Genomic DNA, 72,089 nt, shown 5'->3' with positions numbered 1-72,089 from the left:
GCAGATGACGGCGGAGAGCTCACTTGGTTTGGGACTTTAGCAAACACAATCATCTTCTGGGAGCATCACATTATCAACCAGTATCTTGCTTCCTTTCTGTTAGACCTTTCCTCTCATAGCAGTTTGCCAGAATTAAAAAGATATGCACTCTTAGTGTCCATAATTGTAGTTTAAATGTTCTTCTTTTGATGTTAGGAAGTATTTTCTCAACTAGGAAATTCCTTTATTGTGATAATTCCACCAAACTGTATTTTGGGGAGAAATGATAATTATATATAGATATATATAGATAGATATATATAGATAGATATATAGATAGATATAGATATATAGATATAGATAGATATGTAGATATATATTCAATTATATATATGCAATTGTATATAATTAGCCCACCTGCATATATTATTATTATTACTATTGGATAGTGAAGAGTAGAAACAAGAATTGAGGGAAGAGTATATTCTGTATGCTTCAGAACGCTGTATACTGTATACTTCATGTATTTTATCATATGCCTTATACAGCATTGCTTCATTTTATATTCACAACAATCTTAGAAAATAGGTATTTCTATCCACATTTTAAAGATGAAAAATGAAGCTCAGATAAGTTAATTTGCTTTCTGACTGTGTAGCACAGGTAAGAACAGAATCTATTATTATCTCTAATTCTGAATAACTTTATTAGCCAAAAGAGACCATAAAGTTAATTTTAAAACTATCTTAATAAACTGTCCATTCCTTAAACATAAGAGTGTCTGTTTATTTGATAACATCTCCATACACAATCCCTGGGGGAATGCCTAGTGTATAGGAGGCAGTCAATGTGTTTGTCAAGCAAATGATTCCTGAGTGGAGGATCCATGTGGCCTGTTGGCATTGTTCTGGAAATGCCCTTAATGTTTTGAATTCTATTTATAAAGGTGATGCCTTAGATGGAATATATATAACTAGTTTCTAAACTCAGATTGTGTCTATATGACCTAAAATGTGGACACACTGCCTCTAAAAGCTAAAACCGGAACATATTTTTACTGATAATATGGTGTCTTTGCATGCATGAACTCTTGGCACTTAAAAGTACATTACTGTTTGTGGCTAGTGTCAATATATAGTCTAAAAGGTCTATGCATGCAACAAAGGGAAGAAATTCCTCAATTAAAAACAGGTAGATCCAGAATGACTCATCTGCAAATCTGAGTGCAGACTCTTTTCTTTTCTGCAAGGATGTAAAGTTTTTTGACACTTTCCTTAATATGACCTTTGCTATTTAATCTCATTTCTCCAATTTAGACACACACGCACACACACACACACACACACACACACACACACACACACAGTCAATGTTCCAGGACTTAAGAGAAATATAGAAAAAGTAGCAGCTATATCTAGATTTATTTCAGATCTTAGAATCTTGTTAGAGAAGTAACAGAAGCAAGCATAAATGATTAACAACACATTTAAGACAATAGGTACCAATTGCAAGATTGGGTCCAGGTCAGGTCAGACTTAAGATGAGCAAATAAAAGTGAATGTCAGAGGATCCCAGAAATGTAATGAAGACAAAAGGATGTACTATACATGCAAGGTAAGTCTCTTTGCCTTGCAAATAACAGAGAGTAACTTGAGTTAATTTACACAGAAATGAGAAATGTCTTATAAGGATAGAAGGATACATGTCTGAAGGCAGATGCTGAGATGGATGGAAAATGCTGTCTATCTATCATCTATCTACCTATCTATATATAAGAGAAAGAAATTTACTTGGAGGAATTGTCATACGTGATTATAATTGGCTTATACCATTTTGGGGTCTGGCTGGGTAAGTTTGGAATCTGAAGGGCAAGCAGCAGATGGGAAACTTAGGCAGGAGTTGATAATGTCAGCCTTAAGGTAGAATTTCTTCTTTCTCAGAGAATCCTCAGTTTTTGCTCTTAAGCCCTGCAGCTTATTGGATGAGGTCCACCCACATTATCAATGGTAGTCTTCTTTATTTAAAGTCAAATTATTATAGACTTTAACCACATTTACAAAGCACCTTCATGACAACAACTAGGTTAGTGTTTGTTTAAATAACTGAGTATAGAAGCCTCACCTAGTTATCACAAGAAATTAACCATCACAGTGGCTTACCTGGAAATGTGACACAGACCTTAGTTCCTGGGTGGCCTGAACCTGAGAAACCATTCTCTTCTCTGACCAGACTTGCTGGATTGCAGACATAACCAAGCAAGGGACTCCTGAGAGAGCCAAATGGACACCTGAAGTTTTCTCATAGCCCTTCCAGCTCCATTGTGCGATAGCAGCCTTACCAGCACGGCTGATAAGGGACAATTTCCCTCACCTAGAGGGTGACTCCTCTCTCCTGCTGGATCCTGGCACAGCATGTTCAACTGGACCCTAGATATGTCTTCTGGAAAGAATGTACCCCCTCTGGGGACAGAACCTCTCAACCTACCAAGTCCAGAGTTGCAGAGATGAAAAATGACAGATCCTCCTTCAATGAAGGTCATATTGCTCCATTTGTTAAGAGTGTTGCCATCATACAACCTTCAGCTCTCAGCCCTTCTAAAGATTGCTTTAACTGTAGACAGCCACCTTGCACTAGGACATGCATCCTCCATATCCAATGACTGATCAATGTGGGAATATAAAGGTCTGGTCATCTTGGTCCAATTTGGGACAAGTCTGAAGGACCATTCTAGCTCTGAAGCTCCCATGGGACCAGCTGCATTTTCACTGCATGACCTGCTTTGCAGCTTGACTTCTCTCTTTGCCCGGTGCAGCTTCCCCTGTCTCCTTTCCAAGGACTTTGATTTCAAGGTCACTCCTTAATAAACATTCTGCATTTTCAACTCTGTCTCAGGGTCTGTTTCTTGGGAACCCAATCTGCAGCCAAGTGTTTCTACAAATGAGCAATCCATCTTGGGTGGGACTGAAGCTTAAGTAGAAAGTGAATTTTTACTGCCAAAATACGTTTTAAATATCCTTTCTTTTTATAACAGAGAATGAGGCCTGTAGAAAAAAAAGGGTCTGTAAGCCCAGGATAAAGAGAAATGGGGAGAGCTACAGCACCCAGGAAACAGAGAAGAAGAAGCCACACTTGGCTTCATCAGAAGGTGGGAGCCTGCTCTCTACTGAGCATATTGGATGGAGTGAACACTGCTGATAAGACGACACTAACAGGACCTGCAAGCAGGTGCAAGCACAAGGACAAAGGGGCGTTCAGCAAAGGTCACAAGAGCTGGGAACCAAACTCACAATAGCTTGAGGAAGACCAGTGTGGGACAGGAATAAGAACTTCAGCAGGATTTTAAAATATCAAAAAGTCTTGGCTGATTCCCATGTTAAATACTCTTTTATGAGCCCAGAGTCCTACAGCAGTATCATATTTTAGTAATCATGGCACAGTTTTGTAATTGTCTATTTACTCTTTTTGTTTGTTTGTTAGTCCATGGTGGAAAGTCTCTTTATGGGCAAAATGGAAACTCACAGGACGAAGAGCACAGGTGGAGATGCAGGGAAGTTATACAGTGAAGTTCAGTTGAACATAGAAATATGTCCCCCATCCTCATGGACACTCCTCTGTGTGAGGGTGCTTTTCTACAAATGTTCCATGAGCAGGAAGCATCCTCAGGATATAAGGAAAAATTCTTCTGTCAGCCTCCATCCCAGTCAATCTGCCTGGACTCCTAAGACACAGCTCTCCTGATCGTGGCAGCTCTTTTATGGATACATATGAAAAAACCTCCCCCATATGACCACCACTCCCCAGGAAGACACACAAACATGAAGCCACAGTTGTTGCCCTGAAGAGTTCTAACATCAACTACAACCTATTTGGAAAGCCTACTGTCACTTCCAACTCCCAGCACTTGTTGCGAAGGCCAGCCTCGGGTCCCCAGGCTTCTGCCTTCCCCCATCCCAGCCATGGAAACAGATGATGAAGAGAAGATCTGGAACTCACAATGTGTACAAGAATGATCTGCAAGAGGAGACTTGGGTAAAATGAGACATCTGGGAGGAGAGGGGAGGTGGAAATTGTGGTAAAGGAGATGATTCAAAGGACCCAAGTACCACTTGGCACGAGAGCATGTAGTGTAGAAGGAAGGTGTGTAAGAGAGTAAGCTCTAGGCTAGTGGCCACATAGAAAGAGATGCCCCTAAGGAGAGGGCTTGGAGATGACACCTGGGAATTGACTTATCACACCCAGGGGCCACAGCTAATGTTCTACTTCTCCCAACCTCTCAGCCCCTGTCTGTATGGTTAAGGGTCTCTCTCTGCAGCAGGATGACAGGGTGGTTAGGAATCAGGGTTCTGGAGTCAGACTGTTTGAGTTCCATTCCACTCTGCCACACTAGCTGGGTGACCTTATGCCAGGTAGTTAACTTCTTGGTGCCTCAATTTCCTCATTTGTAAAATGGAGATAATAATAACAAGGAAAATTACATAGGTCTGTTGTGAAGATTAAATAAAATATTATACATAAAGCACTTAGAACAGTTCCTGGCATATAAGAAGTTCAAGTTCTAAATGATGTTAATTATCTATCTGTCTATCTATCTATTTATCTATCTATTCATCTGTCTATCTCTTATCAAACCTTCTTCCAAATTAGATATGAGCATGTTTTCTCCTCTCTTTTACCCACACTAAAGATGTAAGAGTCATCCATAGATACCGCCTCACCACCTTAATAATGAGTGAGTTTTTCTAACCAATGTCCACAATGCATCCTCAAGATGGTCCAAGTAACTTGATTACATTTGACAGTTTGGGGAAGTCCATTCATTCTCTGGGTCTTAACATCTCTATCTGTAAAAAGAGGGATTTGGAATGAAATGGTCTTGAAAGTCTTTTCCAATTTTATTTTATTCTTATAACGTTTTATTGGAGTATAATTGCTTTACAATGATGTGTTAGTTTCTGCTTTATAACAAAGTGAATCAGCTATACATATACACATATCCCCATATCTCCTCCCTCTGTTTCTATCTGTCCCTCCTTCTCTATCAAATGCATCAGTCATTAATAAATTGGCATTCAGTAAAACATCAATCAAATAGAACTTGACAGACAGAAAGAGACTAATTCTATGAAACCATGTCTCTACCACCAAAATCCTAATTCTCTGGGATGTTCTCAGTTTAGTGACTACCCAGACACAAATTTTCCATACTTCCTTTACTATCATCTACTGCCTGAACAGTGATTTCTGGTGCAAAATTTAGTCACCCTGGAGCCCTAGAAAAGTCTTGGCCTTGCCAAAAGCCCCCCTGGTTAGAATCACTGGGATCTTCCCAAATCCAGGAAGAATATGACGTATTATAGAAATATCTGGAACCACAAAAGAAGAGACAGAGGAAAAAAATTACCAGCCCACTCATTCTTTGTGGTATGATAATTCTTTCATTGGTTCAGGATTTATTTACACTAGAGAAAAGTTTTTCTAATTGTGGGGTAACTGGAAAAGGGGTAGAGTATGGTGGAGGGGTGGGATGTAGGTGGGATCAGCACAATGGACTCTCATCCACACCTGATTCGAGTCCACAAATTCAGCTCTGTTGCAATTTGTTCTCTTTGCTTACCTTTGAGCTTCTTTGTGAAGAAAAGTCTTTTGAAGAAAAGATTTTTGAGCTAAAAATTTGAAAACTCCTACCCTGGAGAATGTTTCCACAGATACAGTCCTCATGACGAACTCATGCAGTCATTATTGATATTATCCATTGTTACTAAAAGGTCCACAAACCTCAGAGGGATAGGAAACTTGCCCACTAATAAGTCACAGAGCACAGACTACAAGCCAGGAAGTATGATCATAAGTATATATATTCTTTCCACTACATCTCTGCATCTTCTTTGAAATTTTATAGGAACAGAGAATTCTGGACTTTATACGGTTGTATATTCTCCAACTTTATTCGAGATTAATTCAGCAAATTTTAAATCAATGCCTTCTCTAATAATAACAACCACCATTTTTATGCATTTGCTTTATGTTAGGCACTGTGCTGTGCTTTTAAATTAACTCATTTAATTTTACTTAATCTGCCACCAAAATATATATGTTAAGGTCCACCATCAGCCTTTTTTTACAGAGGAGGAAACCAAGACTCCAGGAGGTAAGACACTTGTCTAAGATCAAATAGCTACTTAGAAACTGGTCCAGAGGTTGATCCTAAGCAATCTAACCTATTAAAGCCTGTGCATTACTAAGTGGGGTATAGCTGCGTTTAGGTGCTGAGGAATCTGAGATGTATAAGACATTGTCCTGAACTCATGTAGCTCACCTGTGGGCATATGGCCTCTAAAATATGGTTTAGTATGAAAGTAACTACACTGTCACAATAAATGCCAGCATGCAAATCAGTGAGTTTAAAAATAAAAATTGGGGGGGGGGTTAGTTTTAAATAGGGTCAGAGTTCTAAGGAACCGACTAAGATTGTAGTATTTCTTAAATATTTTAAGAAGATAATTCATGCTAGCTTCAGGAAGGATTATTGAGAAAATCTCAGAGAATGCACCCCATGGCAGAGGCAATGCTTAAGTTACAGTGGACATAAAGGCAGAAGAATATTACATTGGAGAACTAGCTCTCATACTTGCTGAGGACTGCATGCTAAGGGCTCTCTGGGAACTCAAGGGAAGATATCTGAATATTAAAGAAAGGGATGAATTATTCTGCTAGGTCTATGGCTTATGGATGCATGCACATTGTCTACCAAATGTTCACAGCTACTGAGAGCATAAAAGTCAACTCTTAGCTCTGTTCCTCCACTGATAATCATGCACAAGACCAGAGCCTGTTTAGAAAAACTTTGGAGGGTGACATATTTTCCGCATTTCAACTTCCATACTTATTTTAATCAGTTCCCTGGTAGGACAGCAGTACGTGGGTTTTGCTTTAAAGCATGCTCAGTGTAAAATTAAAATCACGATTTGAAAGAGAAAAGACAAATTGGACAGATGTTGCAGACAGAGACTATTGGAGGTGAGTCATAGTCAAGCGGTTAGTGGTGGAACATTCCTTACAATTGGAACTGTCAAAACAGGCTTGCAGTGCACCCGAGGTGAAATACAACCCTCCAGAGAGAAGTTTTCATCGTCATAAAATCTAATCTCCCTAATTCCACAGAAACCTGATGGTATAACACAGAGTGGAGGCAAGAAAGAAACAGTAGGTTAAATGTTCACTCTATTTGGTTTGGTTGGTATCTTTTCTTTTGCCGAATCAGCTTCTGAAAGTGGGTGAGAATACTGAGTCAGGATGAATTGTCAGTTATTTAGGGAGGATGGGCAGAAAGAGACAGCAACAAGGAGAGAGGAAAACATATTGACTAGTACTGAGGGTATAGAAACCTTTGTTCTGATACTTTCCTGAGCCTTTGTTTTTGTTTGTTTGTTTTAATCTGTCAATCTTGAGTATAATGATAATTATCTCCCTGAGTTATTATAAGGAAAAAGAAAATACAAAACATTTCTACCAAGATTGATTTTTAAGCTATGAAGTACCATGCAATGATTGGTCATACTGTGTGCTTTATATTTTGGTTTTGATTATAGGACAAAATAACCCACAAAATAAGCAAAACAGGGGAAGTGATATGCCAGTACCACCCAAAGAAAGGTGGCAATGTGTGAAGGAAAATGATGGAATTTGGTTTGAAGAGCCTGGATTCTACTCTGGCTCTACCCCTCATGAAAGTACGAGTTGATATATATAAAATATTTGGAAGTGTGTCCAACCATAATAATGGCAGCAAAGGCTAATTAGAGTTGGCAAAACTTTTAACTTTTCTGAGCTTCTATTCCTTGTCTATAAAATATGGATCAGTATACCTATTTCATATACTAGGGAAGGAGGATTAATAAGAAAGGAAATTATGAGATATTTCCAAATCATCTATTATTATTACTTTTTGTTGGAATCTGTGTTTTTATACCAAAGTTGAAGGGAACATATAACACTACCTATATCAGCAGAGAACTTGATACAAAAATAGTGTCTTATTTTCAGGAACATGAAATAAACGCTAGGTATCTTTTGCCCCAATTTGGGGTTGACGTGATCAACTCTGATAAAGATGAAGACCGTTTTGGAAAAATTTGAGATTTGTTTAAAAGAAATGGGCAGAGGCTTTAATGGCCTGTCCTAATTAGAACCACAAAGGCCCGCATTCAGATACTGGTAGTGACGATTTTTAAAATATATTATGTTTAAGAGCATTGATAAGATTTATCATGTGACACAACAGACTTTAGTAGCAGGCAGCTTGTGATTCAGAAGATCTGAAAACCGAATTCTCACTCTAAAAATGCTTTCCTCTTATGCTGTACTTTTAACTTTTCTCTACACTTTCAGATCAATCACCTTGAACGGAAAGCAAAGGAATGAATTACAGCCTTCAGTTAGTGTCCAGTGTGTCCAGTGTGTCCACGATGTGTCCAGAACGACATCGAGTAGCAAACCTAGATGTAGTGAGAACAGCACACTATTTGTCATGAATCTGACCTGGGCTCAAATTCCCGCTGGGACTCTTGTTTTGTGCTTGATCTTAGAAAACTTGGTTAATCCCTCTGAACCCCCATTTAAATTATTATAATAATTATTGCACCCTCCTCCCAGGACTGCTCTGAGGTTTCAATGAACAATGCATGAAATATACCCAGACCTGTGCCTATACATAGTAAGCATTTTATAAAAGTTAGCTCTCTTCCTTTTCCCCATTCTATCTTAGACCTCATGCTTCTATGATAAATATACCAAAAGGAGTGTTACGGTTATACCCACAGAGTCTTAGATGTGAGTAGGCTTTGTAATACAACCTTGAATATCAGCAAATCAAATTCTCTTGAAATACAGTTAGTAAATAGGCTTAGAAAGATGAGTGACTTGCTCAAGGTAATACTTAATTTGCAGCTGAAACTACAGACTTGTTCCCGTGGTTTCTAGTTCAAAACATTCCCCAAGCCCAGATATGACCTATTTCTTGGTTGCTTCAATGGAGGTATGAATCTGTGCCATCATGGGGCTTAGATTCTAATAAGACAACACCAAAAACAATCTATACCTCTGGTCACACTCAGTACCAGGAAACAGCTGATGGTTAAATGCTCCCTAGTTATCTTCTTTCCTTTGCTTGTGTGAAGGCAGCCTTGCATTTATTTAGTAACTGAACAGGCTGACATCATACCATGCAAAACATTCTGTTAAGCACTGTACAAGGAGGAAATGAAAATTCAGCCCAGGAGAAAAGAGACACACAGTCAGCTGTAAAGTAGATCAACAACACAGATTTCAACGTCAGATAAAACTGTTCAAATCTCACGTCTGCTACTTAGCCTGTGCTGTACTGGTCAGATCCCTTAACCTCTCTAACTTTTGTTTGCTTCTCTATATTATGTGAAGAATTATACTCAGATATGTCATGAACGTCGAGTGCTACAATGTTTAAAAAGGACCTAACTGTTATCTAAGCTCTAATCAATCACTTTATCAGTGGCAACTATTGCTAAGAACCGTTATTTATTATTAAGAGTGGTAAAAGCGAAGTCCTATGTGGTTAACCTTCTCAATTAGGGGTCGACACACTTTCTGTAAATGACTAGACAGTAAATATTTTCAGCTTTGTGGGCTGCAGGGTGTGCCTCACAACTACTCAGGTCTGCTGTTGTAGCCTGAGAGCAGTCCTAGACCACATGTAAGTGAATGGGTTAGGCTGTGCTATAATAACCCTACAAACACAGTAGGCCAGCCTGCCGGCCATAGTTTGCCAACCCCTTTTCTGAATGGAAAATTATGGGAGGTTTAAATACAAGGAATGATTGGAGGCTTAATGAAACTATAGGATTTAGTAGACAGATGGCAAAAGCAGTGGAAGATATAGCCTAAAAGTAGACAAGAATTGGGAGTGGTTTAGAGCAAGTCAGGTGTTTACTTGAACCTAAGCTCCCCCATCTGGCATCCCCCAAATACCTCGTCCAAGCTTGAGCATATAAGACATGTTCAGTGAAAGGAAGCATGGGACACTGCTGCAAATGACATTCTGGAACTCCTATATTTCAATGCCTTGGCATCCCTGTTGAATGACAATTTTTGAACAGGGAACTGACATAATTGATAATGTACTTTACTGCAAAAGAAATTCAATGGCAACTCCCCGAAGGCAGAATAAACAAGTAACAAGGTAACTGATTTAATTGGAGGAAAGAGGAAGTGGATGGAATGGAGGACAACACCTCTAACTCCAGTTTAGAGGACACAGATATGGAATATTGAAAGCAGGCAACATAGCTAGTTTATGGAGCTGAAAAAGACTCAAAAGTGAACTATGGGACTTTGGGCAAGTCATTGAACCAGGGTAGGAAATGGATTGGATCATCTCTGAGTCCTTTTAGATCCAGAGATCAACGATTTCAGATTGAATTTGGTATTGGGACCACACCATTATTTTGGGCCTCTGTTACTTAGAAACCAGACTAAGCCAATATAGTAATTAGTATAAATGGACAGTGAAATCACCTATATTGTTTGAAAACTCTTTTTATCTCTCTGGTTTTCTTTCACCCTTTTCTCTTTTCCTTGATTGCTTTGTTCCTTGACTTCTTTGGGTCCTGTGGAGCACATGCACTTGAATCTATAAGGTGGTACTTATGATTTGGCTCCATTGCATTGTGTTTGATGCTCTGACTGAACATTCTCAGCAATGGTGGATTTTCAAAAAACACTGGTGGATTTTCAAAAACACTGATATTTTCATGTCTGCCCACTGCCTTAAACAACATCAGCAACTTAGGCCCTCAGTATAAAGCCTGCACTGTTCAGTATGGCACACAAGTCTTTCATTGTCTGATTCTCACATGTCTTTCTAGCTTTATATTCCATCCCACACCTCTAGTCCAGGTATATGAACCATAGAGTTTCCAAAATGCTCCAACTTGTTTTATGCTGCCCCCAAACTAGAATCCCCCTTTACCAGCTGGATTTTGAACAAGTAGGGAAATAGAGCAAAAAAGTTTGGGTGTGGAGGGATAAGATGCCACCTAAAACATAGTCACATTACAGAGAAGCATGATTGTGGGCATTTTTGGAAACAATCTACACAGATAGGAACTACAGCCTCCAAAGGATCTAGGTAACAGAAGAAGGAAAGGACAAATGATTTATGGTATCACCCCACCTTGAATCCAGGCTGGCCTTCATACTCACTTTGGCCAGTAGATGGGGTAGAGGTTGTGTCAGGCTAGGTCTGAGCCTAGGTTTCTGCTTGTTTTCTTGGACCCTCACCATTCTCATGTGAACAAGCCCCAGTCAACCACTGGGGATGAAAGACTAGGTGAGGCAGAGCCTGCTCGTTTCTCCCCACAAGGTCCCAGAAGTGTGTGAGGAACCAGCCAAGATCCAGAAGGCCAGCCCTTCGCCACCCAGCAGCTGACCTCAGATGTATGGACAGCACCTCTGCTCCCCCCTGCAACAGCTGAGCCTGGCTCCAATGAGCCGATGCTCCCAACCAAACTGCAGATGGGGGCTAACAAATGCCTACTGTTTTAAGGTACTGAGATTTGGAGTGGTTACTTACACAACACTGGCTAACTTTTTTTCCCCAGCTTTACTGCTATTTAATTGATATACAGCATTGTATAAGTCTTTAAGGTTTAAAATGTAATGACTTAATATTGGTACTTAGAAATGGCTTTGAGGTTCGATGCCAGGCAGAGATTGGAAAAATAAACAGGCTGTTGATGGAAGATGAAAAGTCTTGGAGTTCAGCTTTTCCTTTCTTTTTCCATTCAGACCACTACCCTAAATCCAACCAACAGAAATTTTCTTTTTCTTTTTTTATATGTAAATTAATCTGAGTCACTGTATGTTGCTTGAGACGGAAGAAATCTAACTGAAACAGACTAGAAGGAGGGAAGGAAGGACAAAATAGAAGGAAAAAAGGAAGGAAGGATACCCAGTTCTTAAATAAACTCTCATCTGGAAAAAAAATCAGATGTCCATATTTAAAAGAAAATGAAATTTCCAAACACCAGAGTGTTCTTGAATCAGCTAAAATGCTAGTGATCATCAGACTTAAAAACAGAATATGTTCTGATGTTGTGATTATTCAGTATATGTATATAAAATCTCTCTCGCTCTCTCGCTCTACAAATGGCTAACCCATCTGGTCAGAGGGCAGCAGAAAAGTCACAAGCAAATGTGTACTGGAAGTTTTTGATTTATGTAGGAGGTTTTCTGCAAACAATTCACTGTTACTGATTAAATCATTGCGAACAGATTGGGTTCTGTTGGTGAGCAGGGTAACAAAGTGAAATCTATTTCTGCTTCCCGAAGCATTTATTCTGTATTTACCTAAGACCAAGGCATTCTTCAGATAAACAGATTCCAAATGCAGGGATCAAGAACAAACTTTGAGTCTCTGCAAAATTACAGAATATTTCTGTTTTTTCCCTTTCATACCAAAAGTAAAACATTAGATAAATTCTTTGTGTCCATCAAATAATTTTCAAATCCTTTATACAGAAAACCAGATGCTAGATATTCAACAATTCACTCTTAATTATTAGCAACTCAAATATACTCTGATAATATTGCTATACTTAGGAAGCACTGTACCTCAATTGGCTTCCTACTGCCTAAAGAATTGTGTAAAAATAATGATAATGATTACATTACTGTTTATTGTGGCTGAGAATACCCATGGTTCTCCCTAGGAGGTTCTAGATATTTCTATAGCAGTACTGGCTACACCTGGGCTTCATTCACAGGTTGTTTGTGCTCATCCTCAAGCTTGCTACTCACTAATTGTGTCAACATTAGGCAAATTATTCAACAATGCTGGGTTTATTCTTCTGTAAATGGAGCCAGGAATTGTGCTGTCTCATCATAGGTTGTGAAGTTTAAGCAAGTAAAATTATGTAAAGTACTTATACCATTGCCTGGCATGTAACAACTGCTTAATAAATGTTATGTCAATATCTATAATCATCATAGCTCTGGATCATCTAATATTTCACAAGTCTGATTTCTCAGATCAGTCCTGTGATTTATATTATTACCCTAACTTTACGGAATTGAAACCGAGACTCACGTTTGTGAATAATTTGCCAAGGCCACTCTCCTAGCAAAGAAAAAGGTCAGGGTCAAGCCCGGGCCTGGTGGACTTCAAAATCTATTCCCATTCTCTGCACCCTCACCTTTCATTGTTTTCTAAGGCTGTCTACTCATTTCCTTTTTACCTTCTTTCCACACGACTCCTCTATGTTCTACCTAAATCAATTGTGCTCAGCACTGGTGGGATATAAGCATGGTTTCCTTCCAAGAAGGTGACCTTGGCGTAATTCCCAACCCTGCTACTATTGTAGCAGGGGAAGGAGGAGTTCAGTGCAGTGTTTAACTATTTGGGAATCAACAGACTGCTTGGATTAATGTCCAGCTCCAATGCTTATAACTATGTTAACTTGAATTATTGTGTCAAAATTTCCTCATCAGAAAAGGAATGCCTGCTCAATAGGCTTTTCTGGGGATTAAATGAATAACTAGAGATTAGCACAGCAGTTGGCATGTAGTAAGCCCTTAATAAATGTTAGCATAAAAGGCCTATAAAATGGGTCCTCTCTTGTCTGCCCAAAGCCCACAACAATGGGTGCCAATCAGTCAGATCCTAAATAAGGGCTGGGCCATATTTGATACAAAACTGTACAGCTGAGATTATCCATCACTCACCTCAAATGAATAGAGGGTTTGAGAGAAAGAGCAGGTGAGGAAGTTTTCCTTTTAAGGGAGTGTCTGTTGGGGCTATGTACCACCTCCCAAAAGTGTTTGCCCCTTACCTCAAACAAAGTTAAATGGGTTTTAAGGAGCACTGAGGTTCCTTTGTGATCTGGGATGTGGGGAACACGTGACCTTTGCCTGGGGAAGACCACAATGGGTAGAGTTGCGGCCAGAACTATGCCTCCTGGCATAGGAAAGAGATGGAGTCCCATCCATGAGGCAAACAGCATTTTCTAGGGGACCAGATGTGACCTCAAAGTTGGAAGCCAGCCTGGAGTCTTTGTTTGGATTGTTGGGAGACAAGGGGACAGGAGGAGAAGCTGGAAGTGGCCAACTAGAGGTGTGGTATCACCTGTATTAAAGCTCTAGCAGGAAAACCTCTGAAATATGTCCTTAAATGCAACCCCTCGAGAGATTGACAGGGAATGCCTATGCCATGGGCTGCAGGAACCACACTTGGCTACATGTCTGTCCATCACATTGGCCACCATGTTACATCAGGGCCTTTTTCCCTATTGCCCTATCCTCCTACACTTGATCATGGAGAGATCAGAAATCTACACTAGAGAGAGCAGCGGGGAGCAGAAGGGCAGGGTGGGAAAATAGAAAAGATGCTCACTGCCCACGCGCCACCCAAGGCATCCAAGCCTGAAGATGGCCTGATTCAGGCAGTGGAAGAGCTAGAATTTTGAATAAGGCTTGAGGTTTGTTTTTTTTTTTGTCTTGTTTTGGGTTTTTTTGTTTGTTTTTTTACGGTACGCGGGCCTCTCACTGTTGTGGCCTCTCCCGTTGCGGAGCACCAGCTCCGGACGTGCAGGCTCAGAGGCCATGGCTCACGGGCCCAGCCGCTCTGCAGCATGTGGGATCTTCCCAGACCGGGGCACGAACCCGTGTCCCCTGCATCGGCAGGCAGACTCTCAACCACTGCGCCACCAGGGAAGCCCAAGGCTTGAGTTTTGATGATTGCACTGGTCTGGATATTTCAATTATTTAAAAGGCTCTGCACTTTGACTTAACCTCAGAATGTTTGGAAATCGCTGAGACTTGGTCCGGGACAGGTAGTCAAAGGACCATGTAAGGACCCTTCTCACATGAAGGAGTCAATACATTTCAAACTTTTAGCGCATTTTGGCACCTTTCTCAGTGGAGGTATTATGACTTCTCTCAATGATATATTTCCAAGAATAATCTGGCATGCTCGGCTTATCCCCTCCCATTGGGAGCAAGCTCTGCAGAGGACAGGCCCTTTGCCCTCCAGGTGGTGAGTCTTACCTGAGCAGCAGGTTAAGACTCCCTGCCTGCCCTTCGGATGGATACCCATGCTCGGTCGACATACCTGTGACAGTTGGGGAATCTGTTTAAATAGGGAATTCACTTATCTGCTGCATTTGGCTCTCACTTTCATCTAAGTCCTACAATCAGCCTTTCTGTGACATGAAGACCCTATATTGGTCTCCTTGTGTTTACCCTCTATCTTATTTCTCAAATTGTTCAAAGCTGACACAAGGAAGAGAGGCGAGATGCATTGGTTCTCCCGGCTACATCAACAGTCCACAGTGTAAGGTTAATGGGGAAAAGTGATAAAGAAATTCTCTGACTGTAACCATTCCAGTCCAGCATTGCTGAGTAAATGGTTGCATTTGGCCACTGTGACTATTACTACCTGTATTAGTACTTGTAAAATCCTAAATATGCCCCTTTCCTTTCCTGTATTTTTGTGTTTGCTAGGGGCATTTTCCATCTCTGTCCTATTTCCTTTTCTGGATTCATTTCAAGGACTTCCTGATCTACAAAGCCTCTTCTAACTCACTCCATGCTGTGCCCTCCACCCAAATTATGTGATATTTCTTCACTCGTTCTTACCCAGAAACCTTTATCGTGATGGCTCTTACAGTATGAGTCATACTTTACTTTGAAACATATAATCCTATTGAACACAAGTTCTTTATGACCAGCTCAGCCTGGCCCTTCCTCATCTGTGTGTCCCCACAGTACTGCTCTCACATATAATGGGGGTTCAGTGTTTGCTGAAATTGATTGAAATGACACTGACTCTGTATCATGCACAGCTTTGGGATTCAGGCAGATCCAGCCTCAACCCTGGACTTTTCTCTGCTTCCTCCTTGTTTTCCTCATGCCGGCACTACTACTCTCTGGGTCTCAGTTTATATCACAGTTATAGAGCAAGTTAAATGCTTTGTGTTAAACATCTAGGGTTGTACCCGGTTTTAGCACTCAATAAAAACTATTTCCACTTCCATTTTGATTGGAAAAAAATAACAGAAGAGATATTATCATTATTTTACCAGTTCTTTGACAAGAATATTATCCCAGAGAGCATTCAAATCTATTGCCCTTTGAGTTTTGAACTACCTAAGAAATCGTTTAAAGAAATGAGAATATGAGCAGCTCTTTCTTCCCAAAGTGAGCTAACCCACCACCAAAGAGGGAAAGTATGCAAGAAGCATTGTAGTACACGGGCTATACTTAGCTGGTCCAGAATCTAAAGTCAAACAGACCCTATGGAATCTTGGCTTGGCTGTTCTCTCTGTAAAATTAGAGCAATGATCATCATAATATCAACCTACTTCATAGGATTTTGTAAGCATGTGTGGATATAATATATACATCGTGCTTATTGACCACAAATATGTGTATTAACACCTGTATTATAAGAAGGAAATCTCAGATGATCCCTATGAGTTAGGCTAAGGTTCTAATTATCCCACGTCTTCATCTTTATTTTTTGTACTTTTATAATTTTTATTGTGTTTTTACCTTTTATCTGTTAGAGATAAATGGTCATTTAAATATGGACATTAAATAAAGTGTCTTGTTAGAGATAACTAGGATCCCTTTTGCTCTCCTAATTAAATAAAAAGTCAGACTCAGCAGTAACTCAGTATGATCTGGAGCAAGTCAGTTTGACTCTCTGTGTCCCTATCTTCCTCATGCATGCGTTGATGTTAATAGCTGATGAAACTGAAGAAATGCCTAGAATGATAGACATCTACATAAAATATAAAGCTGACAACTAACGTTAGGTATACTTAGCTGGGGACAGCAGAATCCTGAAGTTTTCAAGTCCTGGCTCCATAGTCATATACCTGGAACATATCTGTGGTCTCTAAATCTACTTTCTTACCTGCCAATGGGCGAGAAGAATAATAGTACCTCACAGGGTGGTGATGAGATTTAAAGGAAATAATGTACATGAAAGTACTTGCTCAATTCTGAAATGCTATGAAATGTTAACATGTGTTACATTTGTAAAGCCCTGTCCTGTCTTCTTCATAAAGAACCAGATAAAGCATACAGGGTGGGAAAAAGGAAAAATGGGCATGAAGGAAGGACTGATGGTACTCCCAACTCTACCACTAGGTAAGTCAGTTATTTCACCTTGCAGAGGAAATAAACATTCGTATAACGAGCAAAAAGAATACTATGCTACAGCAAAAAGAATACACTATTTCTACAGTCCTTTCAAACTCTGAAACTGTGTGATTTGCATGCAGCTGCTATCTGCATACAAATAAAATAATATCTAATCCTTTTACAACAAATAATTCCACCATCATTAATGAGATAGAGCAGTGTAGTGTAGTGGGAAGAATAAAAGTAACCAAAGCCAGAGAACTCTGGTTTGAATCTTGGTTCTTCGGCATATCAGTTGACTTTGGAGGAAGTTATTAAATTTTCATGGCCTCGGTTGTCTTATTTGTAAAATGGGATAATACAACACCTCATGGGACTTCCGTGAGGGGTGAAAAATTCATGAGATAGTGCATTCTAGTTCATTTGTTCTGCCCTTTTAAAAATATCCAGCAGGCATATGGCAAATGAAATACTGAACCCCCTTAGTTCTGCCTGATTGGAGACATTGGGAGTCAGGGAGCTAATAAAGATCCCTTGGCATCAAGGTTAAAGTCAAGCCCTTTGTGTTGAATACGGGTGATAGACACAGAGCTAGTGGCTAAGTTAGAAAAGACCCTTGTTTTGGCAGTGTAGAATTCCAGACACATTCTGCACTCTGTATTGCCAGGAACCGTGCAAGCAGAATGCTGAGGAAACAACAGGATTAATCCTCACTGGAGGACTTGCCTTTAGTCCCCACAGGAAGCCTGCTTTCTGTGGGCTGGGAGGGGAAACATGATGTTTTTCTGGGGGTGGGGTGGGGGGGAAACTCAAGCCTTTCCTTTCTCTGAAGCCTGAGAGCATGAAAGTTGAGAAGTAAACACATCTGAATAGCTCTTCTCACCATCCCAGAAGCCTCGGGCTCAGAGTACTGGGGGTACATCTTCCATTTCCTCCCTTCAGTACTGGACAAGCCTCACAGGTTGGACCTTCCAACTTTTCTGTCTCCCACTGATTTCTGAGCTAGTGGGCCAGTGGTCTTCATCATAGGGTGGGGATCCATGGTGTACACAAGGCAATCCATTAGAATGAAGCAGTAAATTAGTAAGCCTTTGATTTATGCTTCGTTTTAGCTCCTCTAATGTTTACTTTAAATTTTGTAATAGGAGTAATATATTAGCACAGTAGTACCTTTATATAATTTATAAATAAAAATAAAGTTATATATTGCAGTTGTGTTTTCTTATTGTATGCAGAAACAAATAATATATAAACTACTAGAAATGTACAACACCCCCGAAAGTTGTATATCTTTAGACTGTAGTCTCTTTAAAAGCCAAGATGAGAACATTGATCTTTGAATTGCAAGCTTCTGGTACAATGTCTGACAGTCTAGAAAGGATGGAGGAATGAATGAAACTGGGCAAGTACTATGGACAAGGTTCTGTTCCAGGCACTCAGGATTCAGAGACTTATAATATTGTGAGAAGATAATCATGTAAGTGACCAACCAAAAGACAATGTGGTGAGTACTACATGTGAATTATAATGATGTGAATGCAAAGAAGAAATGATTCATTTTATTAAGGTCAGAGCAAGATTGGGCTAATTCACATAGGAGAGGGGGTTGAACTGAGCCATAAAGGGTAAATAGGAATTTTTCAACTTTTTGGAGGAAAGAGGGGAGAAAGGACTTGGAGAATTTGTAATTCCCTGTAACTTTCAGTAATTAGCACAGGGTCAGGTACATTGGGACGTCTGCACAGAAAGAGTCACCATTTCTAAACGTATATTGGTTAGAATTGCTTTAGTTATTACTAATAAAGACACATCAAAATTAACTAAGAGCTAGGGCTTCCCTGGTGGCGCAGTGGTTGAGAGTCCGCCTGCCAATACAGGGGACACGGGTTCGTGACCCGATTGGGAAGATCCCACATGCCGCAGAGCGGCTGGGCCCGTGAGCCATGGCCACTGAGCCTGCGCGTCCGCATTCTGTGCTCCGCAATGGGAGAGGCCCGCGTACCACAAAAATAAATAAACAAATAAATAAATAAGAAATAAAAATAATTTTTAACTTATGCTACTTAGAACCATAAAGATTAGAAGGGTTTCAGGTATAGTTTGTTTCAGAGGTTTACAACGTTATCAAGATTTCAGCTTCCTTTCTCTTAGAAACACTGAACTCTGCCTTCTACTGTGGTTTCATCCCCAGGCTGGCTTCTACTATTACTGGCTATGGCAATTCCAAGCCTCATTTCTACAACCTACAACCTTCAGAGGCAGAGAGGGCCCCTGTGTCCCAGAAGCTCATGCAAGAGTTCCAACTCTAACCCTAATTGCACTAGCTTAGATCACATCTCCATTCCTAAATCAAATGTCAGCCAAATACAATGCCTGACTCTTAGAGACAGATGTGGAGTCAGCTTCTGTAAAGCTACATGGGTCCCCAAGTGGAAATCAAGGTGTTACCAAGAGAGAAAATAAGGAAATTGAAACTGCTGGGGCAACCAACAGAGGACTACTACATGTAGTGTAACCCCATTCAGAGTTTGGTGAAGAGTACAGGTGTAAATTTTGCACATTGTGAAGGCAAATTAATCTGAGGGCTTTTTAAAAAATTAAGTCTCCTGAAATTTATCACACATTTTTTTTCTGTATTTCATTCTGTTTTGCCTAAACCTCTGAAATAAGACATCTTCAGTGAAGATATACCAGCTCTCCTTTACCAGCATGGTGAGTGAGAACTGAGCTTCCTTTGTTTATGCTTCTCTCCTCTTTTCTTTTTTTTCTTTCTTTCTCTCTTTTTTTAGAAACTTAAAACATAAGTAACTAAATCACACTCAAAGCCACTATTTTATTCTCTGCCTTCTGTGTCTGCTCATGATATCATTACCTTCCTCTCTGAGAAACAGATATTTGCTTTATCTTGTATAAAACTAGCCTGAGATCCTGGACAAAGTGCAAGTATATAATAACCATTTTGTTAGACAGAGATTGGCTTAAAACACACTGGCTCTTTATGGAGAAATGCAATTATCCCCAAAAAGGTATCCAACTAGAGCAATATCATCCACAATAGAATCTAAACCCATTTGTTCATTCTACTCTTGTCCTGAATCCAATTCTCACCCTTGAGCATACATCTACTCATCACACATGAATCTCACAGTTTCCATTCTGGAGACTCATTTTGTATGTCAATCCACTAGCTTTCTCCTTTATTCTACTCTATTCTTAGCCCAAGATTGCTTGACATTCAATAAATATTAAATGTGGCAATAATAATGATGATGATGACTATGTAAATAAATAAAAAGAAATAATCCTTTTTAAGCCTTTCCAGATTGTCTGCATTTATGATTTAAGAATAAAAGTTATCTCTTGGGGTCAAGTGAAATGTCTTTTGGCCTCTTCATGTTATTAAGTCTACTCAATTTTCCAAAATCAAGGGATAAACCTCTAGTGGAGTAAAATCATTCCCAAATGGACACAGGGTCCATTCAGAGACCACATTAATAGTATTCTTAGCGGTGAAAACAACATATTTGGCATCTGCAGTTTCAGATATAATTGAGTCTTCTCTCTTGTACAAACCTCTACTAAAGTAGCGTTAAATTCATGGACATTATTGGTTTGAGTATCTTGCACTGGGCTGTGACTATTTTCACTATAACCACAGCATATGCATTTGTAAACCTCTCAGCCCAGGCACAGAGGCTGATACATAGTAGGTGTTCATTAAAGGTTTGCTTATAATTACTTTTAAATGAATGGGCTAAGTCTTTCTGTAAATGTTTAATACATACATGCAAACACATGGCTCAGGGTTATTTGAGGATTTTCACAATCTGTCCACAGATGCAATCCTAACCAATCAATACTTGGAGTTCTACCATTTTGGGTGCATTCATTTTTATAAATTAAAGAACAAACTTCAGTTAAAATGAAATAGACCAGGTTTTTCTTCACCCCTGACAGCATTTCACATTTGGCAAAGCAAGCTCTGGGCTCATGCTCGGCACATAAGACAAGCTATAAATATTAGCCCCAAATCACCCAACCCCCTTCTTACTTACTTAAATACCTCCTGTACCAGGTGCATTCTCTGACCTGGTCACTGCTGGTATCTTCCATTTGCCCATCCAGACCCACTTGGCTCTTGATATGGGAGGCTGACCTCTTGGCCAACATCGACTGTCTCTCGTGAGGCTCCAATAGGGAGCCTCAGAGGGCGACTGAAGGGAATGAAGAGAGACAAGTCAGAGTATTTCTTCCGCTGGATTCCTCCCAGTGAGGTCACTTCAAAATATCCATGTCCCCTTCCAGGTCACTGCCCCTCCTGAGTCAGCCTGCTCTATACACAAACTCTCTCTGGCCTTCCAGATTCCAGTAAGCTCCCTTCTCCTCGTCCCTTCAGGGCCACTGCTGTGAGCTTGGGTCTTTGCACTATCCTTTGTAGTTCCCTACACCACACACCCACCTGAAATTAATCTCCTTTTAGGTAACATTGCTTGAGTTAGCCTAATTTCAACATACCATTTATTTCCTTTGTACCCTGAGAGATATGATGCTTCTCCTGGCAAGCCCCTGCCTCACCCTACCCCAGGGTAATTTTGAACATCAGCTCTCCATCCAGGCCTTAGCATCCTCTGGCCTTTGTGTCTCCTCTTTGTGACTTTAGTGGGAAGTATCTGCTTCTGTCCAGCCCAGAAACCTACGGCATGCACCAGCTACTTATTTTATGCATTGCCACAGTTACCCATATGTCCTCATAAAGCAAGGCCTGCTCTAATGGGTAATAAATTAAGCAAAACCTCCCAGATGCAAAACTTGTGAAAACCTGGGTTTTTTAAATTGGTATAATATTAGCATTTTCCTGTGTCAATTTTTTTTTAATTTTTATCTTATATTGGAGCATAGTTGATTAACAATGCTGTGTTAGTTTCAGGTGTATAGAAAAGTGATTCAGTTACACATATACATGTATCTATTCTTTTTAAAATTCTTTTCCCATTTAGGTTATTACAGAATATTGAGCAGCATTCCCTGTGCTATACAGTAGATGTTTGTTATCTATTTTAAATATAGTAGTGTGTACATGTCAATCCCAAACTCTCAGTCTATCCCTCCCACCCACCCTTCCCCCTGGTAACCATAAGTTCCTTCTCTAAGTCTGTGAGCCTGTTTTTGTTTTGTAAATAAGTTTATTTATAACGTTTTTTTAGATTATGCATATGTGTTATCATATGATATTTGTCTTTGTCTGACTTACTTCACTTAGTATGATAAGCTCCAGGTCCATACATGTTGCTGCAAACGGCATTATTTCATACTCTTTAATGGTTGAGTAATATTCCATTTTATACATGTACCATATCTTCTTTATCCATTCATCTGTCAATGGACACTTAGGTTGTTTCCATGTCTTGGCTATTGTAAACAGTGCTGCAATGAACATTGGGGTGCATGTATCCTTTCAAACCATGTTTTTCTCTGGATATATGCCCAGGGGTGGAATTGCTGGATCATATCGTAGCTCTATCTTTAGTTTCTTAAGAAACCTCTTTACTGTTCTCCATAGCGGCTGCACCAATTTAAATTCCCACCAACAGTGTAGGAGGGTTCCATTAGGACTCTATTCTTGCCGCCAAACTTCTTCCTTCTTAATGCCATCAAGTCCCCACCACATTTCATCTCAGAGCTGTTTCATTCCCCAGCTTGCTGGTTTACAGCAGGATGTGATTCTGCCCCCTCCCCAGGGGACATTTAGTAATGTCTGGAGACATTTTTGGTTGTCACCACAGGGGGAAGAGTGCTACTGACTAATCCAGGGATGCTGCTAAACGCCCTAAAATGTCAGAGGCTCCAATGTCACTAGTGCTGAGGCTGAGTTATTCTCTCTAGATCCATCACTTTGCCCTAGGAGTCCATCCTCCTCCAGCCTCTCTGCAAACATGATTCCAAACTGTACTTCTCATTCTTGCTGCCAGTTTTGTAGTTTTAAGGGTTTCAGCTTGGTCATTTACTGGGTCAAGATATTTAAATGTTCTGAGCCTCAGTTACTTAGAAACACACTACACCACTCTGAGACTTATTTCCTCATCTTTGAAGGTTTCTTGTGAAAATTAAATAAGATAATGTGGAGACAGCTTTATCCATTTCACCTCCAAGTTTTTTTTGTTGTTTTTTTTTTTCAAAAACACATTTGCCACAGTCTTGTCAAGCACAAGAGAAAGACATCTCTTCCTACTCATGGTTAATGAGACTAAACATGTTTAAACAGCCAGTTCTCATTACACAAATCAAAATGCTTGCTCAACCTCTTCTACAAATGCTCGGCAAATGGTCTGATTCTCAGCCTCCAGTGTTTGTGTTTTATATGTTAAAATAAGGTCCCAGCCTACAGTATCTGTTTTTTTTGTTTCGTTTTGTTTTGTTTTTTGTTACTTCTTTTTTTAATAGTTGTGTTCCCAGCTGGTTTTATTTAAGGCTAGGCTTTTGATCTCTTTTCAATTCTGGGCTTTAGTCCAACTTGGCTGTCAATATTTCAAAAGCTCCCTTGAAGCCAGCCTTGCTTAGAAGATGGCCCCATGCCAACCAGGAGAACTGGTCTACCCCATCTGATAGTTTGGTGAGTGTGCTGGGGTTTCAGGCCTGCCCCCATCATGTGTCTGATATGAAAGGTACAAGTCTGTAGTGATGCTGCCTAGGGCACTGTAAATTCATAGACTATTACAGCTAGACATGATTGTATAATTCACTTAGTCCAACAGACTAATTTTACAAATGAGAATACTGAGGCTCTTAGAAGGAAAGAGTCTTACAAAGAAGACCTATTTTCTTACAAAGGAGACCTATTTTCTGACACTCCACCCAGTCCTTGATCCACAGTGTTTACGCTGCTACACCATGATAGGATTAAAATAACGAAATGAAATAAAATGCTGGCCTCTTAACCTCTTGCTACTGAGCACTTAAAAACTAATTTCTTTTATGTTGCTTTCAACCCTTTATGTCACTATTCCTTCCCACCTTTCCACCCATACACCTGGCACTTCCATGTCCATAGAAGAATGTTTTCTAACACACAGTTCTCTCCATTCTTCCCCCTGGGCATCTCCAATCATCCACTTCCTCCCAGCCACCACTCCCAAGGTCATGCCCTAAACTTGTCATCACCAATACCCCTCTCACAGCTTGAGTAGGACATCATCCTACCCCCTGTACTCCACCTCGATCTATCAGCTCATTCAACCTAATGATCCCTTACCCAGTAATTGATCTTTGTACCTTCTCTGATCACTAGTCCATTAACCAGCTCCTTTGTACTATTGATCCTCTCATGTCCTTGCTTCACATTTTACTCAGTATAAAAACTTGACTACATAAAAATACATCTTAAAGCTGGCCTGGAAAAGTGCCACAAACAAAAATCAAGAGGAAATTGATACACTGGGGAAAATATTTACAGAGTATATCATAGACTTAATAAAAGCTAATGTCCTAAACATGAAATGATCTCCTAAAGCTCAGTAAGACAAAAAAAATTACCAAGGACCTAATAAAAAAATAAAAGAAGGGAGTGTACTGGCTCTTTAAGGTAGAAAAGCACCTAGTAGTAAGTAATCACCCTCAATGTATAACTTAAAATGAAACTACAACGAATATAACTTTTAAACCTAATTTATAGGCAAAAAATATAAAAGTTTCATAATATATATGAAGGAACACTTATATAGGTTGCTGGTAAAATCTTATTTTGGTACAACTTCAGGAAAATAGAAATTCTTATTATATTAAAACCCCAATAAAATATGACTCAGCAATTTCAGTTTTAGGAATTTGCTCTACAGGTAAACTTTCACATATGGTCAACAATATTCAATGCTGCTTTGTTTTTTAGTAACAACAAATTGGATATGACCTAAAGCTCCATTAATGCAAAACTAATCAAATAAATCCAGATCCTTTCCTTCTGTGTTATATTAAGCAACCATTAAAAGAAATGAGACAGCTCTATATGCTGATTTGGAATGATCTACATCTTTATATATATTTTTTAAGTGGGAAAATCTAGATGCAGAGCCATGTATTTTGTATATTACTATTTGTGGAGAAAATTTTAAAACAGTCACATGCATGGTTTCATAGGCATGGAATATCTATAGAAGTCTGCACAGGAAATTGATTAGCTTAGTTATCTCTAAAGAGGAGAAATGGTGAGCTGAAAACTTGCATGAGGGAGGGGAAGGTAAACTAGTGCTTTTTACCACATTTTCTTTCATCCCTTTGACTTCTATAACATATGTGTTACCAAAAAAAATGTCAAAAAGGAATTAGGAAACTAGTAAACAAATAAATAAGGTAGTCTCTTAGTGAGTTTCTTTCTCACTACTGTATTTTATCTCTGCATAGCACTTATTTCTTATAGTTGTCCTCTTTATATGCCTATTATACATCTTTGCCACTAGAATGAAAGCTGACTAAGAATAGAAACCATATCTGTAAGATCTGACTGTAAGTCCTTTGTGAATTAAAAGAAGGGTCTCCCTGAATGGATGCAGCTCCCACAGACTGGGGCACATTTTGGAGTATGGAGACCAATGAAATTTCTGCTCATACTTGAACCTTTGCCAGATCACTCTTATGCTAGGAACGCTACACAAAAACATATGCAGCCATATTACCTTTCTGGCTTGTATGCATTCTTCCCCAAATATTTAGAGCAGTATCTTCTACATGGTAGAAGCTCAGTGTATATTTGTAAAATTGATACATATACAGGACACAGTGTTGAACTCACTGGGGACATAAATTACTAAATAGAAAATATCCCATTGCAGTAGCTGAGGCAGGCATAGCACTTACTTCATTCATTTTCTTTCTCTCAGTGATTACTTTGCCTGATGTTCAGTGTCTCAAAAGCCATTGTATTTTTTTTAATTGTTGGTTGTTCTAGGAGAGAGGGAAGTTCTGTCCTTATTTCTCTACTTTGTCAGATGTAGAAGTCTCTCCAAAGTGATTTTGAGACACAATTAAATTATATTATATTTAGCCATAACTTGAGATCTGATTTATGTTCAGATCAAACTGAGTTAGCAATAAAAAAACATGCATACCTGTAAAAGGATAACATGATGAGATTGTTTTGAAAAATTGTATTATACATTCCTTTGCCCCATTAACCAGAATATTTTAAGCCAGTTATTCTACTGTAAAATTGCCCTTACATTTTAGATAAATACATAAGACTTAGCTTTCTCTCTTAACATTCTTTCTATTATCACTTTCTTAATGTTGATCTTCCTTTTTACCTCTCTTATTACTCTTATTTTTGTTATCGTTGTTATTTGTTTTGTTTTGTTTCTATTTCTTGGTGATTTGACATCTGGCAGTAGCAGCCTTCCCTTCTTTACCACACTCACTGCTTCCAATTTTATTTCTTCTCATAACAATAAAAGATTATCAAGAAAATCATAGAGTTAAACTGGTGAGTAATATAAGGTTTGATTTAGCAATACAAAACTTCAAGCTTTTGTTCCCAAGTCGTAAAGTAGCTCAATATTTCTCCTATAGAATAAAGTACATTGGTGTGACAGTCCATGTGAGAAACTTGTTCACTTACATCTAGGTTGGGAACTATGACCCATATTTTAAAGAGTATACAGAAGTGAAGAATGAACTAGAATTAGAGTCAAAGACCTTGATTTTCATTCTGAGTCTCATTTGCCAGCTATAAAACCTCCTACAAGATGCTTACTGTTATTGAAACTCATTTTCTCCATTACATTAGGTATTATTATTTTCATCTTACAAGTCTTTAGTGAGAATTTATTTATCTTTTTCAGAACATTTGTTGAAAGTTCATAGGCATTGTATTACTGGTTGGAATAAAGTATTAAATGAGAGAACATATGTGAGTCAATGACATAGAAGTCATTCAATAAAATATAAAAGCAAGGTTTATTGGAAAGCCAGAGGAATGAGTGGCTAATTCTAGTTGAAAAGACTAACAAAGTCTTTAGGAAAAAGGTGATTATATAAGCATGACCTTGATAGATGAGATAGGACTTTGATTTCCTGAAAGGAATAGGAAGACATGTATTCATTCAAAGTATATTTATTGAGCAATTACAATGTTCCAGTGCTCTAGATGTCATGAATATGGTCATTAACAAAAGAATGTAACCTCTAATGAACCTTACATTCTAATGGTAGACATAAACAATAAACAAAATAAGTTTATACACTGCTTTAGTCCCTTCCTGCTGCTATAGCAAATACCATAAACTGGGTAGCTTATAAAGAACAGAAATGTATTTCTTCAGCCTTCACAGGTGTGGAGGTTGCGAAGTCCAAGATCAAGGCCCTCATGCTGTCTTCTGAGAGCCTGCTTCCTAGATGGTGCCTTCTACTGCAACCTCACACAGCAGAGGGGATGAGCTAGCCCTCTCGGGTCTCTTTTATAAGGGCACTAATCCCAACCATAAGGGCTCTGCTCTCATGAGTAATCACTTCACAGCACAAAGTCCCACCTCCTAATACTATCATCTTGGGGGTTAATATTTCAGTATATGAATTTTGAGAAGACACACAAATTCAGACTATAGCTCACATAGGCACACATGCCTATGTTATAGGTTGTATATCTATCTATCTATCTATATGTGTATATGTAATATACTAGTTAGTAATAAGTAGAACACTGCAAAATACGGTAAGGCAGTGGATAAGGCTTTTCATCATTTTTCAGGAAGTAAAAACTTGAGATTGTAAATATGGTGGCAGAGAAGCCTCACTGAGAAAGTGATAGTTGATTAAAAACTGGAGGAGGTGAGTGAGTGAGTCAGGCTGTAAACAATGGAAGTTGTGAGAAATGTTCAAATCCTAAATGTATTTTGAAGTTAGAGCTGATAGTATTTGTTGATGGACTAAAAGTGGGGCATTAATAGAAGCATCTTTGAGAGAAGATAGCTCATATTTGGTCATATTTAACTTGAGATCAATGAAACACTTGAGTGGAAAGTTCTTGAGCTCCAGAAAGAACTGATGACACACAATTTGGGGTCATCAGCACATGGATAGGATTAAAACAGCTACGGTGGATGAAACTCCCTCAGGAATGAGGAATAGAAAATAAGGAGACCGGGGACTGAGCCCTTGGATGTTCTTAACTAAGAGGCTGGGATATGAATAAGAACCAAAAAAAAAAAGATAGCAAGGGAACATCCAGCAAATTGGGAAGAAAACCAGGACAAGCTTGGAAGCCAAGGGGAGGCACAATTTAAAGAACTGAAAATTCAAATATGTTGAATGCCAGTGATAAGTTAAGAAAGAGTTATTTATTAATTCAACAAATACTAATTGAAGACCTACTATGTGCTAGTCACTTTTCTAAGAAGTAAAAATAGAACAATGAACAAAACAAATAAGCATCCTTGCTCTAATGAATGTCAACTAAGATTGACCACAAGATTCAGGATGTGTAGGCAATCCGTCCTTGACAAAGGCTTTTTCAGTAGTTGTGAGGGAAGTCTAACTGGAATGGGATCAGGCATGAATTAGAGCAATTTGAGGCAATGAAGAAAGTCTTATCATTGAGAATTTTTGCTTTAAAGATGAGAAGAAAAATAGTGAGGAGAAGGAATGGTATGATGGTTAATTTTGTGTGTCAATTTGCCTTGGCCATTGGTGCACAGAAATTTGTTCAAACATTTTTAAAGGTGTTTCTATAAAGGTAATTTGGATGAGACTTACATTTAAATCAAGAGACTGATTTAAGCAGATTGCTCTCCTTATTGTAGGTGGGCCTCATCCAATCAGTTGAAGGTCTGACTAGAACAGAAAAACCCTGATCTTTCCCTGAGGAAAACGATTTTTTTTGTATGCCAGTCTTTGAACTGGGACTTTGGCTTTTTCCTGCCTTGGAACTTGAACTGAAGCATTGGCTCTTCCTGGTTCTTGAGCTTGACGGCCTTTGAAATTGAATCTATACCATCAGTTCTCCAGGGTCTCCAGCTTACCAACAACTCATTCTACAAAATTTGGGACTTGTCAGCCTCCATAATCATGTGAGACAATTCCTTAAAACAGACCTCTCAATAGATGATAGATAGATAGATAGATAGATAGATAGATAGATAGAAATAGATATAGATAGATAGAGGTATAGACATAGACATAGATATACTCATCCTATTAGTTCTGTTTCTCTGGAGGATCCTGACTAACACAGAGGTAGAGAGAGGTTTTTTGGTTTGTTTAAATATGCAAGAAATAACCACATGCTGTATTCTAATAAAGAAGGCCCTGGAGAGAGGGTAAGAGAACTGATGATGCAGGAAGAGAGGGGAGAATAGTTGGAGTGATACTCTAGGAAAGAAGGGAAGAGAATGGATCTGACATACAAATAGAAATACTAGCTGTACTGAGTTGAATTGTGTCCTCCAAGAAGACACATTCATGTCCTAACTCCTAGTACCTGAGTGACCTTACTTGGAAATAGGGTCTTTGCAGATGTAGTCAAGTTAAGATGTGGTCCTACTGGTTTAGAATAGACCCTAAATCCAATAACTTGTATCCTTCTAAGAAGGTTGTGTGAAGACACAGATACACAGGGGAAAATGCCATGTGTCAGTGGAGGCAGATTCTTTTCCCATTTAAGTTGTTCCATAATACTGAACAGAGTTCCCTGTGCTATAGAGTAGAAGAATAGGTGCATGTATATGTATAACTGAATCACTTTGCTCTACACCTGAAACTAACATACTGATAATCACCTATACTCCAATATAAAATAAAAAGTTAAAAAAAACTGGAGGCAGAGATTGGAATGATGCAGCTACAAGCTAAGAAGCACCATAGATGCTCAGCAACCACCAGAAGCCAACAAGAGGCAAAGAAGGATCCTCCTCTAGAACCTTCAGAGGGAGAATGGCTCTGCTGCCATCTTGATGCCAGACTTCTAGTCTCCAGAGCTGTAAGAAAATAAATTTCTGTTGTTTTAAGTACCACTCAGTTTGTGGTATTTTGTTTCAGCATCCCTGGGAAACTAATAAACTAGCCTTAGTGGCACCCATAGTCATTTCAGGAAAAAGAGTGGCAAAGTTATAGGAACTTAAAATCCATGTTGTGCTTAAGAATAACAAGTTATTTTATGGGCTCAATGACAAAGAACGCTGGTAGATATCTTAGAGTGGCTGTATGGGCTTCATGGTATCAATACCTTTATTCTTCCTTTTCTCCAAGTTTCTAGCTTATAAAGCCAATGTATATAGAAAGAAGTTAGTCAAAAGGGACATAAATATCAATTCTAGACATTTTTGCAAGTTATCTACAACATCCCATTCAGTGGTCTCTGGGGAATTTTGTAACAGGGGCCAAAGTAAAGTTTTCTTCCCCTGACCCCCCTGGACTTTTGAGGTTGTATCTTGCAACCTCAGTATTATGCCTGTAGGGCCATAGGGCTGTCAGGATGGGTAACCTACTTGGGAACACACACCTGCTCCTGGAAGACAGGTCCTGGATCTCTCCAGGCATATTAACTCCTTTGAGGAGGTGTGAGGAAGAGAGTGAAAAGAGAGAGACAAGAAACGTTCCCCCTTACACTGTCTCTCTGGAGGGAAATTGTGGAAGTTCCCTCCTCTGTGGAAGCATGGAGAGAAGAGTTAAGGAGTTCTGGTCTAATAATAATGGGCTTTAAGTATCAGACTAAGAGATTATACTTCAACTCAGTAGCAAAGATTACGTTTAGCTACGGAAATTTGCGTTTCCATAATGCTGTACAGTTACTTAATAGTACCCCGGTGGGCAAATATAGTTATTGTGCTTCTTAAGTCTAATTACAATGAAGCCTAAGCCAAAAAGCTATATATGAAAAAGTGTTTGAATTCTAGCCAATCCAGCATTTAATACAGCAAAATTCCAACAGAACAAAACTGCTGACATTCTCACCACTGTTTTTAAAATAAATTTTATTATTCTACAAAAATCACAGGTTTCACCTTCAGAATATCTTCATTTAAATTCTGACTCTGTCACTCACAGATGATATTGAGTAAGACATGTCACCTTCCTGACTCTCAGTTTCACCATTTGATAAGGAATATTGATACTTGTTCAAAATAGATCTCAGACCATGTTTAGGGTGATCCTACATCCAGTGTGCCCAGGTCAATCCCCGATTGTTGCCTCAGGTAAATCATGATGCCCTTTTAGTCTCAAAAATATCCAGATGTTTCCATAAAATTATATGATCATTCAGTTCATATGTAACCATATGAAAGCAAGATGAGAGTTTTGAAAATATATATATTAACATAAGTTACGATGATGAGAATGATGATTCCTAAGCCGTCTCCATAATAAAAAAATATAACTTCTGCTCTTGGCTTCTGTACCTGCTCTTGGCCTGCCTGGGAATATGTAGATAGAATGAGTTAATAAAGGACTGAAGTGTATGCGTGAGTGAGTGAGTGTAGGAACTTGTGTTTTGGAAGTGTAGGGAAGCATTCTTGAAATCAAGTAAATCTTTTCAGTTACTAAGTATATCAAAGATTTTTCTGCTGAAAAAACTAAGAGGCGCAGTAGGAACTAAGGTGGATATAACATTAACAATATGCCAGATGACATCACTTGAGACAGTTTGTTATTTATGTATATATATATATAAGTTTAAATATAATTAAATTCTCACCGTAATCTTGTGAAGCTTGTGATAAACCCACTGGATAATTGTGAGAATGGATAATTTCATTGGAAAATTGTGGAAACACTTGGACAATTGGTAAAATTGGACATTGCCCAACTTAGCAATGGAACCAGGTTTTGGATCCATTTCTTCCAAAAGCCTTGTTCTTTCTCCTATCTACTGATCCTTGGTATGACCTATCATTTCACAGTCAAGAAATTTTTTGAGAAAATAGAATTGGGGCCAGAGGTGAAACTCAAATCTCAGTCTCTGCTCCATCAAAGCAATCTGAGATCTATGTCACTACCAGTGGGTGAGGATAGAGCCTTTGACGGTGTCATCGGAGGAGACCAAGCCCAAAAAGACTGCAGAGGAACTATCTTGGAAAAGTGAGCTACACTTGAACTCCAGTAAAGGTGCAGCCTCCCAGCAAACAACAAATATATAAAAGACAGCTTTTCAGAGCTATCAGTGTCTCCAACTGGAGCACGTGGGACCCAGGTTAAGCTGTGCTAAGGAAATAGGCATCCATATTTGCCCTCATTTAAACAGCAAGTCCAAGAACTGGCAAAAGGTTTTAGCTTATGACAAGTAAAATCTTTAGGCTGTTTCTTTGTAATTCCACCCCCATGGTGGCTTCCACCTACCTCCCTTGCCCAGCCCTCACTGATCCAGAGGGCTTTGCCTTTCTGCCAAGGCTGCCAAAAAGGGAAAGCAGGATGAGACCCACTGGGTTTCGACTTTGACACTCTCTGACTCCCCCTACCAGATGCCCCTTAATGTGACTTTCTGCAGGAAAAAGCAACTGGAGAGGGAAAAACCCAACTGAGTGACTGTCACACTACACCACAGGGGAATTGTTCTTGCCTGTTTCTTTTCTCAATGTCTATTCTGAAAGGCATTTTCATAGCTCTGGTTATCAGCCAGTATATGTCAGATGTTCTAGTTGAAACCCCACCTATGCCTTATCTACTTGATAAGCATGTATAAATAATTCTGGAAAGTTAGCCACAATTGTAGCATCTCTGGTCATACAGAGATGGGCAAGGCGAGTGAAATTTTCTAAATGCATACTCATATCAGTGTCATTGAATATGACTGCTGGCTTTTTTGCTTTGCTTTGCTTGCTTATTTTTCAAATATATATATATATATATATATATATACACACACGTGTGTGTGTGTGTGTGTGTGTGTAATTGAAGTATTAATACTGTCAGTAAAATGCATGGAACTTGAAGTGTACAATTTGATACATTTTGATAAATGTATACACTCCTGTATACACAGCCACAATCAATATATAGGACGTTTTCATTGTCTCCTAGAAACTTCCGTCATGTCCCTTTCCATTCAAACCCACCAGTGACCCAGGACCCCATCCCCAGCCCACTTACAGAGGCAACGATTTACTTGATTTCTATCACCATAGATTATGTTTACCTGTTCTTGTACTTCATATAAAATGAAGCATATAGTATAACTCTTTTGTGTCTGTGATTCTTTGTTGTTATCCATTCACTTTGTTTGCATTTGTACATTATGTTCATCCATTTTTCTGTTGCAGGACCTTTGGGTTGTTTCTAGTATTTTTGCTTTTATGAATAATGCTGCAATCACTATTCTTGTATACACCTCTCTTATAGACATATATTTTATTTCTTTTGGATAAAAACCTGTGGGAGAAATTGATGATTACAAAGTCGGTGTAAATTTAACATTATAGGAAATTGCCATACAGTTTTCCAAAGTGTGCCATTTTACACTCCCACTAGCAGTGTATCAGAGTTGCAGTTTCTCTGCATTCTGTCCAAAATTTTAAAATGTTAATCTTTAAAATTTTAGCCATTCTAGTTGGTGTGTAATGATATATCATTGTGGCTTTAATTTGTACTTTCCTAATCCCTAAACTTAATGAATATATTTCATGTTTTTATCAAACATTAGTATTTCTCCTTTTGTGAAATATCTGCCCAAGTCTTTTTGCTCACTATTTTTAAGGTTTTTGTCTTTTTATAACTGAGCTGTAAGAGTTCTTTATATATTAAGGATACAGGATCATTGCCAAATATATGACTATAAACTGTTTCTTCCAATCTGTGGCTTGCCTTTTCATTTTCAAAGTTGACTTTTGATGAAGTTTTCATTTATTTTGAAGTCCAGTGTGTCAACTGATTTTCTTCTCTTTTAAAAGTATTGCTTCTTGAATCCTAAAAACACTTTGCCTATATCAACAGCTCAAAGATATTTTCCTATATCTTCTTCTAGGAACTTTAGGGTATTAGCTTTTACACTTAGGGCTGTGATTTATGTATATGATGTGAGGTATGGTTAGAGACTCATATTTTTTCATAGAGAGGTTCATGTTTTCTAGCACTATTATTGAAAACATTTTCCATTCTCCACTGAATTGTTTTGGCATCTTAATAAAAGATCATTTGGCAGTATATTTCTGGAAGCTATATCTGGTCTATTTCTGTGCTTTCTATTGTGTTCCTTTGATTTATTTGCCTGTGTTTATTTTCATAACATGTCTTAATTATTGTGTCTTTATGATGTCTTAAAATCAGATAGTGTGTGTTCTTTTACCTTGTTCTTCTTTTTCAAGATAAATTTTAGTGTAAGCTTGTCAACTTTACAAAAATTCCATGAAAATTGAATTGGAACTGCAATGAATCTATATATTAATTTTGAGAAGATTGACATCTGTATTGAATCTTCCATCCCATGAACATACTTATCATCATTAATTTAGGTATGTCTTTAAAACTATCTTTTAGCAATAATTTCTGGTTTTAAGCACATAAATCCTGTTCATCTTTCATTACATTTATTCCTAGATATTTTATGTTTTTAGGTCTGACTTAAATAGTATTACTTTTTTAAAAATTTCAAATACAAACCCCTTATATGGTTTATAAATATTTTCTCCCAATTCATAAGTTGTCTTTTCATGTTGTTGATTGTTTCCTTTGCTATGTAGAGACTTTTTAGTTTTATATAGTTCCACTTGTTTCTTTTTCTTTTTGTTCCGAGCTTTTGGTTTCATATCCAAAAGTCATTACCAAAACCAATGTCAAGGAGATTTTTCCCTATGTTTTCTTCGAGGAGTTTTAGAGTTTCAGGTTTTACATTTAAGTTTTAATCTATTTTGGTTTTATTTTTGTGTATGGTACAAGATAAAGGTCCAATTTCATTATGTTGCATATGGATATCTGGTTCTACTAACAGCATTTGTTGAAGAGATTATCCTTTCCTTATTGTGTATTCTTGGCATCCTTGTCAAAAATCAGTTGCCCATTTGTGCTTGGTTGATTTCTAGGCTCTCTATTCTGTTTCATTAGTCTATCTGTCTATTTTTATGCCAGTGCCATACTATTTTGAATATTACCGCTTTGTAATGTAATTTGAAATCAGGAAATATGAAGCCTCCAACTCCATTCTCCTTCCTCAAATTGTGTACTCTTATCACACGCACACACATGCACAAATGGTAACTATGTGAAGATGATACGTTAAGTAGCTTAACTGTAGTAATCACTTCAATACATATATGTATATGAAATCATCATGTTGTACAACTTAAATACATAAAATTTATATTTAAAAATAAACTAAAATTTAAAATATTTTTTAAAAAATGTTTCCAAGTGTTTGTTGCAGATATGAAGAAATAGATCTGAGTTGTGCATGTTGACTATGTATTCTGAGATTGTTCTTAATTCACTTATTAGGTCTCAGGGTTTTTGTAGTTTCCTTTGGATTTTGCAAGCACACAATCAGGTCATCAAAAGACAGTTTTGTTTCTCATATCTCAATCTTTATGTCTTTCATCTTTATTTTTTCTTGCCCTGCTGCACTGACTAGGACTTCCAATACAAATATCCTTTGGCATTTCTTGTAGTGAATGTTTGCTAGTGATGAATTCCCTCAATTTTTGTTTATCCAAAAATGACTTTTTAAACAGTTTTTTCTTGACATAGAATTATAGTTGGAAAGTTTTTGCTTTTTTTTAGTACTTTAAAGTTGGCATTCTATCATCTTCTGCCTTACATTGTTTCTACTGAGAAAGTAGCCATTATCATTAATGTTCCTCTGTTTTAATGTATAGTTTTTTTCCAAAGGCTAATTTTAAGAATTTCTCTTTATCTTAGCTTTTAGCTATTTGACAATGATATACTTTGGTGTTGTTTTATTTGTGTTGATTTGCTTGGGACTCATTAAATTCTATAATGTTTTAGCCGTTGAACAAAAGCTGTCAAAGAAACAAGAAGAGATAGAAATAAGTGGGTATGTTAGAGGATGTTGTACCTGGTTATGTTAATGCTGAGCACCTGAGAAATGATCCAGGAATTAAAATGCTGGGGTCTCTGGAGTGAGTCTTTTGTCTAAAGAGCCGTGTTGTGGCTCTAGGCTCAGAGAAAGCCCTTCCTACCATCATTTCAGTGCTTGGATTTCAGTAAGAATCTCTATTCTTTGAACTCTCTTGAATAGTCTTAAATCTTACAATGCGAAGAGTTAACATTTATCTATGATATCTGTTACTGGGGACACAAAGCATGCAGTTTGTTGGCCCTCTCTCTTCCCCTCAGAACATTCCAATCTTTGTTCTGCCCTAGGGTCACAGTAACTTCTCCACACTACTTTCTTCCCCTTAGCAATTTTTACCTATCTTACCTGCCATCCCCTCATATTCCTGATGGGTAAAAGAAAAATCTCTTTTTTTATTCTGTTAATTAATTCTAAAGAAGTTATTAATAACTGGTACTTGTTTATGACATTTGATCCCAAGCCAGATGGAGCAGAGGCTACCATGTGCCACCTATATCCACTCCATCCTTACCATTCTAGTCAATCCCATAACATTTCCAAATATCAGCACCCACATACATTTACCTGAGGCTCCCTCAGGTCTCCATTAGCCACTCTGTGCATTGTCATACACACAATGGTCTTAAAGTGCCATAAGTGTATGTGTCACCCTCTCTCTGGGAGTACACCTCAAAAATGATTGGATGGAACTGGTGTATGAACCCACAGCACCTCCCCCCTTGTCTAGGATGACTCTGAGACATGCATTCTATTCTGGCACCCAGAGTTTCCTAGAAAAATTAAGCTCCAGTTGCCTCTGTGGTCACTTGCTTAGCACTAATCTCTTTGATATCATATTAGAATTCTTCCCTGTCTCATTCACCCGGAATCAACCCCAAATAAAAACTTGTACTTGAATCTTTTTCTCAGGGTCTGCTTCCAAGAAAACCCAGGTAACATATTCACACGTTAAAAACTGTCCTCAGTGCCTCAGTCCCAAAGAAGGACTTGCAAATGTCTAAGTTATTTCCTGGCCATCAGAATAAATGTCTATGTTTATGCCTAAGACTAAGAAGAGTTCATCTTTTCCCAGCCATCAGTTTGGGTCTAAGTTAACAGTAACTTCTGATTCCCTTGAGGTGACTCACCACTATCTTTTGGTATGCAGTTCATTGTGAAATGGTCCTGATGCTCCTCACTATTGGGTATGAAGCTTTTGTACCTGTAACAAATACTCCTTGTGCCTTAGTCCTACTGTCATGCCTTCCCACAGTGCACACTGCAGAGGTAAGGGGTTTTACTCCTGTGTTTTCCATGGATGTGGCCCCTCTACCATGCTGCTCATGGCATGACCATCTGGTTAAGCTGCCTTAAAGGCAGGAACAGAAGTGAGCTGCTAGGATGGCTTCTCCCACCTCCCAGGCTAAATGTCCTGATTCTTTCCTCCATACCCATAGTAGAAATTCTTTCCTCTGAGTTAAATGAGCCAGATCAGTTCAGACCAAACCACATGCTCGTCAGTCATAAAAAGTGTTTGATGAATCTTTTGTGTTACTCCTTAGTATTCAAGTCTCAGATGGAAAGTTGTGTTTCTTCTTTTCTCTCCTTATAAAGAAGAAAACACACCTTGTAAGCCCTGATTCCCCCAAGAATCTTCTTTTTTGCCTCCCCAATCCTGGCCTCAGCCAACTCTTTTGAGAATTAGGTCAATTGAATTAAGTCTTTGGTCCCTTTGTAACAATTTCACTTTGGTCCCTTTGTAATCAAAGAAATATGGTCACTTAGAATAGAAAGAGACAACAGAAGTTAACATCTTTATTCTAAGGATGAAGGAATCAGTAGAAGACCTCTGAGCAATTTGCCCAAAGTCTAACAGGAAGTTAGAAGGAGGAAAGGGAATAGAACCTAAATTGCTCAAAATCTGTCCAGTGCTCTTGGTGTACAGCAAATAGGATATTGGTATAAATTGGCTTGTAGTCAATGAAATAAAATAAAAAATTTGAGTAGAGAGACTGAAGACGTTATGCATTTATTCAATAAATATTTTGACTGCTTATTATGTACTACATACTGTTCTAGATGCAACAGGGAACGAAGTAGAAAAATATCTCCACTTTCATGGAAATTACATTTTGGTCAGTGAGAAAGGTAATAAATAAGCCTGGAAATAAATGAAGTACATAGTGCATTAGCTATGTTAAGTGCCACAGTGAAAAATCATGCAGAGAAAGGAAGAAGAGGACCCAGGAAGGGTTAATATGAATTACAGTTTAAGAAGAAAAAGACTTGTTCATGCAGTAACATCTGAGCAAAGGCTGAATAGTTTCATGCTGCTCTTCCTGCATAGAAAGTTCTTCCTTCACTCCTCTCCTGACCAACTTCCACTCATTCTTAGTGATTTTCTCTCAAAGAGAACTTTTGTGATGTACATCAATCCAGATAAGTCCTATCAGTCCTATACTGTGTTTCGACCGGTTATGCCTATCCTGGTTTGAAACCATATATTTAATTATTTGTTAGTATCCCTGTCTCCCCCACTAATCTATCATCTTTATGAGGTTCAAGGATAGTAGTACCTATCTTTTTGACATTGTATCACCAACACCCATGTAGAGATAGACTCATAATAGGCTTTAAATTTGTGTTTAATACATGAATAGGTGGGTGCATGGATGGATGGAGCAGAAATTAGGAGAAACGTAGAAAGGGTGTGCTTGATGGTCTCCAAAGACAGTGCTATAAAATCTTTCCCTCCCTATATATGGATACTGCAACTGACATGAAAGTGGAGTGTACTTTCCATCCCCTATATTCTGGGCAGGCTGCCATGACTTGATTAATCAAAGTAACATGGCAGAAGTGACATTTTGGGACTTCTGAGGCTATGACTTAAAAAGCTTGCAACATCATCTCATGTCTCTTAAAGCACTCATTCTGGAGAAGCCAGCCACTATGTTAAACTGACTACGTTAAGCCTCCATGCTGGGAATACCCTCGAGGTAGGCATGTAGAGAGGCCATGTGGAAGGAGAGAAAGTTGACCAGCCCCAGGTGTTTCAGCCCAGCTGTCAGACTCCAGCCCCAGCTGTCACCTGTTTGTGATCCCATGAGAGAATTCAAGAAAAACAGTTCAAATGACCCCAGTGGTCCACAGAACCATGGAGGATCATAATAAATTGTTGTTTTAAACCACTAAGTTTTGGAACATTTAGTTACATCACAGTGGATAACTGGCACACCTAGGAAAATAGCATATTCAAAAGCTTACCATGTCATTTGAAATATACAACAGCCATACAAAGTAGAAAAGGTAGGTATGAATGAACCCATTTTATAGATGATAAAAGATGAAGATTACAGAGGTTAATTGGCAGCCAGCAAGTGGCATAACCAGGATTAGATTCAGTCCTAGAATCAAATGGAAGTTGGGAGATGGAAGCAAATGGTTTTGTGCCTTAAGAACATCCATAATGTTTTCTCAAATCCGTCTTAACTGACTTGAGCTGAAGCCAAGTATGTATAATCCATGTGGTCTTCACTGAGCTAAATAGTACCACCTTACCCCCTGGCTTACACACAAGCTATAATTTTTTTTTAAATTCAAAGTCCTCTGTGCCTGTAATAGCAACAGCCTTTGTCCTCCCACTCTTCATAGTGCACGCTCCTGGGAGATATGTCCTCTAACTCTTGGGTCCTTCTAGCTGCTTTTGGACTTGATCCAGTGATTTATAATACCAGGAACCCAACAGAGCAAAAAGTTCAAAGCTACTTCCTGTTAATTAGCCCAGGCAGTTTTGAGGGGCCCAGCTGTGCAGTTCATTTTCATGTGCAGTATCCCCAATTAGGCCAACTCTGTCTGAAATTTCTGGAGCCACAACTTGGTAATCAGTAGAGAGATGCACCAAGCTAACATAAGGTCAAAGTAGACTTTCTTTAGAGGCTTCCCTAAGACAACATTTCAAGATAATTTACCAGGTAAAAACTATATTTTGTATTTATTATGAAAATAATTATTTAGTCCTTGAAAGGGGATGTATCAATGTTAAAAACCTGACCATTTTTCTTAATGCTATAAGCTAAAGGAAACACTGTTAGGTTTTTTTCCCTGACTTGTCTGACCCCTCTTCTCATATTTTGAAATAAACTCTCCATAGATGACAGGATTTCCTGTCTTTTCCTTTCCTTTTGGTCAAAAGATCCATGTTGGATTGCTGACCAGGGAATCCATTTTGCTTTAAGCACCTGCAAGGTAGACGCTATTTCTTAAGGAAAGTGGTCTTCTTTCCTGCATAAACTGTATAGGAGACACATTGATCACAGTGCCTTCCATGCCCCTTTGAAAGGCAATTGACCACCCACAGGACCTGAAGAAGTGGGTTTTGGCCAGGTCAGCCAATCCCTAGCCAAACCAGTGCCCTGTTACCTTACATTTAAGTGGAAAGTCAGGTTGAGCAAATCCAATTCTTTTCCTCTCTGCAATGCAAACAGAAATTCTGAACAAAAGCAGCCTTAGCAAAGAAGTGGCTGCTCAAAGCCACAGCAGAGTGAGAGGTTAGAGGGCACATGCTGGATCCTGAGTGAGACAAAATGATGAGTAGTCTATGAAACAGAGAAATGAAGGAAGGGCCAGAAAAGCCAGCTGGCAGCAAGAGGAACCTGGAGCACATGTAGAATGTGGGGTCACCCTGAGACAGTGAATGAAACCATGCAGGTCCCTGGCACAACCTTAGGTCCGGAAGGCTCCATGATCTTCTGAATACTGGACTAGTCCTGGTCCATGTGCATCAGTACCACTTCCTTTTCACTTAAGCTGCAGTGAGCTCAGGTTCTTTATGAGACTGTTGGCAATGTGCTTTGGAGTGGAAACTGCCTTCAATCCAGCCTTAAAATTCTGTAGGGGAGGCTGCTGCATGATCCAAAGGTGCTTTCCTAAGGGCTGAGCTTAAGGAATCATGTCCCTCTGAGGCAGCCTGACAAAAGTGCTCCCAAGTGAGGTTGTGTAGTGGAGAGGTAGGTACCTAGCCCAGTTCAGTGTTCCCATTCGGAACATATAAAACCTTTGCGAACAAAATTAAGCATGGGCTATTGTCATGCAAAATGCTGAGCCATCTTCCCGGCCTCTCTGAAGTTGTTATGAGTTTCAGCCAGAAAAAACACTGACACTCTCGTTACTGGGAGGCTTCTGAGGCTTCTGTGTGGTTTGTGGCATATTCCCTCATCCCCGCACCCCACACATACAACCACCACCCCTGAACGCCCTTTTCTGGCTCCTTCTAGCCCAGATCCTTCAGAACCTAACGTTTCTCCTCCTTATGCTCCTCCACAGGCCCATAAATGGGGACTTTTCATTGTTTCGTAGTTTCTTTTTATCTACCAGTTCCTGAGACCAATTCAAATTATTTTTCTTCAGCCCAAATCAATAGCAGTCATGATTTTACCTTACTGTAAAAACAATATATGTTTATTATACGTGATCTGAAAAATGCAAAAGAAATGACAGAAAACACGAAATTTCCAGCCCAGAGACAACCAATGTTAACATTTTAATCTTATTTTTCTGTCTTATTTTTCTATGAATATATTATTTGTAGATATACAATCTGATATTTTTAAATTATATATATTCCGATATTTTCTTTTAACATTGTTTCATGAATATTTTAGGCTATCACTAAAAATCTTCAAAACCATGATTTTATAGAGGGGTGGGATAGGGAGGGTGGGAGGGAGGGAGACGCAAGAGGGAAGAGATATGGGAGCATATGCATATGTATAACTGATTCACTGTGTTATAAAGCAGAAACTAACACACCATTGTCAAGCAATTATACTCCAATAAAGATGTTAAAAAAAAACAAACCCCAAAAAACAAGATTTTAAATTTGTTGAAGAATATCCTATCAGATGAAAAGACAGTAATTTACTCAACCATTTCTTGACCATTGTACATTTAGCTCAGTGCTTCAATGACCATAATTCTTCCAGAGAAGTTTGTATTGTCAGGTTGGGCCTCATTATTGTACAGATGGCAGGTGTACAAGATGACATGAGAGGTCAGAGGCCAGAAGGTGTAGGGTCTCAGAGTAGCCTCAGCAACCATCACATCTGAACCACTTGCTTTGTGCATGACCTCTGGCAAGTAGTTTAATATCCTGAGTTTCAATTTCCTCACCTCTCTGAAACGAGAATAATAAAAGTAGAGTTGTTGGGAGGATTAAATGAGTTAATAACTGCAGTTGGCTTGTGGTTGTACTGGCACGTTAAGTTTTTTTATTAGTTCGGTACTATTAGGAGGAAATATCCCCATGCCTGGAAATATCCCCATGCCTGATGTGGACTTTCTTGTTGGTGGACCCCTTTGGTTAATCTATGGCCTCATCCACATTCTCCCCCTCCCCTGATATTCTTCTGGGAAAGAGGATGGACCTTCCTTGGTGGGAGTTTGGAAGAAGGAATGGGTATGTGCAGTGTAGTGGGTTGAATAGTGTCCCCCCCAAAAGATATGTCCAAATCCTAATCCCAGAAACCTATGAATGTGATCTTATTTAGCAAAGAGGTTTCTGCCAATTTTGAGATGGGAATATCCTGGATTTAGAGTTGGTCCTAAATCCAATGACAAGTGTCCTGTAAAAGAAAAGCAGAAGGAGATTTGACAAAGAAACAGAAAATAAGGTGATGTAACATTCCACGTGAGAATGGGGACAGAGGTTAGAATAATGCGACCACAAACCAAGGAACTTCCGGAGCCACCAGAAGCTGGAAAAGGCAAGGAAGGATTTCCCCCTAGAACCTTCAGAGGGAGTGTAACTCTACTGACACCTTGATTTTCGACTTCTGGCCCTCTAGATCTGTGGGAGAAGAGATTTCTGTTGTTTTAGTCACCTACCCTCCCAGTTTGTTACAGCAGCCGCAGGAGAACTAATACACGTAATATAGTTCCTTTTGTTTGGTGGCAAAGTGCTCACAGGGACCACATGATTGACCCTGCTCCTCGATGTCACAATCCCTACAGGGGTGACCCCTACACAGGCAGAGCTGGAGCATTTGGCACTGCCTATGCTGGGGTGGATAAATCAGTAAAACATGATCAAGGTTGGGAAGCCCACTTGCTGATAGACTTATGCCACGTCCTTCCATTTCAGCTTTATCAGTATTAACATAGGTTTCTGGATCACCATATGTTTTACTCCTTCTTTTCTCACTCTTAGTGTTTAGAATTCAGAAGGAAGACCCTATAGGTTATGATAAACTTTTGTTACTTTTGTCTTTAAACTCATTTCTCATATCTGCTGTTAGGGGAAGAGTCATATTCTTTTATGGACGGACCTGGATATGTTTAACTGCTTTCATAATACTATAATTTCACATCACTTCATAGTTTTTCACATCTTTGTGGATGATTTCAGAAGGTTTCTGCCCTGTCTCAGGTTCCTATGATCTCAGCATTGAGTGTTGAACGCTTGCCTGTGACTTGTTTTTTGAATTTTCTCTCTCTTCACTTCTCAACGCTAACCTAATACTGTGTTAGATTTATTCTTTCAGTTATGAGAAAGTGACCTGTTTTGAGATCCATATCTAGGGAGCCTGAATGGCAGAAACCAAATTAACTCAGGTCTAGGGTAGTATTACTAAAGCACCTCTGCAATCAAGACTTGAAGCAGTAGTAGGAAAAGTGCTTTTGAGAACTGAACAGTCTTAAAGACAGGGCTGATACCAAAAGGTGTCATCTTTCTCTCCTGTAACTGAGAATGCAAATAAAGTTCCTCCCACATAAGAAGGAAACAGAAATAATGTGGGTAATCCCTGGAGGAGGATGGTGCAGGGGAAATGGGGAACCTTCTGCAGGTGGATTTTCACAAACCACATAGAAATTGCACTGCACCAAGGCCATGAGGGCTGAACTTTGAGCACCTGCAGCTCAGAAGTCAGAGAATTCTACACCCCCCTCATCAGTTAAGATACCAGAAATAAAGTAGCCAGCACTCCCAAGATGGACCAGTGAGGTTGGAGATGATCCAGGAGCAGAACATCGGAAGCCTAGAAAGGAGAGGTTGGTGGTTGTACACATTCGTCAGACCATAAATACAGTAGAAAATTTAGAAATGGTTTAATTTATTACATAGGTATGATTTTTCTCAACTAACCCCCTTATATTTATCAAATCATAAACTAAGAACTCTGTCAGGCAAAACCAAGACAGGGGTTACCCTACTGAGAATTTTAGCGAAAATTCTAGTGCCTAGATAGGGTAATACAGGAAAATATACTTCTTACTGAATGGCAGATAGAAAAGAAATGAAATGAGAATAAAGCTAATGTATAATGCAGATGCCATTGCCCAAGATGCTTTAATGAATACATTATTATTATTCAATCATAATAACACTTGAAGAAAGCTAGTATGCTCCCTGAGCTACAAATTAGTAGTTTAGGATGCATAAAATATAATCCACATGCCCAAGATCATAAAGCTAGCAAATGGCCCTGCCAGGATCCAAATTCAGGACATCTCACCATGAAGCCCTGATTCTTGGCCCTTAACACTGTTCTTCTGGCCCCAGTACTAACACATACATTTGACTTCAGACTGTGTGCAGGTGACATTAATGCTGCTATAGCAAAGTACCACAGACTAGGTGGGTTAAACCGACACCCCTTATCATCAAGTACAGAAGAGTTCAACAGGGCTACACTCTGGAAGCTGTAAGGGAAATATATTTCCTTGACTTTTCCAGTTTCTAAAAGACACTTTAATTCCATGGCTCATGTCCCCTCCCTCCACTTTTCAAAGCCCACCATTCACCTCTGCTTCTATCATCACATCTTTTTTTCCTGATTTTGATTTGAATTCCCCTTATAAGGACCCTTATGATTACATTGAATCAACCTGGATAATCAACTCGGATAATCCAGGATAATCTCCCCATCACAAGATCCTTAATTTATTTATATCTGCAAAGTTTCTTTCACTCTTTAAGGTAATACACTTGCAGGTTCTGGATGTTAGGTCGTGGACATCTCCGGAGAGGTGATTATTCAGCTCCTCACTGATTGGTAATGGCAGGCGCGTTGCAGATATTCTGCCTGTATTGAGTGCTGGCAGTTTAGAGCCTCTCATAGACCATGAGCAGTCAGAGTCTCTTACTGGCCCACAGCCCAACTGTATTAAACAGAACCTGTAGTCCTATGATAGCAAAACAAAGCGCTCAGGGAGATAACAGGGAAGTCAATGTAAGTGACAACAAGAGACAGTGGTCTTTGACTGAGGAACTCCTATTTTTAGATTGTCAGAGGCTCTGCCCCAAAGGCCCTGCCTTGGCAGAATCTATACAACCAAGTGTCCACACAGGCTCCCTGGGATGGGATAAGTCTGGAGAAAGCACTTGATCTAGGGGACAGGGATCTCTACCCCAGCAGAAGAGATGAAATTGTTTTGCTTCAGAAATTACATACAAAATCATGTGATCTGTAAAAATGAAAGGGACAAGGAAGCTAAACTGACTCCAAGTTCTCTTTCTTTCTCTCACTCTCCGATGTGCATCACTCATCAGCTCTGTAAATAACTTAACCATCCTGGGTCCCAGTTTTTTCATCTGCAAAATGGAAATGACAATATCCTAGTGATTATTGCCAGGAGGATTGAATGGCATAAAATTCGCACTGCAGAGATTTCACCCCAATGCTCGGCATGTAGCTCCAAATAATGGTTTTCTTCACTGTGGTTCAATATCATATCTAGTCTGCATTATAGACCAGCTGTGTAACCTCTGAATCTGTTTCTAGGAGCTTTGCTTTTCCTCTTTGAAGGATAGAATAATAAATTGTTACCTACTAAGGTTACTAAAATCATATAATTTATGAGAAGTCACAGTTCAAATGCTGTAGCCCATACTGATGGCTTGTGACTCATGGTTTATGTGACAGTCTCCTGGACTGTGTTCTCCTCAGAGCTCTACAAAACTGAGACACCCACTCCCCTGTGTAGGCTCCAGGTTATCTTCCTGGAAGTGGATGCTGGTCATCTATGAGTATTCAGCACAGTAGCTCTCTGAGTTTGGGTTCACTCAGAGGCAGGCTCGGCATCAAGTAAGCAGGTACAAGTAAAAAAACATACTAGAGGATTAAAGATTGAACCTGGAGCAGAAAGCAGGGGATAAGGGTTTGTTATCACTTTGGAGAATTCTAGAAAAATGAAGACCATGCTTCTCAGAGTTAGCCCATTTGAGGGGTTAGTGAGCTGGGATATTGCTATATAAATTCCTACCATCTTTGAGGACTGTTGGGGAAGTGGACATGAATTCTCCAGTATTTCTAGACAGCCACATCATGGGTAAAGTGAACTCAGAATTTGAGAAAAGAAATCAGAGGCTCGCAACTGAAAATCCATCAGGGTGAGGGGATATGGGAGGGGCAGAGACGGCTTCTGCCATAGGAGTTAGAAATATAAAACTAGAATCAATTAAAGCTGGACTTTTTGGGAAAACATCTATTTAGTTCCTCTGCCAACTTATTAATCAGGTTGTTTGTTTTTTGTTATCGAGTTGTATGAGTTCTTTACATATTTTGGATACTAACCCCTTATCAGATATATGGTTTGTAAATATTTTTTCCCATTTTTGTAAATATTTTCTATTCATTTTACTGATTTTTTTTCTCTTGCTGTGCAGAAGTTTTTCGTTTGAGATAGTCCCACTTATTGATTTTTGCTTTTGTTGTTTGTGCTTTTGTTGTCATATCCAATAAGTGTTTTCCAAGACCAATGTCCAAGAGCTTTTTACCTAGGTTTTCTTCTAGAAGTTTTTCAGTTTCAGGTCTTATGTTTTGGTCTTTAATCTACTTCAAGTTATTTTTTGTAAGTGGTATAAGATAGGAGTCCAATTACATTTCCTTGCATGTGGTTATCCAGTTTTCCCAGCACAATTTATTGAAGAGACTATTCTTTCCCTACTGCATATTCTGTTTCCCTTGTCAGTTATTAGTTGATCGTATATGTGTGTGTTTATTTCTGGACTCTCTATTATCATCCACTGGTCTTTGTGTGTATTTTTATACCAGTACCATTTTGTTTTAATTACTATAATTTTATAGTACAGTATGAGATCAGGAAATGTGATGCTTCCAACTTTGTTCTTTTTTCTCAAGATTGCTTTGGCTATTTGGAATCTTTTGTAATTCCATACAAATTTTAGGATTGTTTTTTCTATTTCTGTGAAAAATGCCACTGGGATTATGATAGGGATTTTATTGAATCTATAGATGGCTCTGCATAATATACACATTTTAATAATATTAATTCTTCCAATTCATGAGCATAAAATCTTTCCACTTGTTTGTCTTTCTTCAATTTTTTTCACCAATGTTCTATAGTTTTCAGTGTACTGACCTTTCACTCCTTGGTTAAATTTATTTCTCAATATTTTACTGTTTTGGTACTATTATGAGTGGGATTGTTTAACAAATGGCCAACAGACACATGAAAAGATGCTCAATGTCACCAATCATCACGGCAATGCAAATCAAAACCGCAATGCGGTATCACCTCACACTGGTTAGAATGGCTACCATCTAAAAGACAAGAGATAAAAAGCATTGGTGATGATACAGAGAAAAGGTAAGTCTCCTACACTGTTAGTGGGAATGTAAATTGGTGCAGCCACTATGGAAAGCAGAAGGAGGTTCCTCAGAAAATTAAAAATAGAATTACCATATGATCCTGCAATTCAACTTTTGGGTATATATCCAAAGGAAATGAAAACAAGAGATTGAAGAAATATCTACACTCTCATATTTACTGAAGCATTATTCACAATAGCCAAGATATGGAAACAACTTAATTGCCCATCAGTAGATGAATGGGTAAAGAAGATGTGAGATATGCATGCATGTAATGGAGTATTATTCAGCCATGAGAAAGAAGGAAATCCTTCCATATACAACAACATGGATGGCCTTTGAAAGCATTATGCTAAGTAAAATAAGTCAAACAGAGAAAGACAAATACTGCATTATATCATTTCTACTTGGAATTGAAAAAAAACTGAACTCATAGAAACTGAGTAGAATGGTGGCTCCCAGAGGCTGGTAGATGAGAGAAATGAGGAGGTACTGGTCAAAGGGTACAGACTTCCGGTTAGAAGATGAATAAATTCTGAGGATTTAATGCACAGCATAGTGAATATAGTTAACAATACTTTATTATATACTTGGAAGTTGCTAAAAGAGTAAATCTTAAATCTTCTCACCACAAAAAAGAAATGGTAATTATGGGATGTGATAAATATATCAGCTAACTCTACCATGGTAATCCGATTGCAATATATAACTGTATCTAAAAAACAGGTTGTACACCTTAAACTTACACAATGTTATATATCAGTTATAACTCAATAAATCTGGGGGAGAAAACTAGACCCCAAACCTTGTTTCTTCCATATACTATATAAACTAAACTATTCTACTTCCTTTATTCTAAAAACAATGAATATTATAATAATATGTACCTATTGGAATTGCTGTAAGGATTAAATAAAATAATAGATTAGTATACTGCTCAGTCCATTTAAATGATAGCAGTTATTATTAATAAGCCAGTTTTAACATGACACAATAGTCTGCACACAGGAGTGCCTAATATATATTCACTGAATCTAAATTTATATATACCAAAAATCTATTAAGAAATCCAAAAGACATTATTCTGAATTTTCCTTACTTGTATTTTTCCACCACACTACCCAGAATGACAGAAAATTACAGATGTTATTGAACATAATTCTTCAAACATGAGGGACACATTTTAGTATTTTAACAGAATGGCTTTGCTTTCCAGTGCTCCATAAAAAATAAACTAATTAGAAGGAAGGAAAATACATAAAAAGAAAAATTTTCTTCAAACAGGACATGAAAAGAAAACTATTCTTCAAATATTTATAGGGTTTTGGCCCCAGAGTCTCCCATGTTTTCATCTCAATTCAATAGCCTCAGGAAGATGAGGAGGGTGCATTGTATAATGTAGTAGGAAGGGGAGACCCTCCAGAGAATTACAAGGTCAAGAGGCTGCATCATGCCCGGAGGATGTGGTAGGTGTTTTCTGCCTCCTTTTCAGGGTATCACCAGTGGGTGGGGAGGGAAAGGAAGTAACAGAATTTTGAATCTGGAAGACATGGAAGGAACAAAGATTTTGAAAAATCAAGAGGAGACTTTTAATAGTTATCATAGTTCTGTTTCTTTAGGTCTCAAGCCACAGAACTCACATGTCTATGGGAAGATACTAGAAGGAATCAGAGGATGAGTTTTAAGTCCCAGATTTGGGAAGGGCTCTCTAGACTTCAGCGCACGGCTGGGTGGTCTTCTCAACCAGCAGGATGGTATCAGGAATATGACTCAACTCCGATGTCTCTCTGTTCTCATGTGACATCCCCAAGAGACAGAGCAACTCAGCTGGGGACAGCTGGTTGTGCTCTGCGTCAGTCAGCAGTGGTGAGGGACAGAGTCCCCTGGCCCAGAAGTGACCTGGGAGAGAGGCACCCAACCCCCCCTGACATTTAGTGCTGGTCTATGCTCTCTCTTCTCCTCTTTACTCTCCTCCTTCCCAAGAGAGCTAGAGTAGGGTGGGATGAGGGTTTCCTTCACTTGAGAAGTGTCTTTGCAGAGAATTGAAAAATGCAGGATAGGACCTCAGAGAGACACAGGTAACAGAGACCTGTGACTTTACTGCAGTCAGGTAAAGGAATGAAACATCAAATGTGTTTTCTAAATAGTCCAAACTAATTCACCTAGAATTGTGAACTTGATATTCAGGACAGAAGTGAGAGAGAAAAGAGTTAAAATAAATTAAATAATTCAAATATTGTTGGAAACACAGGAGGAAATTTTCACCTAGGTTGTATAATTGAACCCTCATAGCACCCTGATGAAAAGGGGTCAATAGTTCCATTTTATAAAAAAGGAAAGTAATGTTTTAAGTGGACAGAATTTTTATACTAATACACATTTTTTATGCTTCCTGATTGAAGTGACCTCAGTGAAAGCTCATGCCATTTCCACAAACTTTTATTTATTAATAATTTTAATTGAGTTATAATTTACATACAATGAAGTACAGTCATTTGCATTGGAAAGTTCAGTGAGTTTGGACAAATATATATACTCAGATCATCAGTGCCTTCCACCACATAACAAATTGTTCCCACCACCCAGGTATGTACTTCATGCTCCTTCCAAATTATCCCCCTGACAGACGCTGTTTTGATTTCTATCATTTCATATGAATAGACAAGTACATTGGTTATTCTTTTTGGGCATGGACTCTTTTGCTTAATATATACTTTTGATATGCATCCATGTTATTATATGGATCAACTATTCCTCTTTTATGGGTGAGTAGTATTCAGTGTAAGATTATACCATCTTTTTTTCCTCTTAATTTGTTCACCTAATAAAGGACATTTGAGTTTTTCCAGTTTGGGGTTATTAAGAATAAAGTTGCTATGAACCTTTATTTCTACACAGGAATTTTTGTGGACATATGTAGCCATCACTCTTGGATAAATATCTAGAAGTGGACTTGCTGGATCATAAGGTACATGTATACTTCATATAATAAAAATTTTCCAGCTAGTTTTCCCATAAGTGATTATATTTTACATTCCTGCCAAAAACGTGAAAGAGTTCAGATTACTTCACTGTCTGACTAATATTAGTATTTTTCATTTAAAAATTTTACCCACTTTAGTGAATGTGACATAGTATCTCACTTGGGTTTTAACTTGCATCCCCATATGACAAATGATGTGGAACACATTTTCATGTGCTTTCTTGCCAAATGTATCTCTTTTGAATGGATTTACTAAATTTGGGTAGCTTATATCTATTATTGAGTTGTATGGTTCTTTATATATTCTAGATACAAGTTTTTTTTTTCTTAGATGTGTGTATTGTAAACATCCCCCTACCCAGTTTGTGATTTTCTTTTGAGCTTTCTTAATGTTATCTTTTAACCCAAATATTTCATTTTAACCAGACTTATATTTTAAATTCAATATATGATTTTTTACAGTTAGGGCTTTTTGTGTCCTAAGAAAATTTCCCTAACTAACTCCAAATTTTTATAATTTTAGTTATAGTTTGTGCTCTGATCTTTCTTGAATTTAAATGCCATATTAAATGAGATATAGGTTGAGGTTCATTTACCTTCATATACTGATAGCTAGTTTTTCTATCACTATTTGTTCAAAATTTTATTTTGCCCTTGAATTTGTCTTGGTGCCTTTGTTGGAAATCAGTTTAACATCTACGAGAACATTTCATGAACATCTGTATTGTGTCAGGAGCTTTTGTAAAGCGCTATCTTTCACCAAAAAAAAATACTCTCTTTTTACTTGCATTTGAAATTTTTGTCTCTCTTACCAAAACAATACATTCCACTAAGAAATCTAGTTAAGTTCTGTCTAGTTACACCTAAATTAAACTTTAGAAATGAAAGAGAAACTTCTAAATGCTTCTAGGAAGAAAAACAGAAAACAGACTATATTCAAAGGATCAAGAATCAGATAGACATTAAATTTATAATCAGAAAAACTGGCAATCATGAGACAGTGAAAAATGTCTTTGAAATTCTGAAAGAAAAATATTTGAACCTTGCATTCTATACCTCAAACATCAAATACAAGTGAAGATAGACTAAAGACATTTTCAAACAAACAATTTCTTAATATGTTACCTTCTTTGCAGTTTCTCATAGGAAGCTACTGAAGGATGTTCCCATAAAAATAAGGAACCAAAACAAAATATGGAAGGCATGAGATCCACAACACAAGAAACAAATAATAGACAATGAAACTCCCAGGAAAATTGCTAAAGGAAATTGCTAGATCTCATCTGTACAACTGACCCAGAAATAAATCAGCACAGGTAAGAACAGGTCAGAAATTTCAAGGCTGCACAAAACCCAGCATATTTCAATGCATCAAAAGTTTGTATAGTTGAGAGAAATATGGGGAACACTTTAGGAATGAGAGCATAGATGATTACAAACAAACAAGACATAATATTGCACAGGGAAAAATAAAAATCATCATAGTTTGCTAAATGACCCAGTGATCAATAGATTTATGTGGTCATGATAATTTAAATTCTCAATAATGATCTAAACCAAATTATAAGATATTTACCATAGGTATATGAAAAATTGGAAAATGAGCTGATGATTGATGCAAGGGAAGGAGATGTAAAAGAAAGAAAAATCCTTATTTTCTGTACTTAGAACACATTACAGAAAGCTTAAACATTATAAAAGCAATAAAAAGACATTAAATTTTGTTATATAAATATGGAGATAAAAGACAGAAGTGGCTGTTTTTGGTGAGAATAGAAGATGTTGAAGGGCATTTAAGGACAGTCTTTTCCATAACCGTACTTGTAGAATGGTTTTACTTTTTATGTTAAAATCATGCATAACTAATACAATCTTTAAAAAGAAAAACTTTTTTTAAGAAAGTGTCCTAAACTTAAGAATCTGGAGGGGCCTGAGTTTACATGGAGACAGTTCCATAAACTAGCAGTGTTTCTCAAGGTGCCTATGGATCTCAGTTCCCTTTTCTGTAAAATGAAGATAATTGAGCCCATTTTTTTTGCAGTTTTGGAAGAAGAAACTGTGAACATCTCACTACTAAAATGCATGCAGAAAGTTCTTTAATAATGTATTTCTCAACGATTATCTGAATTGAAATTATGTGAATTTATTCTTAAAATGCAGGTCCCATCCATCATCTGTAAATCGTATAACCTGGCCTTTATGCTCAAGGATTTGTACATTTGGTGAAGCCTCAGTTGGTCCTGATGCTCAACAGAGCTTGGGTATTAGATGCACTTGGTTTCAGTCCCAGTCTTGCATAGACTAGTAACCTGGAAATTTTCCTTAAATTGCCTTGGTCTCTGTTTTCAAACTTTTGGGATAGAGGGAGATGATTTCTCCAGCATATAAAAACTTTAGCGCTGGGCCTGCTATTGTCGAGCATTCAGTAAATGTGCGTTCTCTCTCCCTCCATCAATCAGCTTTGTCTCTGATATAAAATTATCTTGGTGCATTACTGAATCAGACAGTGAAAATGAAAAACTCCAGACGTTGAATTGGATCCAGCTACAGTTGTACAAACTACCAACAGCTGGTTATTGAGCAAATGGTATGTGCTCGGCATTCTGTTAGATGCTGTGAGGAAAATTAGCATTTTTGGAAGAGAAGTTTATTCCATAAGAGGTCATTTTGACAAACGGTACCCATGCAAAGCCATTTCAGAACCAGACAATGTTAAAGATGGAAGATACCTTAGAGAATTTCTGGTTAAACCCCTCTATTACATAGAGAAAGGGATAGGGGATCTGTAAGGGTAAAATTTCCTCAAAATTATTTGGATAATGATGGAAAAATATACCAGAGTTTGGTAGAACAATTCAAAGGCCATCTTTCTTTTGAATGCAACAGTGTTTTTCAAAACATTTTTTATTATAAGCTAAACATTTTTTCTAACAAATATGATGTGGCAACAATATATGTGAGCAAAGCTTCTCTGTTTGAGGTAGGATTCAGATGTCCACAGTTACACCACTTGGACCCTTCATGGAACCTGTCAAAAACTGGCTATCCAAACATCACCAACATAACCTGTTGATAAGATAAGAGTGAGTATATTGCTTACTGAGGGAAAGGAAAACACCATCTTTGCAAATCTTTGGCAGTGTCTCAGCGTGAAGATGGCAAGATCAGAATTTATTAAGACTTGGAAGTTTGCCTTAAGGAAAGTCTTTCAATGCAGGGACTTGATAAGGATTGAATAAGAACCATGATACAACAACCCAGAATTTGTGGAAATTGCAAATAAGGACGTTGAGGTGAAGGATGCAAAGAATCTGAGGGTGCAAAACATCTTTTGCTGCTTTCCTTTGAAGAGTCAGTGGGTCTTTTAGGAAATTCCTGAAATGAACAATCCAATCACTTGCTTGGGCAGAACAATTCAAGAAAAGTAAGGTGGTGTCATGAAGACAGTAAAATAGCAAAGCCAAGTTAATGTGGACAATAAAGTGTGATTTCAGTTCACTGCTCAGGCTGAGTGTGGGGAGTAGAAAGCTTTGGTTCATAAACACTTGGGATTTTATTGAACAGAGCTAGAAAACCACCTTGTGCCTTTACCAATCAATCCTTATTGTAGCTGACACCCAGTGCTAGGGATCCTAGCTTTCCTCTCTATGAAAATTGTAAAGTCTCTTTTGTCATCTAATCTTGTGTTTCACCTCCATACCTTCTCCTCAGCCTGCCCCACCTCCACTCACATCTGATGACCCATAAAGCCTCATCAGCATCCACCTTTGCACTCTACTATAAATAAGACTGTGCGTGAAATCACAGTCTAGCCATCCCAGTGACCCAATACATCTGGCCCAGCCTTAATCCCTAGACCTTAGATTGAGATCAGTCCAGAAGGTCCAATTTCATCGCCCAGGAAAAGAATTTGACACCCAGTCAGCCTACATGTACTTTTGGATGATATCATTTATGTTGACAAAAGACTTGGCAATAACAAATACTAGGAAATATCTAAAGGCACAATTAAGACAAAAAGGTCCAAAATGAACTTACTTATAAAACAGAAACAGACTCACAGACTTAAAGAATGAACTTATGGTTACCATGGGGGAAGGGTGGGGGGAGGGATAGACTGGGAGTTTGGGATTTACATGTACAAACTGTTATATTTAAAACAGAGAACCAACAAGGACCTACTGTATAGCACAGGAAACTCTACTCAATATTCTGTAAAAAACTAAATGGGAAAATAATGTGAAAAGAATAGATACAAGTATATGTATAACTGAATGACTTTGCTGTACACCTGAAACTAACACAACATTGTTAATCAATGATACTCCAATATAAAATAAAATTTTTTTAAAGTATTGATCCACCTGCTGAAGAACATAATGTCTCCCTCACGTTATTTATTATTTTTCTACTTACTGCTAGATACAGGGGGATGATAAGTATACCCTATCAAATAAATGGACATATCTTGGAAATAAATTGAGATTAACTGTCATAAAACATTTAAAGGCACTATGCAGAGGACCTTCAAGATGGCAGAGGAGTAAGACGTAGAGATCACCTTCCTCCCCACAAATACATCAAAAATACATCTACATGTGGAACAACTCCTACAGAACACATACTGAATGCTGGCAGAAAGCCTCAGACATCCCAAGAGGCAAGAAACTCCTCACGTACCTAGGTAGGGCAAAAAAAAAAAAAAGAAAAAACAGAGACAAAAGAATAAGGATGGGAACTGCACCTCTGGGAGGGAGCAGTGAAGGAGGAAAAGTTTCCACACACTAGGAAGCCCCTTCACTGGCAGACATGGGGGATGGGTGGGGAGGAAACTTCGGAGTCATAGAGGAGAGCACAGCAACAGGGATGCAGAGAGCAAAGCAGAGAGATTCCTACATAGAGGATCAGTGCTGACCAGCACTCACCAGCCTGAGAGGATTGTCTGCTCACCTGCTGGGGAAGGTGGGGACTGGGAGGTGAGGCTCGGGGCTTCGGAGTTCAGATCCCAGGGAGAGGACGGAGGTTGGCTGCATGAACACAGCCTGAAGGGGGCTAGTGCACCACAGCTAACCAGGAGGAAGTCCGGGAAAATGTCTGGAACTGCCTCAGTGGCAGAGACCATTGTTTTAGGGTGTGCGAAGAGAGGAGAACACCACCTAAACAAGCTTCAGAGATAGACATGAGCCGCAGCTATCAGCATGGACACCAGAGACGGGCATGAAATGCTAAAACGGCTGCTGCCGCCACCAAGAAGCCTGTGTGCAAGCACAGGTCACTATCCACACCTCACCTTCCAGGAGCCTGTGCAGCCTGCCACTGCCAGGGTCCCATGATCCAGGGACAACTTCCCCAGGAGAACACACTGCATGCCTCAGGCTGTTGCAATGTCAAGTCGGCCTCTGCTGCCACAGGATTGCCCCACACTCTGTACCCTTCCCTGCGCCAGGCCTGAGTGAGGCAGAGCCCCCTAATCAGCAGCTCCTTTAACCCCCTGTTGTCTGAGGAAAGAACAGATGCCAGAGGGCAACCTACAGGCAGAGGCAGGGCCAAATCCAAAGCTGAACCCCAGGAGCTGTGTGAACAAAGAAGAGAAAGGGAAATTTCTCCCAGCAGCCACAGGAGCAGTGGAATAGACCTCCACAATCAACTTGATGTAACCTGCTTCTGTGGAATACCTGAATAGACAATGAATCATCCCAAAATTGAGGCGGTAGACTTTGGGAGCAACTCTAGACTTGGGGTTTGCTGTATGTGACTGACTAGTTCTGATTTTTATGTTTATCTTAGTATAGTTCTTAGTGCTTGTTATCATTCATGGATTTGTCTATCGGTTTGATTGCTCTCTTCATTTATTTTGTATTACTTTTTAACATTAATTTTAATTTTTTATTTTAATAACTTTATTTTATTATTTTTTTCTTTCTTTCACTTTTTTCTCCCTTTGCTTCTGAGCCAAACAGCTGACAGGGTCTTGGCATTCTGGCCTGGTGCCAGGTCTGAGCCTCTGAGATGGCAGTGCCAAGCTCAGGACACTGGGCCACCACAGCCTCTGAGATGGGAGTGCCAAGCTCAGGACATGGGACCACCAGAGACCTTCCAGTCCCATGTAATATCAATCAGCGAGAGCTCTCCCAGAGATCCCTGTCTAAACGCTAAGACCCAGCACCAGCCAACGGCCAGCAAGCTTCAGTGCTGGATGCCCCTTGTCAAAAAACTAAGAAGACAGCAACAAAACCAACCCATTAGCAGAGAGGCTGCCTAAAATAATAATAACTCCACAGACACTACAAAACACACAACCAGACATTGTCTTGCCCACCAGAAAGACAAGATCCAGGCTTATCCAGCAGAACACAGACACCAGTCCCCTCTATGAGGAAACATACACAACCCACTGAACCAACATTAGCCATTGAGGGCAGACACCAAAAACAACAAGAATTACAAAACTGCAGCCTGAGAAAAGGAGACCCCAAACACAGTAAGTTAAGCAAAATGAGAAGACAGGGAAATATGCAGCAGATGAAGCATCAAAGTAAAAACCTACCAGACCAAACAAATGAAGAGGAAATAAGCAGTCTAACTGAAAAGGAATTCAGAGTAATGATAGTAAAGATGATCCGAAATCTTGGAAATAGAATAGCGAAAATACAAGACATGTTTAACAAGGACCTAAGAGAATGAAAAATCAAACAAACAATGATGAAGAATAAAATAAATGAAATTTAAAATTCTCTAGAAGGAATCAATAGCAAAATAACTCAGGCAGAAGAAGAGATAAGTGACCTGGGAGATAAAATAGTGAAAGTAAGTATCACAGAGCAGAATAAAGAAAAAAGAATGAAAAGAATTGAGGACAGTCTCAGAAACAGCTGGGACAACATTAAATGCACCAACGTTTGAATTATAGGGGTGCCAGAAGAAGAAGAGAAAAAGAAAGGGACTGAGAAAATATTTGAAGAGATTATAGTTGAAAACTTCCCTAATATGGGAAAGGAAATAGTCAATCAAATCCAGAAAACACAGAGCGTCGCACACAGGACAAACGCAAGGAAATACATGCCAAGACACATAATAATCAAACTATCAAAAATTGAATACAAAGAAAAAATATTAAAAGCAGCAAGGGAAAAGCAACAGATAACATACAAAGGAATCCCCATAAGGTTAACAGCTGATCTTTCAGCAGAATCTCTGCAAGCCAGAAGGAACTGGCAGGACATATTAAAAGTGATGAAAGGGAAAAACCTACATCAATATTTCTCTACCCAGCAAGGATCTCATTTAGATTCGATGGAGAAATTAAAACCTTTACAGACAAGCAAAAGATAAGAGAATTTAGCACCACCAAACCAGCTTTACAACAAATGCTAAAGAACTTCTCTAGGCCAGAAACACAAGAGAAAGAAAGACATAAAAAACAAACCCAGAACAATTAAGAAAATTGTAACAGGAACATACATATCAATAATTACCTTAAATGTAAGTGAATTAAATTCTCCAATGAAAACACACAGACTTGCTGAATGGATACAAAAACAAGACCCATATATATACTGTCTGCAAGAGACCCACTTCAGACCTAGGGACACATACAGATGGAAAGTGAGGGGATGGAAAAAGGTATTCCATGCAAATGGAAATCAAAAGAAAGCTGGAGTAGCAATTCTCACATCAGACAAAACAGACTTTAAAATAAAGAGTACTACAAGAGACAAAAAAGGACACTACATAATAGTCAAGGGATCGATTCAAGAAGAAGATGTAACAATTGTACATATTTATGCACCCAACATAGGAGCACCTCAATACATAAGGCAAATGTTAAGAGCCATAACAGGGGAAATCAACAGTAACAAAATTATAGTAGGGAATTTTCACACTCCGCTTTCACCAATGGACAGGTCATCCAAAATGAAAATAAATAAGGAAACACAAGCTTTAAATGACACATTAAACAGGATGTACTTTGATATTTTTAGGTCATTCCATACAAAAACAACAGAATACACATTCTTCTCAAGTGCTTATGGAACATTCTCCAGTATAGACCTATCTTGAGTCACAAATCAAGCCTTGGTAAATTTAAGAAAATTGAATCATATCAAGTATCTTTCCCAACCACAATACTATGAGACTAGATATAAATTACGGAAAAACACTGAAAAAAATACAAACACATGTATTGTGCTAAACAATATGTTACTAAAAAACAACAGATCACTGAAGAAATGAAAGAGGAAATCAAAAAATACCTGGAAACAAATGACAATGAAAACAAGTTGACCCAAAACCTATGGGATGCAGCAACAGCAGTTCTAAGAGAGAATATTATAGCAATACAATTCTACCTTAAGAAACAGGAAAAATCTCAAATAAAAAACCTAACCTTATACCTAAAGCAATTAGAGAAAGAAGAACCAAAAAAACCCAAAGAAGAGAAGGAAAGAAATCATAAAGATCAGATCAGAAAGAAATGAAAAAGAAATGAAGGAAAGATAGCAAAGATCAATAGAACTAAAAGCTGGTTCTTTGAGAAGATTAACAAAATTGATAAACCATTAGCCAGACTCATCAAGGAAAAAGGGAAAAGACTCAAATCCACAGAATTAGAAATGAAAAAGGAGAAGTAACAACTGACACTGCAGAAATACAAAGAATCATGAGGGATTACTACAAGCAACTATATGCCAATATAATGGACAACCTGGAAGAAATGGACAAATTCTTAGAAAAGCACAACCTTCCAAGACTGAACAAGGAAGAAATAGAAAATATAAACAGACACTGAACACAAGCATTGAAATTGAATCTGTGAATGAAAATCTTCCAACAAACAAAATCCCAGGACCAGATGGCTTCACAGGTGAATTCTGTCAAGCATTTAGAGAAGATTTAACACCTATCCTTCTCAAACTCTTCCAGAATGTAGCAAATGGAGGAACACTATCAAACTCATTCTATGATGCTACCATCACCCTGATAGCAAAACCAGACAAAGATGTCACAAGAAAGAAAACTGCAGGTCAAAATCACTGATGAATATAGATGCAAAAGTCCTCAACAAAATACTAGCAAACAGAATCCAACAGGCCATTAAAAGGATCATACATCATGATCAAGTGAGGTTTATCCTAGGAATGCAAGGATTCTTCAATATACACAAATCAATCAATGTGATACACCATATCAACAAATTGAAGGAGAAAAATCATATGATAATCTCAATATATACAGGAAAAGCTTTTGACAAATCTCAACACCCATTTATGATAAAAACCCTCCAAAAAGTAGCCATAGAAGGACCTTACCTCAACATAATAAAGGCCATATATGACAAACCCACAGCCAGCATAATTCTCAATGGTGAAAAACTGAAACCATTTCCACTAAGATCAGGAAGAAGGCAAGGTTGCCCATGCTCACTGCTATTATTCAACATAGTTTTGGAAGTTTTAGCCACAGCAATCAGAGAATTAAAAGAAATAAAAGGAATCCAAATCGGAAAAGAAGAAGTAAAACTGTCACTGTTTGTTGATGACATGATACTATACATAGAGAATCCTAAAGATGCTAGCAGAAAACTACTAGAGCTAACCAATGAATTTGGTAAAGTAGCAGGTACAAAAGTAATGCACAGAAATCTCTTGCATCCCTATACACTAATGATAAAATATCTGAAAGAGAAATTTAGGAAACACTCCCATTTACCATTGCAACAAAAAGAGTGAAATAACTAGGAAGAAACCTACCTAAGGAGACAAAAAACCTGTATGCAGAAAACTATAAGACACTGATGAAAGAAATTGAAGATGATACAAACAGATGGAGAGATATACCATATTCTTGGATTGAAAGAATCAACACTGTGAAAATGACTATACTACCCAAAGCAATCTACAGATTCAATGCAATCCTATCAAACTACCAATGACATTTTTCACAGAACTAGAACAAAAAAAAATCACAATTTGTATGGAAACACTAAAGATATCAAATAGCCAAAGCAATCTTTAGAAAGAAAAACAGAGGTGGGGGAATCAGGCTCCCTGACTTCAGAGTATACTATAAAGCTACAGCAATCAAGACAGTATGGTATTGGCACAAAAACAGAAATATAAATCAATGAAACATGATAGAAAGCCCAGAGATAAACCCACGCATTATGGGCACCTTATTTTTGATAAAGGAGGCAAGAATATACAGTGGAGAAAAGACAGCCTCTTCAATAAGTGGTGCTGGGAAAACTGGACAGCTACATGTAAAAGAATGAAATTAGAACACTCCCAAACACCATACACAAAAATAAACTCAAAATGGTTTAAAGACCTAAATATAAGGCCAGACACTGTAAAAGTCTTAGAGGAAAACATAGGCAGAACACTCTATGACATAAATCACAGCAAGATCCTTTTTGACCCATGTCCTAGAGAAATGGTAATAAAAACAAAAATAAACAAATGGGACCTAATGAAACTTAAAAGCTTTTGCACAGCAAAGGAAACCATAAACAAGACAAAAAGACAACCCTCAGAATGGGAGAAAATATTTGCAAACGAAGCAACTGACAAAGGATTAATCTCCAAGATATACATGCAGCTCAATATCAAAAAAACAAACAAACCAATCCAAAAATGGGCCGAAGACCTAAATAGACATTTCTCCAAAGAAGATATACAGCTTGCCAACAAACACATGAAAGGTTGCTCAACATCATTAATCATTAGAGAAATGCAAATCAAAACCACAAAAACTACAAAAACTATAACTACAAGTATCACCTCACACTGGTCAGAATGGCCATCATCAAAAAGTCTATGAACAATAAATGCTGGAGAGGGTGTGGAGAAAAGGGAACCCTTTTGCACTGTTGGTGGGAATGTCAATTGATACAGCCATTATGGAATACAGAATGGAATTTCCTTAATAAACTAAAAGTAGAACTATCATATGACCCAGTAATCCCACTACTGGGCATATACCCTGAGAAATCCATAATTCAAAAAGAGTCATGTACCACAATGTTCATTGCAGCTCTATTTACAATAGCCAGGACATGGAAGCAATCTAAGTGTGCATCAACAGATGAATGGATAAAGAAGATGTGGCACATATATACAATGGAATATTACTCAGCCATAAAAGGAAACAAAATTGAGTTATGTGTAGTGAGGTGGATGAACCTAGAGTCTGTCATACAGAGTGGTGTAAGTCAGAAAGAGAAAAACAAATACTGTATGCTACCACATATATATGGAATCTAAAAAAAAAAAAGTAGTTCTGAAGAACATAGGAGCAGGACAGGAATAAAGACACAGACATAGGGAATCAGCTGCATAGCACAGGGAGATCAGCTCAGTGCTTTGTGACCACCTAAGAAGGGTTGGATAGGGAGGCTGGGAGGGAGATGAAAGAGGGAGGAGTTATAGGGCTATATGTATATGTATAGCTGATTCACTTTGTTATACAGCAGAAACTAACACAACATTGTGAAGCAATTATACTTCAATAAATATGTTAAAAAAATAAATTAAAAAAAATAAAGACTCTATGCCAAGTAGGTTGCTTCATTTCAGTGTGACAAACTTGAATTAGAAAGCTGGTTCTGCCATTTACTAACTTTAAAACATTGAATACATTATTTAATCTCTCTTATCCTCCGAGTCTTTATCGTCATTCTAAAAACGGGCTGTCAATGCTTATTTGATAAAGTTATTGTCAGGATTAAAAGCTAAATCCTAATGTATCAGATATATGATATGCATTCCATTTATAATAGTAGCTATTATTATTTTTGCATTCTTCGTTGGGAAATCTACTTTTCATGCCTGTTTATAAATACTTCTAGTGGTAGTTATTGCTGTAGCTGTTATATAAATTCTGTCAATGTATGTCTTAAATGCAGAAGATGAAGAAAATAGAAAAGAGGGGTGGGAAAAGAAAAAGAGGTGGAGGAGTAAAAGGAAGGAGAACCTGTATTTACTGAGGTTTTAACATGTACCAGTACTATAATAAGACTCCAGCACACCTTGAGCCCTCCATCAGACACCATTATTATCATCCTGTTTTACAGTTAAGGAAGGTGAAGCCAGAGACCTGGAAGTCATTTTCCCAATATTCCATAAAATGGCTGGATTTATACTTATTCTAACAACTTTCCAGGGACGGGGGTTGCTTTCCCCATATAAATATTGAGGAAACATATGCAGAAATCGACATATGTAGCTCAAGTTCACAGAACTAGCCTGATGCATCCTGGGCTGCAGCCTCATGTCTATCTACTCCTAAAGTTCACACAATTTTTGTGGCTCCAAGGATTAATGATAGGAGAAGGTCCATGTTCACTTGTAGAATTTTATTTTCAAATACACAGCATTTTGTTGTTCTTCTTTGTTTCATGAAGCTAAAGCAAACACTCTATAAGAAAATAATATAAGGACAGAAGTAGGTTACATTAAGAGGAGTCTTCCCGGAGGCAGGTATTCATTCAAACAACAGGCATTCATATACCCTATGTGTCAAGAATCATGTCAGGTTTTGGATCATGGCTTTTGATAGTAGTGATAATTTCTAATCCTGATAAGATGGGGTGCTTTTCTTTTTGTTGAGAAGAGAGAGGAGAAGGTGGCCTGGGGACAATTCAGGGGGGTTAACATACTAATGGTTACCAACTAATTTCATGTGCCCTTTCCCGAACAGCTTTAAATCTTCTACCTGGTTTATCTCACCTCTTCTTCACAGACATCAGGTTAGCCCTGCCACTATTACAATAGTGTCTCTTCTTATAAATGATGAAACTGTTTCTGAGAGTGGGTACATAACTTGCCCAAAGTCATACAACTTATAAGTGGTGGAGATGCTGATCAAAAGCAAATGTCTTGACCATTAAGTCCTCTGATGACAGCACATGACATGAGAGAGTGAACCAAAAGATTGGTCATGAACAGGAGGTGAAAGATAAGATACCTTGGCCAGAAAGTTCAAGCCAATGGAGTGAGCCAGGAAGCAGTACCAGGACATAAAAACCAAATCATGAAAATTAGACCAAGTAAAGGTTACTGTGCAAAAGCTTTTAAGTTTCATTAGGTCAAATTTGTTTATTTTTGTTTTTATTTCCAGTTCTCTAGGAGGTGGGTCAAAAAGGATCTTGCTGTGATTTATGTCATAGAGTGTTCTGCCTATGTTTTCCTCTAAGAGATTTATAGTCTAGACCTTGTCTTTCTGGTTGGCAGGGTTGCATCCTGTGGTGTGTTATAGGGTGTCTTTGAACTTAGTATGATTTTAGGCAGCCTCTCTGCTAATGGGTGGGGTTGTGTTCCTGTCTTGCTAGTTTCTTGGCATGGGGTGTCCAGCACTGGAGCTTACTGACTGTTGGGTGGAGCTGGGTCTTAGCATTGAGATGGAGATCTCTGGGAGAGTTCTTGCTGATTGATATTACATGGGGTGGGAGGTCTCTGGTGGTCCAATGTCCTGAACTCATCTCTCCCACCTCAGAGGCTCAGGCCTGACACCAGTCCACAGCACCAAGACACTGTCAGCCACACAGCTGAGAAGAAAAGGGAGAAAAAAAGAAAGAAAAAAAATTAAAATAAAATAATTAAAATAGAAAAAGTTTTGTAATCAAAAAGAAAAAAGAAGAGAGCGACCAAACCAATAAACATATCCACCAAAGATAACAAGCACTAAAAACTATACAAATATAAACATAAAAATCAGAAACAAGTCAGCGTCAGACAACAAACCCCAAGTCTACGGTTGCTCCCAAAGTGCACTGCCTCAATTTTGGGATGATTCATTGTCTATTCAGGTATTCCAGACATTCAGGGTACATCAAGTTGATTGTAGGGATTTAATCTGCTGCTCCTGAGGCTGCATGGAGAAATTTCCCTTTCTCTTCTTTGTTCGCACAGCTCCTGGGGTTCAGCTTTGGATTTGGCCCTGCCTCTGCGTGTAGGTCGCCCTCAGGCCTCTGTTCCTGCCCAGACAGGGTTAAAGCAGCGTCTGATTAGGAGGCTCTGGCTCAGTCTGCCAGGGGCAGGAAGGGTTACAGTAGTTATCATTGGAATGTGGGGCAAGCCTGCAGCAGCAGAGGCCAGCATGACCTTGCAACAGCCTGAGGTGCACCTTGTGTTCTCCCAGGGAAGTTGTCCCAGGATCACGGGACCCTGGCAGTTTTGGGCTGCACAGTCTCCCAGGAGGGGAGGTGTGGATAGTGACCAGTGCTTGCACACAGGGTTCTTGGTGGCTGCAGCAGCAGCATTAGTGTTTCATGTCCATCTCTGGTGTCCGGGCTGATAGCCGTGGCTCATGCCTGTCTCTGGAGCTTGTTTAGGCGGTGCTCTACCTTCTGTGGGCAGATGGGGAAGGAATCCCCTCACCTTGCACACCCTGAAACAATGGTCTATTGTCTCTTAGGCAGGTCCAGACTTTTGCCCAGACTCCCTCACTGCTGGTTGTGGCGCAGTAGCCCCCTTCAGTCTGTGTTCACACAGCCACGCCCAGTCCTCTCCCTGGAATCTGACCTCTGAAGCCCAAGCCTCAGCTCCCAGCCCCCGCACTCCCCGGCGGGTGAGCAGACAAGCCTCTCAGGCTGGTGAGTGCTGGTCGGCACCAATCCTCTGTGCAGGAATCTTTCCACTTTGCCCGCTACACCACTATTGCTATGCTCTCCTCCATGGTTCTGAAGCTTCCCCCCACTCCCAGCCCCTGTCTACGTCAGTGAAGGGGCTTCCTAGTGTGTGGAAACTTTTCCTCCTTCACTGCTCCCTCCCACTGGTGCAGGTCCCGTCCCTATTCTTTTGTCTCTGTTTTTTCTTTTTTCTTTTGCCCTACCCAGGTACGTGGGGATTTTCTTGCCATTTGGGAAGTCTGAGGTCTTCTGTCAGCGTTCAGCAGGTGTTCTGTAGGAGTTCTTCCACATGTAGATGTATTTTTGATGCATTTGTGGGGAGGAAGGTGATCTCCATGTCTTACTCCTCTACCATCTTGAAGGTCCCCTCACATTATAGTTTTAAACAACATTTTCCATGTTTTCAATAGATATATGCAAGTACAGGTGAATAATGATAGTTTCATTTAAGTTTCCCAGTACTATTACTTTTCTTGCCTTATTGTATTGACTACTGCCACTGGAAAAATGTTGAATAGTAGTCTTTATTGCCTGAGTCCTGATCTCAGGAGAAAGTTTCCCATGTTTTACCATTAAGTCTACTTTTTTGCAATATATTTTTTTTTATTTATTTTATCTGATTAGATAAGTTCACTTCTATTTCTAGTTTGCTTAAGGTTTTGTTTTTGGTTTGTGTAAATAATGATTAGACATTAATTTTATCAATTCTTCTTGAATTAGTTTTGGTAAGATGTGATTTTTATTGAATTCATTAATTTCCCCTAAAGATTCAAATAATGGCATAAAGTTGTTTATAATATCATCTTATTTTAATGTCTGTTGGATCTACCCTATCTTTATTCTAATATTTTTAATGTGTGCTTTTTGTCTTTTATCATAACTAGCCTTGTTAGGGAATTATCAATTTTACTATTTGTTTCAACAAATTGGCTTCTGACTTTGTTGTCTACATTGTATATTCATTTCCCTTTTATTTTTTCTGCTTATTTTCTATCTACTTTGTTTGGGTTTATTTGACATTCTTTCAATATCTTAAGAAGCATATCTGTTCATCTATTTTTAATCTTTTAAAACAATATATATGCTTAATATGAGAAATTTCTTTCTAACTTCAGTTGTAGCTTCATTATAAGGTTTGATGTTTTATTGTATTTTCATTCTATCCAAACTATCTTCTAATTTTATTATAATTTCTTCATTGACACATTGTAAATTTAGAAGTGTTTTTATTTACTTTCAAAATTAAAACTTAAATTTTAGTTATTTTCTTGTTATTCATTCCAAGCTTAGATCTATATGATCAGAATATTCTTTGTATGATTTCAGTTCCATGTATCTTTGAAAGTATTCTGTGGTTATCAGGTGTAGTGTTCTATGTATAACAAACAGATCAGAATGTTTGTTGTTTTATTTTGTTTTATTTTTTTTACATCTTTATTGGAGTATACTTGCTTCACTATAGTGTATTAGTTTCTGCTTTATAACAAAGTGAATCAGTTATGCATATACATATATCCCCATACCTCTTCCCTCTTGCATATCCCTCCCTCCCACCCTCCCTATCCCACGCCTCCAGGTGGTCACAAAGCATCGAGTTGATCTCCCTGTGCTATGCTGCTGTTTCCCACTAGTTATCTATTTTATGTTTGGTGGTATATATATGTCCATGCCACTCTCTCACTTTGTCCCAGCTTACCATTCCCCCTCCCCATATCCTCAAGTCCATTCTCTAGTAGGTCTGCATCTTTATTCCCATCTTGCCTGTGGGATCTTCATGACCTTTTTTTTTTTAGATTCCATATGTATGGGTTAGCACACTGTATTTGTTTTTCTCTTCCTGACTTACTTCACTCTGTATGACAGTCTCTAGGTCCATCCACCTCACTACAAAAACTCAGTTTTGTTCCTTTTTATAGCTGAGTAATATTCCATTGGATATATGTGCCATATCTTCTTTACTCATTCATCTGCCGATGGACACTTAGGTTGCTGCCATGTCCTGGCTATTGTAAGTAGAGCTGCCATGAACATTTTCATACATGACTCTTTTTGAATTATGGTTTTCTCAGGATATATGCCCAGTAGTGGGATTGTTGGGTCGTATGGTAGTTCTCTTTACAGTTTTTTTAAGGAACGTCCATACTGTTTTCCATAGTGGCTGTATCAATTGACATTCCCACCAACAGTGCAAGAGTGTTGCCTTTTCTCCACACCGCATCCAGCATTTATTGTTTCTAGATTTTTTGATCCTGACTGGTGTGAGATGATATCTCATTGTAGTTTTGATTTGCATTTCTTTAATGATTAATGACGTTGCCCATTCTTTCATGTGTCTGTTGGCAATCTGTATATCTTCTTTGGAGAAATGTCTATTAAGATGTTATGCCCATTTTTGGATAGGCTTTTTTGTTTTTTTAATATTGAGCTGCATGAGCTTGTAAATTTTGGAGATTAATCCTGTCAGTTGCCTCATTTGCAAATATTTTCTCCCATTCTGAGGGTTGTCTTTTCATCTTGTTTATGGTTTCCTTTGCTGTTCAAAAGCTTCTAAGTTTCATTAGGTCCCATTTGTTTATTTTTGTTTTCATTTCCATTTCTCAAGGATGTGGGTCAAAAAGGATTTTGCTGTGATTTATGTCATAGAATGTTCTGCCTATGTTTTCCTCTAAGAGTTTGATGGTGTCTGACCTTACATTTAGGTCTTTAATCCATTTTGAGCTTATTTTTGTGTATGGTGTTAGGGAGTGTTCTAATTTCATTCTTTTACATGTAGCTGTCCAGTTTTCCCAGCACCACTTATTGAAGAGGCTGTCTTTTCTCCATTGTATATTCTTGCCTCCTTTATCAAAGATAAGGTGACCATATGTGTGTGCGTTTATCTCTGGGCTTTCTATCCTGTTCCATTGATCTATATTTCTGTTTCTGTGCCAGCACCATACTGTCTTGATTACTGTAGCTTTGTAGTATAGTCTGAAGTCAGGGAGCCTAAGTCCTCCAGCTCCTTTTTTCTTTCTCAAGATTGCTTTGGCTATTCGGGGTCTTTTGTGTTTCCATACAAATTGTGAAATTTTTTGTTCTAATTCTGTAAAAAATGCCAGTGGTAGTTTGACAGGGATTGCATTGAATCTGTAGATTGCTTTGGGAAGTAGATTCATTTTCACAATGTTGATTCTTCCAATCCAGGAACATGGTATATCTCTCCATCTATTTGTATCATCTTTAATTTCTTTCATCATTGTCTTATAATTTTCTGCATCCAGGTCTTTTGTCTCCTTAGGTAGGTTTATTCCCAGATATTTTATTCTTTGTGTTGCAATGGTAAATGGGACTGTTTTCTTAATTTCACTTTCAGATTTTTCATCATTATTGTATAGGAATTCAAGAGACTTCTATGCATTAATTTTGTATCCTGCTACTTTGCCAAATTCACTGATTACCTCTAGTAGTTTTCTGGTAGCATCTTTAGGATTCTCTATGTATAGTATCATGTCATCTGCAAAGAATGACAGCTTTATTACTTCTTTTTCCAATTTGGCTCACTTTTACTTCTTTTTTTTCTCTGATTGCTGTGGCTAAAATTTCCATACCTGTTTTGAATAATAGTGGTGAGAGTGGGCAACTTTGTCTTGTTCCTGATCTTAGTGGAAATGGCTTCAGTTTTTCACCACTGAGAACAAGTTGGCTGTGGGTTTGTCATATATGGCCTTTATTATGTTGAGGAAAGTAACCTCTAGGCCTACTTTCTGGAGGATTTTTATTATAAATAGGTGTTGAATTTTGTCGGAAGCTTTCTTTGCATCTACTGAGATGATCATATGGCTTTTCTCCTTTAATTTGTTAATGTGGTGTATCACGTTGATTGATTTGCATATATTGAAGAAATCTTGCATTCCTTGCGTAAACCTCACTTGATCATAATGTATGATCATTTTAATGGGCTGTTGGATTCTGTTTGCTAGTACTTTGTTGAGGATTCTTGCATCTATGTTCATCAGTGATATTGCTCTGTAGTTTTCTTTCTTTGTGACATCTTTTTCTGGTTTTGGTATCAGAGTGATTGTGGACTCATAGAATGAGTTTGGGAGTGTTCCTCCCTCTGATATATTTTGGAAGAGTTTGAGAAGGATAGGTGTTAGCTCTTCTCTAAATGTTTGAAACAATTCACCTGTGAAGCCATCTGGTCCTGGGCTTTGTTTGGTGGACGATTTTTAATCACAGTTTCAATTTCAGTGCTTGTGATTTGTCTGTTCATATTTTCTATTTCTTCCTGGTTCAGTCTTGGAAGGTTGTGCATTTCTGTGAATTTGTCCATTTCTTCCAACTTATCCATTTTATTGGCATACAGTTGCTTGTAGTAATCTCTCATGATCATTTGTATTTCTGCAGAGTCAGGTGTTACTTTTCCTTTTTCATTTCTCATTCTATTGATTTAAGTCTTCTCCCTTTTTTTCTTGATAAGTCTGGCTAATGGTTTATCAATTTTGTTTATCTGCTCAAAGAACCAGCTTTTAGTTTTATTGATGTTTGCTATTTTTTCCTTCATTTCTTTTTTATTTATTCCTTATCTGATCTTTATGATTTCTTTCCTTTTGTTAACTTTGGGTTTTTTTTTTGTAATTGCTTTAGGTGTAAGGTTAGGTTGTTTATTTCAGATGTTTATTGTTTCCTAAGGTAGGTTTGTATTGCTATAAACTTCCCTCTTAGAACTGCTTTTGCTGCAGTTTGGGGTCATTGTGTTTTCATTGTCATATGTTTCTAGGTATTTTTTAAATTTCCTCTTTGATTTTTTCAGTGATCTCTTGGTTATTAAATAGTGTGTTGTTTAGCCTCCATGTGTTTGTATTTCTTACAGATTTTTTCCTGTAATTGATATCTAGTCTCATAACATTGTGGTCAGAAAAGATACTTGATACAATTTCAATTTTCTTAAATTTACCAAGGCTTGATTTGTGACTGAAGATATGATTTCTTCTGGAGAAAGTTCCATGAGCTCTTGAGAAGAATGTGTATTCTGTTGTTTTTGGACATAATGTCCTATAAATATCAATTAAGTCCATCTTGTTTAATGTATCATTTAAAGCTTGTGTTTCCTTATTTTTTTTCATTTTGGATGATCTGTCCATTGGTGAAAGTAGAGTGTTAAAGTCCCCTACTATGATTGTGTTACTGTCGATTTCCCCTTTTACAGCTTTTAGTATTTGCCTTATGTATTGAGGTGCTTCTATGTTGTGTGCATTAATATTTACAATTGTTATATCTTCTTCTTGGATTGATCCCTTGCTCATTATGTAGTGTCCTTCTTTGTCTCTTGTAATAGTCTTTGTTTTAAAGTCTATTTTGTCTGATATGAGAATTGCTACTCCCGCTTTCTTTTGATTTCCATTTCAATGGAATATCTTTTTCCATCCCCTCACTTTCAGTCTGTGTGTGTCCCTAGGTCTGAAATGGGTCCCTTGTAGACAGCATATACATGAGTCATGTTTTTGTATCCATTCAGCCAGTCTATGTATTTTGGTTGGAGCATTTAATCCATTTACATTTAAGGTAATTATCAATATGTATGTTCCTATTACCATTTTCTTAATTGTTGTGGGTTTATTATTGTAGGTCTTTTCCTTCTCTTGTGTTTCCTGCCTAAAGAAGTTCCTTTAGCATTTGTTGTAAAGCTGGTTTGGTGGTGCTGAATTCTCTTAGCTTTTGCTTGTCTCTGAAGGTCTTAATTTTTCCATCAAATCTGAATGAGATCCTTGCTGGGTAGAGTAATCTTGGTTGTACGTTTTTCTCCTTCATCACTTTAAATATGTCCTCCCCCCCCCCCCTTCTGGCTTGCAGAGTTTCTGCTGAAAGATCAGCTGTTAACCTTATGGGGATTCCCTTATGTGTTATTTGTTGTTTTTCCCTTACTGCTTTTTAATATTTGTTTTTTGTATTTAATTTTTAATAGTTTGATTAATATGTGTTTTGGCCTGTTTCTCCTTGGATTTATCCTGTATGGGACTCTCTGTACTTCCTCGACTTGATTGACTATTTCCTTTCCCATATTAGGGAAGTTTTCAACTATAATCTTTTCAAATATTTTCTCAGTCCCTTTCTTTTTCTCTTCTTCTTCTGGGACCCCTATAATTCAAATGTTGGTGCATTTAATGTTGTCCCTGCAGTCTCTGAGGCTGTCCTCAATTCTTTTCATTCTTTTTTCTTTATTCTGCTATTTATCCCTTCTAGAGAATTTTAAATTTCATTTATTCTGTTGTTCATCACTGTTTGTTTGCTCTTTAGTTCATCTAGGTCCTTGTTAAACGTTTCTTGTATTTTCTCCATTCTATTTCCAAGAATTGGATCATCTTTACTATCATTATTCTGAATTCTTTTTCAGGTAGACTGCCTAATTCCTCTTCATCTCTTAGGTCTGGTGGGTTTTTTCCTTGCTCCTTCATCTGCTGTGTGTTTCTCTGTCCTCTCATTTTGCTTAACTTACTGTGTTTGGGGTCTCCTTTTCGCAGGCTGCAGGATCGTAGTTCCTGTTCTTTTTGGTGTCTGTCCCCAGTGGCTAAGGTTGGTTCAGTGGATTGGGTAGGCTTCCTGGTGGAGGGACTAGTGCCTGTGTTCTGGTGGATGAGGCTGGATCTTGTCTTTCTGTTGGGCAGTTTCACGTCTGTTGGTGTGTTTTGGGGTGTTTGTGGCCTTATTATGATTTTAGGCAACCTCTATGCTAATGGATGGTGTTTTGTT

The sequence above is a fragment of the Delphinapterus leucas genome, chromosome 5, assembly GCF_059928025.1.
Source record: "Delphinapterus leucas isolate spDelLeu-1000000601 "Yukka" chromosome 5, BTC_Dleu_Yukka2, whole genome shotgun sequence".
In the NCBI taxonomy this organism is placed as follows: domain Eukaryota; kingdom Metazoa; phylum Chordata; class Mammalia; order Artiodactyla; family Monodontidae; genus Delphinapterus; species Delphinapterus leucas.
The sequence above is the reverse complement of the archived record's forward strand: the minus strand, read 5'-3'. Positions refer to the sequence as shown.